Genomic DNA, 72089 nt, shown 5'->3' with positions numbered 1-72089 from the left:
AGGAAAACAGATCAGTGGTTGCCAGGGGTAGGGAGAGGAAGAAGGGCTTGACGACAAAAAGGGCAAGAGACAACTTCTGGGATGAAAGAAATATTTTATATATCGATTGTTATAGGCTGATGTTCACGTAGCTGTATATTTTGCTAAAACACATAGAACCTAAAAATGCGAAATCAACTGTATGTAAATTATACCACAATTATACCATAAAAAACTTCTGAATAGTTCCCCAGTTCTCTCAAGATTAAGATAAAAACAGACATCTTCAACATGGCCTAGCTGTGCTGTCGACACTATTGTCTATGAATCCACTATGTTAACCACCCCAAGATTCTTATGAAAGTGAAGAGTCCACCAGAGATCATCTGAATCACAGCTTCTGGAGGTGGTCCCAGGAATTTGCATCTTTAAGCAGCATCTCTGAGAAATTCTGAAGTTCATTAAAGCTTGAGAATCCCTAAGGAAGAATTTCTGTTTGAGGCCCTACCCAGTTTCTCAGTTCTGTGCCTTCCCCACCCCTGCCCTACCCTCCCACCCCCCAGCTATCTGTACTTCAGCCACACTGGAAGCCCAAAACATATGTCACCTCCTAGGGACACCTTCCAGGACATGCCCCAAGTGGGCCAGATCCACCTGAATCCCACTCTTACTGCACCCTGTATGTCTCTCTCCCTGCACTTCTCCCTGGGGAAATTCAATGTCAGACTGGTGAGAACTGGTACACTTCCCATCTCCCCAGGGAAGGTGCACTCTGTAAAGTCAGGGTCCTTACCAGCCTCATTCCCTGCACCTATGTTTGCTGCCTAGCAATGTGCCTGACCTACAGTATTAACACAACACCAAACTTAAACTGTGCCCAGCAGGTGCCAAGAATGACTCTCAGTTAACATATAGAAATATTAACTCACTTAATCCTCACAACAACCCTATGAGATGGATCTTTTCATTATCCCCGTTTTATCAGTGAGGGAACTGAGGCACAGGGAGGTTAAAAAACTTGTCGGAGGCCTCAAAGCTGCTAAGTGGCAAGCCAGGATGCAAACCCAGGAAGTATGGCCCCAGAGCATGCGCTGGGAAGCACTATGCTGTGAGTTTAATATCTATCTGCTGAATAAGCAAATGTTGAACGAATAGGAAAAATCAACTTGACTAACCAACAACACTGTTAGTATTGAACTGACACCAAAGGGTAGCTCTGCTGGTCCCCAATCCTTCTCAGACACTCCAGCTCTTTGTGGGGTGCAGAGAAGAGAAACCTGCACCAGGGTTTTGTGTCTCAGAAAACTTTCTGTCATCAGGATGGAAAAGAAAGCAGCAAAGAGAAGGATTTGCTGGCAGCCCATAGACTTTCCAACAATCCACAGCTCCCAGCGCTCGACCACGTGTTTGCTTGAAGAGGATAATCAAGTCCATTTATCAGACATTTGAAAGAGCAGGGATGCTTTCTCTGGGCAGATAAGCAAGGCAAAAACAAACTAATTTGAGCCTCCTTTCTCAATACTTGGATTTCTCTAACTGAATCAGTCAGTAAGCTCTTAAGGAGGCTTTAGGGGCGTCGGAAAAGATAACAATGATTGCAGCCACAGTGATTGGTACCCAGTGGGACCACTGTCCTACAGGGAAGGGAAAATGAGGTCAGGCCAAAGGCATCTGGCACCAGGCAAACAGCTGGAGGGTCCACAGACCTGGAAGCCTTTTGGACCCCTCAGCGGGTGGTCTTCTAAAGCACTGTGTCATTTCTCCTCAGCATGTCACCCCAGAGCCCAGAGCTCCCCACTGCCTTACAAGGTTGATAATGGGCCCAGATCCTGCTGGGTCCAGGCAGGATCACAGTCCTGTAAAACAGTGCTTCTCCATCTTTCCTATGCACAGCAATCATGGGGTGGAGACGGTGAAGCACATTCTGATTCCTGATTCAGTAGGCCTGGACTGGGACCTAAGATTCTGCATTTCTGATAAGCTCCCAGTTGCTGCTCATCCTGCCAGTCTGGGACCACAGTTTGATCACAAAATTTGCAAAGGTCCACTGACTATAAAAGAGGAGAGTCAATTCCATCAAGATATATGAAGGAGTATAAAAAATCCATTTCTCTAGACAACTAAAGATATAAAATCAAAACCAAACACAGCATACCCTTTTCCTCTTGCTTTCCAGACACATGAATATTTCTAACTGGGTCATCAGTCAACTAGCACTTACTGGATGTTTTCTTAGCAATGGAAGACCCATGGTTTAAAATCAATCAGCTGTTATGATTATAATGACCCAATGTAATGTGTGTGGAAAAACTACAGTTGAAGGGAAGCAAATAACAGGAGAATGTACCTGCAGTGCAGCTCACATTTCAGTGCATAATCTTTGCAGGGAATTGTCCATCCCACTAGGCCTCCTCCATGGTCCTCAGGATAAATGCTGATAAGAGGGCCAGTGGGAGAGGCAAAATAAATAAACAAATAATTTTTAAAAAAATAATTTATGGGGGCTTCCCTGGTGGCGCAGTGGTTGAGAGTCCGCCTGCCGATGCAGGGGACGCGGGTTCGTGCCCCGGTCCGGGAGGATCCCGCGTGCCGCGGGGCGTCTGGGCCCGTGGGCCATGGCCGCTGAGCCTGCGCGGCCGGGGCCTGTGCTCCGCAACGGGAGGGGCCACGACAGTGAGAGGCCCACATACCGCAAAAAAAAAAAAAAAATAATAATAATTTATGGCTAGTAAAAAACAATTTGGAAAAAGTTTAGATTAGATGAATAAAAAGCTCTTCTAAGATTTAACAAAACCACATGTGAGATGGAAAAGAAGGGCATGGTGGGCAGAGGAAGTAGGGAACACTTAAAACTGCCATGTTTCTTGCAAGTGACTTTATAGCTATCACCTTCAGGGACACTCAAAATCACTCTGAAAGTGGACCCTGTTATTATCCCTATTCCCCAAATGAGGAAACTGAGACTTCAAGAAGTTAAGTGATTGCTCATTGTCACTCCAACCAAGGTCCACAGTAGTCCTGCTCTTTCATGCTGACTCCAAAAGAGGCTAAGGAGTAAACGGGAGTCGTTGAAAGCACAAGTACATCTAAACAGCACTTTATGGCTTTCCAAATCTCTTCACATGCACTGTCTTGTTTAAGATACCAAAAAATAAATCAAAAGTTCATTTCTCAAAATATCACACTTCATGTGAAGACAGAGGCAAGGTTCGGGGCTCAGTGGTGAGATCTAAAGGTATGAAGTAGAAAGAAATGCAGCATCATAACATCACAGGAAGGATACAGATGGGGAGGGTGGGAGAGAGACGCAAGAGCGAGGGGATATGGGGATATATGTATACATATAGCTGATTCACTTTGTTATACAGCAGAAACTAACACAACATTGTAAAGCAACTATACTCCAATAAAGATGTTAAAAAAAAAATAGCAATCAATAGTAACACTGTTGGAGCTAAGAATGGCATGCATTCATAACAATGCCTGGAATGTCAGGAATTGTGCCAAGGGCTTGATGCACAACACCTCACCTAATCCTCAGAACAACCCCAGGGGGCATCATTATCTGTATGAGGAACTGAGCCTCAGCTGGCTAGGTAAATTGTCTAAGATCACATGGTTAGAACAAGGTAGAGATAAGATTCAAACCCAGGTCTCTGGACCTCAAAGCTCGTGCTCTTACCACCATGCTCAGTGCAGATGAAGAAGAGTTTGGGTGGGAATGACTTTCTGGCCCAAGTCCTTTCTAAGACATTTTGTTATTTGGCAACTGACTCAGTACCCCATGGATGCTCTAAGCTGGGTCCTTGGTGATGAGGTTCCTGTCTGAGACCAGTGTGTTGAGAGGCAACTGGAGGAAAGAAACCAAGCTCTAAGTCACAGAGTCGAGAGAGCAGAAGTTTACAAGAGGAAAGAGGAAATCCAGTGGAAGCTGAGTCCAGTCTGAGACCCTTACAACTTAAAGCACCAGATGAATTAGATATCCCACTCCCCAGTTTGCGTTACACCTTCTAGTTGCTTAAAGTATCCAACCATTTACTCATATATTCACTCAACAATGATTTATCTCCTCCTACATGCCAGGCACTGTGCTAAGCACTAGGTATAAAGCAGGAAACTAGACCAAGTCCCTGGTCTTATAAAATTTGCATGTGGTGTTGGGATGACAGACAATGCAAATAAGGATATAAGACAATGTCAGGTAGGGATAAGGGCCATGAAGAAAAATAAAACAAAGTAAGAAGTACAGTGAGATGGGGATGTGGGTATTTATTTTCAAGTTTCTGTTGAAGTATAACATGCACAAAGTACACAAGTCAAAGTTTATGGCTGACTGAATCTTAGCACGCTGAACACAAAAATGCTACAAGCACTCAGATCAAAAACAGAAGACCACACTTCAGAAGTCCCAGCCATCCGCCTTCCAGTCACAACTCTGGATGGTGAAGGAAAGTTCTCTTGGAGAAATGACATTAGAACAGATACTGAAATAAAGGAAGTGAACAAGTGAACCATGTGGGTATGGCGGGAAAGAGTGTTCTGGGCAGAAGGAAGAGCAAGTGCAGAGAAGGAATGAATAAAAGGCACTTAAGGAATAGTAAGAAAGCAACTGTGTCTGAGTCAGAACAGATGGATGCATAGGTGGGTGGGTGGGTGGGTGGGTGGATGGATGGATGGATGGATGGATGGATGGATGGATAGAAGCATGCATGGAAGGAAGGAAGGACAGATGGATGAAAGAATGAAGTGAGGGGTAGGAGATGACATCAAAAGAGAGGCAAGAACCAGATCATATAGGGCTTTGAAATTAGGAACTTGATTCTATTAGCACTGGAAAACTTTTGGAAGGTTCTTAGCTGGGCATGGTGTGATCTCATTTGCATTTTCAGAGCTCAAGTAGAAGACAGATTTAAGGGGTAGAGTGGAACAGTGTTCCAGTGAGGGTGGGGGACTCCTGAGGTGGAGGACTCATACCTCCTCCCTTCTCACCGCAACCAAAACTTTTCACTACGCATGCCAGATGAAGGGGTCAGAGCTGCTCTGACTTGAATTCCCAGGAAAGCAATGTAGCCTTGGAGAACCTCGCCAGCGGCCCAGGGGCCTAATCTCAGCTATAGTTCCCCAGTGGTCAAGCTGGACAAGGCAAACGACAGCACACCAGAATTCTCTCATGATATAGTCCGCAGACTTCAGACTTCTGTCTTCATTACTTCCAGGCCTCTCCCCTCTGGGTCACTCCTCCACTCACCACTCTTCTGTACCCCCTTAGACACTCAGTGTTCCCATGCTCTCTAGCCCCTACCTTGACTCAAAAGCACAAAAATCTGATGTGCCAATTAGCCTGGAACATGAAACTCTTCTCATCAGTGTGTGGACTATCTCATTTTTTGCTCTTTTAGCCCCAGCTCCCTTAGTATGCAATGATTTCATTCTGTCTCTAGTTAGGAATTCCATTCTGTCAGAAATAAGAAGTGGAGAGGTCTGCAGACAGAGGGAGGCAAGACTATTCTTTTGACCTCTTGGCGGATGCTGCATCCCTGACTGGCCGGGACACTGGTGACATGGTGAAGAGCCAGCACCCCCCATATCTTCTGCAGACAGCACCGAGATGCTGACTCTAGCTCTTCTTCCCCTAATCCAGCCACCCCGCCCCCACAGCCCTGGCCTCAGGACACCTGTCACTCCTGACCAACACCGGGGTCACGAGCTGCCTCCCCCACGCTTCACCTGGCACCGGATGAAGGGCAGGTGAGGGGCAGAAAGGAGAAATTTAAGGGTTCCAGAAGTAGGAGACCAAGGAGGCAATCTGGCCAAATGGGCACCAAAAGCAGTGTTCTATGAATCCTCAATCCAGAGTAGGGAGGGACGGGGCAAGGGAGTCTGGGCATGGAATTAGAAGCAGGATCTGTGCTTCAGAGCATGTGGGGGAGACACAATTAATGCTAATTAGTGAGAAGGAAGAAGCAACAAGGTGGGAGTGGAAAAACTTGGATTGTATGCATAATCAATGCTAATCACAATATTTTATGGGAACTGTTTCCCATTTTATTCCTAATTACCACTTGCTACAACCATGATAAAGCATATCACTAAATATAATCTCAGATTAACTTTGTAGTAAGTGCCCTCTGATTAGAACAGCAAATTCTCAGAATGTCCAAGGAGTGATTACAAAGTACTGAGTGGTCCCAAAATTAACTCCTAAAAAGCATGATCTTTGCTGGTAGCTCAGGTCTCAAATAGGCTCCGAACACTCATTTCTACATGTTATGGTCATGGGTCCTGGATTTCCTCAGAAGGCCCCCAATTTAAAATACCCCATCACTGCTGTTCTCACGGGCATTCAAGTACAGGCCACACTATGATTCCTACTTTTAGTTCAGAAGTATGGTCAGGGACTCATGTGATGTGGGTTGATAATCAGATTTTAGTAGGTCTGAGAACTTGCAAGTCAAGGTGTCTCAGTCATCTTTGGAACGCCTGTCTTCCTCAGCCAGGCCAGGAGAGTTTCCCGTCGTTGCATCAGAAGTAGGTGCTTTTATACTCTCGTAGGTCTGTAATAAGGCACCGACTTTTACCTAGGGTTAGCATTTGAAGACCTGGAAATTCCATCTCAGAAAAATCCTAGAAGGATAAGTCCCTTCTCCCCAGTAAGTCACATACCCATTCACCAACAGCCAAAGTATGGGATTTCTGGTCTGAGTGAGGAGAAAGTTGTTTTGGCAGGACTATCACCTGGAGTCCTGTGGGATGAAATCCAGTCTGAAAGAATCCCAGTCTGACCCCATTCAGCCTGGGGCTTTTTGTAACCGGGCAGGGATTGCCTTACCTAAATCATCACATCCTCCAGAGTACACACTGAATCTGGTCTGTGGGTCAAGCTGTATCATTCAGCACAAAAACTCCAAAGCCACGGAAATGGGACCCACTCAGGCCACAGCAATTCTCAGCGGCTGCCCATAGTTGAAGCCAGCTCCGTCCCAGCTTCCCCCAACACAGCTCACAGTCCTTTCACAAAGTGTTTTAATGCTGAGAAAACTCAGCATCGGGTTTTTAATGTTACGGAAAAATCCGAACGAAGTTTTTGGTCAACCCAATACTAAGGGCTTATTTAGGGCCCATAATGGGCATGGTTGGGGGTGGAGCATTTGGCCCAGACGCCATCTCTTCAAGAGCATGGATTTAGACTTTTGAGGTCACCCCTTAATGAGACTATTCACACAGTCCTTCTATTCTTGTGTTTGTTAAAAGCCTCATCTAGCCAAAGTAAACATTTAAAATGTGCAATTTTTGTTACAATTTTGGGAGTTCTTTATTTTGTAAACATACCTGGAGGCTGAACAAATGAATTAGCTCAGGCCTCTAGAAAGCTAAGAATTCCTGTGCCTATTAGGTATTAAATGTACTAAATGTACTGCTCGGCATTTTAGGTAAGTTATTTCTAATTCTCACAACAAAATTTCAAGAGGGGCATTATTATTTCTATTATACAACTGATATTGAGAGGTGGGTATTATAATTTCTACTAACCAGATGAGATTGCAAGATGGGTAGTATGATTTCTACTATATAGATGAGGTTGGGAGGTGGATATTATTATTTCTTTACAGGGATGAGGAAATGGAAACCTGCAGAGTCTTAGAAGCTTCCTAAGAGCATACAATTTAGACAGGTGATGCTATCAGTTGTGAAGAGTCTAGTCCTCAGGGGTGTATGAAAGCTCAGTTGCCAGGAAGCTGTTTTTTCAGGTAGGGGTCATGCAGCCCTATAGAAGCAGGATGCCTTCCTCTGAGAGGGAGGAAACTGCCTGCAAACCTCTATGAAGGCTTTGCTCCAGCCAGCTTATGTCTTTTCAAATGTGTCTCCCATGAATCAGCAGAGCACGGGGAGTTCTCTGACACCTCCATCACCCCCAGCACCTGTCACAGAGGAGTTCCACTAATGGATGGGACAGGTCCTGGGCTTTCAAAGCAATTTTGAAAAATGAATCTGAAACAGTGCATGCATGTCAAGGTTGCAGACAGTGATGCTCCAGTGACAAGCATCTATAATAATGTGACAGCACAGCTGCTAGGCTAGGCTGAAGAAGCTCAGAAACCTCCCTCTGGTTGCTCGGAATATTCTGGGCACTTCCTATAGAGCGTGGTCAAGGCCTCAGCCCCAGAGTTTTGTGTACCAGCACCTACCAGGCTAAGGAGAGCCGGCCTCCACTCTAAAGCTTCTGCAGGACAGCAACTGCTTTTCCAGGCTGCATGCCACAGGAAGTCACACCTCCTGAGTAAAGTTCAGCTCCACTCTAAGTCACAAGGACAAACAGACCTTGTACACTTGCAGGAGTGACTCTAATGCTTGCTGGCTACTACTTGAGCTGTCACTGGCAATGCCAGAGGCCAGGGATGGGGAAACAGGAGGGTAGAAATCTAGATTTGCCTACTGCATGTCATCCAATTTCAGGCTGGCCCCCAAGTTACAAATGTGAGGAACCAACAGTGCCTTGTTTTATATAAATATTTTTTAGCTCTATACCCTGTTTCTCCAACTGGCAGCAGCCTGTCCCTCAACACTCTAGGCAGGGGTTCTCAACTGTATTCTGAGGAACCCTGGGTTCGCCTAGAGATGCCCCAGAGCTACCTTGGGGAAGAGAAGAGGAAAAAGTCAAGTAGCCAGTGTTCCAGGGTGGACACACCAGATTCAATCTGAGCAAACTCACTTTGATCTGTACCTTACACTGGGTTTTTACATAAGATATTCTTTGCCCAAAGAGTTTCATTGCTATTTTTTTTTAATATGGAAAGGAGAAGAAGGAAGAATAAAAGAAACCTGCTTACAGGGCACCCAGGTCTGCTGTATTTGAAGAGAATCATTCCATGGAGAGATAGATTTGTCCTTCCTGGGGGAGAAATGTAAAAAGTCTTCCTAATTGGGTGTCAGGACTTTAATTTGAAACAGTCTTCTCCAAAGAACCAAGGAGGTCTGTTCTCTCCTATCTGACCATCCTTGGTAGGGCAGAGATCAGGGGTCTCAAACTCAAGTGCCTGTAAGGGCCAGGCAGGAAGTATACAGAAAGAAGGGGCCTGTTGAATCTCTGTATTTTGCACCTGAAAGCTGCTACACATCTCCCCTTGGGGGTTATCTTGAGCAGATGAAGGCCAGCACTGCCAGAGTTTCTGATTTTGCAAGAGAAGTTAGAACTCCAAAATTGTATGTGACTTTTCCCAGACTTTAATGGTGGCAACTCTTCCCCCCACAAATCAAAACACTCTGTGGGCCAAGCTACAAATGTCTGTGGCCCCTCACTGCCAAATCTGAGAAATGGAGCAGACAGATTGGCTATCTTTACGGGGGTTGGAGAGAAGGCAAGCCCCTCCTACCATAGGTGTGTAGGAACAGCAGGGCTCAAAGATGCTCACACTTGCTTCACTCTCAGGCCATGTGCTCCTGCCCATCTCCCTCCACTCCACTCCATCTCATCTGGCCAATTCCTTCTCCTCTTTTACCTCTCCATTCAAATGTCCCTTCTTTAGGACAACCCTTCCTTGACCTCCCCTCCTCCAGATTAGCTCAGAGCCCCTATTATAGCTGGTGTCTCAAAGCTACTCCCTGTGCTATTCTTTCCCAGCAATGAACACAATTTGTTTTTATAGCTCCAGTTTTAAAGAACATCTGCCTCTCCCTCTCAACTGTAAGCTCCAGAATAGTAAAAGGCTGGACTTTAGGCTCTCCACTATGGATTTCCCACATTTAAAACAGTATCTGGCCCACGGAAGACTCACAGATCTGTATGAACTTGCATGAATTAGCCCAGAGCACTGTGAACCACTGGTCACCATCCCACATGTTTGTCAGAAACATTTAAGTTCCCCTGCCCACCTTCACCTTGAATTCCTTGTGGACTCTGCCCATATCTTTGCCTGGTTGAATTTCGTGTCACTCATTGGCTAGTTTGGTACTTGATCCAAGACCTTCTCTAACTTTCTATCCCTATGCCTTGGGCTCTGCAGTTGCTCCCCTTGTTTTCTCCACACCCACAGAAACCCTGTGAGGAAGGGAGAAATCAATCATCAGCTCCACTTTACAGAAAAGGAAACAAGAGCTCCTGGAAGTTTGAGCAGATTCGGTGTTTAAACTTCGGGCTCTCTGAGTCCAACACCAGTTCCCTTTCTTCTGGGCTCAGTGTTGGGCAAGATGACTAAGAAAGAAACCCTGGCATCAAAAAAACTTAAAAACCCAATATCAGTGATCTAAAAATTTTATAGTTGTGAATATGCTATGCTTATATATTTAATATCAACACCCCTGCATCCTAGTCCACCCTTATTAACCCTTAAGCATGCTGTGAATTATACAGATAAATATAGTTAACAAATAGTCGTGTATCAGGTGGGACTGAGCAACTAGGACCCAGTACCTCCACGGTCATAACAACAGCAGCAGTAGTAGTGGAAGCAAGCATAGTTGCTAACATTTATCTAGAGCTTTCTATGTGCTAAGAGGCATTCTAATCTCCTTACCTGCAGTACTGGTTTGAATAGTGTCCCCTAAATATTCGAGCCTACCCAGGACGACAGAATGTGACTTAACTTGGAAATAAGGTCTTTGCAGGTTGTAACTAAGTTAAGGATCTTGAGATGAAATCATTGCATAAGAGAAGAAGAAGACACAGAGTCACAAAGAGAAGAAAACTCTTTTCTTCTCCATGAAGACGGAGACAGAGATTGGAGAGATACAGCCACAAGCCAAGGAACACAGGAACACACCCAGGTTTGCTAGGAGCCACCAGAAGCTAGGAATAGGCAAGTAAGTATTCCCCCTAGAACATCAAGAGGGAGCTCAGTCCCACCACCACTTGATTTCTGTCCTTTAGAACTGTGAGTGAATAAATTTCTGTTGTTTTAAGCCACCAAATTTATGCTGATTTGTTACAGCATCCCTATGAAACAAATAAACGTGCTTTGTGCCATTTAATTCTCACAGTAACCCTATGAGGTATGACTGAACTTAGGAAATTGAGGCTTAGGGTGGTTACGTGACTTACCTGCATGAGTACATAACCAGTGAATTCTTAAGTCAGCTTTGAACCCAGGTGGTCACTCTTTGACCCCCTACAGCTACCAGTGGCCACTGACAAGACTTCCCAAGCCTCCCCCTGACTAGAGCAGAGTCCGCTGATATACTCTAGCTGCCAGTCTCTGTGCTGTGATTAACATCGTTTACAAGGGAGGGGGGTATTTCTTTTCAGAAAAATCTTATATTTGGGCTCCTCTCCCTCCTGAGTGCTCCAGCTCATGCCATTGAGATTGACCGTGTTGAGCTGTAATTTGGCTTCACGTTATTCCTTCACTCTCCAAATAGAATATTTCAGTAACAATCACAGCCTACTTACCCTCAACTGGAATTTAAAGCATATATGCTGTTCATCATCAAGCCTCTCCCTTCTCCTGCTACCTCTCCTCCCACCACCAAGAACCCTGGGGGGAGGGGGGGCGCATGGGTCGCAAAACAGTAGGATCTCAGATAAGTGGAACACTCTAGCACATGCCCCTTTCAGTTCCAGCTTACATCAGCCTCCAAAACAGGCTTTCCTCCAGCTTCCATCCAAGAGGTCAGGAGGGGCAAAGTGAACATGGTAATTTTTCTAAGTGTCTTATTAAATTTCTGTCAAGTGGCTGAACATCTGTTCTCTTTTCTGTTTGTGTTTTGAGGAACAGATCTAGCCCAGAATCACAGGGCTTTGAGGGACCCCGTTCATGTATAATCACACCAAAGCTTTCTCTCAGGCCCTTGCCAAAGCAATTAGCAAAGCTGCTTTTAACCAATTAGGGCCATCTTTTCAGCTCCCTGAGGCAGAGGCTGCCTTCTCCCTCCCTACCACTTGGCCTCCATGGAGGCCATTTCAAAAGGCACAATTTAAACCAATTATGCCTGTCTTGTTATTATAATCATTAATCACTATCACTCTAATGACAACTAATAGGCTACTCAAATCCCTTTCTGGAACATAATGGGGGCCTACATAAACAAAAAACAAATATTTTTTAGAGTGCTTCCAAGTTTTGTGCTGTCCTTTCACATATAAGATCTTGTTGGGTCTTCAGTGTTGTGAGGTGAGTTATTAATGGGAAAATAAAAAGAAGACCTACTCTGGCTCTCAAGTCACTCAGTCCACAGCCAATTATTAAATCATAAACAGCACTGGTTAAAACAAAAGAGGAGGTCCACAGTGTGGGGTGGTGGACAGAGAAAAGAGAAAGCTCTGAAGGTCTATGTCTGCATCATGATTCCCTATTTCCTAAACCCAGTTTTCTCATCTCTGAAGTAGGCATAATAGTGCCTGTCCCACCAAGCTGTTGTGAAGACTCAATAACGTGGCACTTAGAAAGTTCCTAGAAGAATGCTTATCAAATAATAACCACAATAATGATAAGGAATAATTATTGAGCTTTTACAGTGTGTCAAGCTTTGTGCTCTACCCCCTGCATGTTTCATGCCATTTAATCCTCACAGCAACCCTACTGGTAGATGCTATTGTTCTGTGGCTTCACAATTGAGGTAAATAAGGCAAAGAGAGTCATGTGTCTTTCTTGCCCCAAACCATGCTGCTAGTAAGTGCTTGACCTTTTTGCAATGCACACAATTGCAGAAATGGTCAAGAGGAAACATCCCGCTGAGCCCAGGACTCCACTAAGAAGTCCCCCCGGCACCACTCGTACCAGCAAGACCCAGCGCTGCCGGCTGACAGACAAAGCCCAGCACAGTGTGGAGGGATCCCCAAGAACCAGGCTGTGCCCCAGCCTCAGCTGCAAGGACCTGGCCTGTCCCAGCTTGGCTGTTCTGTAACCTAGCCTGCACCAAGGCGATGACTCCACAGCCCAAGCTTAGGAGGCCAGCACTTCACCAGCCTGGGGCTTGGAATCCAGAAGGCGCAGGCAGCTGAGAGCTGGCCTCCCCAGGAGGCGCCTCCACGGCCAAGTTTGGGGCGTCTTCCCAAATGTATACCCTACCGAACCTTCATCAGATTTGTAAAACTAAAAAAAAAAAGCCCAGTCAATCTGGTTCCCAAACAATACTCTAGACATTCCATATATGTTGTCTTTAAAAGACTAGAAAAAAATATAATCTGGAGAGAGCAGGGATGGTGGAGACAAGGGCACCACCTGGCACCATGTGGGGAAGGGAGAAAAGAAGAAGGATTTGAGTACATGATGTGTTTTGGTCACTATGCAATGTGACTTGCTACACATCACCTCCTTTACCTCTCACAAAAGTACTTCGAGGTGGTATTACCATCTCCATTTTAGACATGAGGACCCTGGGGCAGACATCAATGCTGACCCAGGTGGGCAGAGCTAGTTTTTCAAGTCCCCTTCTGCTTCAGCTATAGCCCATGGTCTTCTGTCGATGTTTCCCAGGCTGTAATGTGCTGTCCAACCCCCTTCTCAGCATTGTGCCTGGAGTCTTCCAGCCCATTGCCTGGCCTCCAACCTTTTGACTACGTGAAAATCAATGCACTGACTTCATCTGGTTTCCGTACAGCGATCCTCTGTCTTGAAGGGGAGCCAAGTAGCAGGACTTAGCCTCAGGTGAGTATCTCTCTGTAGGGTGTAAGGCACTCAGCACACATACAAATCAGCAGCAACAACAACAAACTCAGCTGCTTCCTCCCCACACACTTCATTTCAGTCCCTTCAACAACGTCCGCATTTCTGCCTCTATGTCTTTTGCCTAATCTCTTTTATATTTAGAATGTTTTCCACCTGCCATCCAGCCAATTAACTTCCTCATTTCATTTAAAGTGAAAAGTGCAATAAACGACTTAAGAACTAGAGGCTCTAGAACCAACACTAAAGTCAAAGCCTGTCTCAGCCACTTACCTGTCTGGGTCTTAGTTTCCTCATCTATAAAATGGAGATAGTAATAATACCTCACAGGACTACTGAGGAGGTTAAAAGAGATAATAATTGAAAACAGCTTAGCACAATATCTGGCAGAGAATAAGCACTTAATAATGACAACTTCAGATGTATGTCACTCTTGACAAGTCCAGGCCCTCAAATTTTTCTTATATTACCCAGGAGTTCAATGGGGGAATGTTCTTTTCCTGTCTCATCAGAGCATCTGACTGGCATGGACCTCTCCCTTCCCTTCCATGAGGCTGACTTGCCCATAATTAACCTTTCCAATCTGAACCTATCCATGTGATTATAATCCTTCATTTGCTGGATAGATATGGACTGCACATACGCAGAAAATGAAGTCCCTGCAGAGGTGTTAGCTTTATCTGATTGGAGCCAAACTTTTTGAGAACCTTATATTCAGTCCCTGCAGTTCTTGGGCAAACAAGTAATGCTGTGTACAAAGAGGACTACTGGTTTCCAAGGGCTGGCGATAGGGCAACCCTCACAGACCGAGGGCTTCAGGTCCTGGTCAACGCGGTTCATTGGCTTAAAATACAGGGCTTCCCTGGTGGCGCAATGGTTGAGAGTCCGCCTGCCGATGCAGCGGACACGGGTTCGTGCCCCGGTCTGGGAAGATCCCACATGCCGCGGAGCGGCTGGGCCCGTGAGCCATGGCCGCTGAGCCTGCGCGTCCGGAGCCTGCGCTCCGCAACGGGAGAGGCCACAACAGTGAGAGGCCCGCGTACCGCAAAAAAAAAAAAAAAAAAAAAATATATATATATATATGCCAATGACTGTCAATGGTGGAGATTTTCAGAGACATCTTCCATGACGAAAAAGGGCACAGAACTGAGTTACTCTAAGAGACATGATCAATATAACTCTCCTGCTCAAGAACCTCCCATGGCACTCAGCTGCCTGTAGCAGTGCTGCTCAAACATTTTGATCTCCGGTCTCCTTTCCAATCTTAAAATGAAGACCCCAAAGAGCTTTTTTTTTTAAGGGTTATATCTATCAATATTTGCCATTCTAGAAATTAAAACTGAGAAATTTTAAAAACATTTCTTAATTCCTTTAAAAAGCACAGCAATAAACTTTGAGTGAATCTTAACCCATGCACGATTTTGTTACATCATGCTTTGGTCATTTGGAAAGTATTTGATCAGTGAGTTATACAGCTCTTCCTAATGAGATATTCTATTACATAATATCAAATATTAAACAATTTTTTATTATACATGGCAGGGAAGAATTCAATGATTTGTAGTGCAGTTTGGTAGCATTGCTATGATTTGTGCTAAGGTGTCTGAAGTTTTAGTCATCACTGCTTTTACTCCATCTGTATAAATATCAACAAAAGACAAATGATGGATTCATAATTATGAAAAAAATTTTGACTTCATGGACCCCCCTCTGAAAAGATCTCAGGGAATCCCCCAGGGTTCTGTGGACCACAGTTTGAGAACTGCTGTAATCAAGCGAGTAGTTAAGCCTTGGAGTCAGGCACAGGTGAACCAAGCCAAACTTCTGCCATATGCTCAATGCATGACCTAGAACAAGTGACATCCTCTCTCTGAGCCTCAGCTGCTTCATCTGTAAAATAGGACTAATGATAATTCCTACCTCATAGGACTATGTCACACGAAGTATTTTATATGAAGGGCTTAACACAGTGCCTGGCACAGAGTACCTAATAAATAGTATACAGATTTTAAGTAAGTAAATCATTACAATGTGATATAAGTGCTAATAGAGGTGGATACACAATATAGGATATAAAGGGGGAAAAGGCATCTATTCTACTTTGTATAATACACATTAGATGCATGCCTATCTTCCTCATTCAGGATCCTGAACGAGAGAAAAGGGCTAAGCCCTATGTTGAATTTACATGCATTATCAGGTAGCCGTATGCTTTATCTGTCCCACAGAGCCTCTCAGTGCCCATAGGTAGTTAATGCTCATTATCAAATAAAAAGTAAGTAGCAAAAAGGCAGTAGTTTAGCTTAAACATGCATTTTCATTTGGATATGGATCTTTTTCAGGTTTTCTGTCTCTTGTTACATTAACTATTCATCTGTTACACCTAACTGACAGTAATATTGCTTTCACATGCTGAGGGGAGACTTCAAATTTAAATACTCAAACTTCTTAGAGGTCTCTTTTGCTATAAAAAATAATATGCCTTATTCTTTTAGAAGTCAGATCAAAGTAAAGAGTGAACCTTTCCTCTAAAAACCAGCAGCTACTTCTCCCAGAAAAGATAGTCGTGTACATCTCTGCACAGTTGAAAAGCAAGTTAGCAGTGTGACTGGTTCAATACAAAACAAGGGAGAGTTATAAGCCTGCCTGGATGCTGAAATACGCCTCTGCAGGGGTACCCAGTGGCCCCTTCCCGCTCATCCAGACTGCTGGTCCTCACACATGCAACCTGTTGCTTACCCTCCCGGAGGCTCTATGGCTCCCTGTGGGCCTGTGGCTCTCCATGGCTGTGGGCTTTCCTTTTGTTGAGTCGACTGCAAGCTGCTTTATTTGCCTCTTCAGGCATTCAGCGTCCCCCATAACAAAGGAAAACCTGTGCCTCACAGATGAGTTGTGAGAGAGACGGTGCACAGGGTAAAAGAAGAAAACCCAAATTACTTTTGGAAAATGCTTCAACCTCAACCTGACCCAGACAGAGATGCCTCACGTGGGATCATAACTGGGAGAGGAAGGCAACTCCATTGCTCTCATAAACAAAGTTATAAGAGAGATATGTTTGGGCAGGGACAAATGAGTGACTTTACCTCATTTCGCCACCCACGGGCAGGCTTCTCCAATGTCAGGGTGCTCAGAATCTACTGGAAAGCTTGCTAAAAGGCAGATTCCCTGGCCCTAGTGCTTGAGTGATGCTGAGGGAGCATCTCTAGGTCACCCTTGAGAAGTATTCTCTACAAATTTGGATTTCCAAGCTGATTTCTATTTTCACTGTTTATTCATCCTTTCATTTAAAAAACATTCAACAAAGTACCTAGCAAATGCCAAACGCAATTAGTCATATATATATGTATAAAATATACATTATATATATTTATACTAATTATATATGTAGATACATTATATATATGAGATATATATATACATATATGAGATACATAACAAACTTTGCTTTCATGGAGCTTAAGTTCTAATGAGACAAGTCAGATCATCAACAAATAAATAACATATGTGATACATGCAAATGTTCATAGCAGCATTATTCATAATAACCAAAAAATGGAAACATTCCAAATGTTCGTCAGGAGATGGTATATCCATACTATGGAATATTATTCAATAATAAAAAGGAATGATGTGCTGATAACATGGTATATCATGGATGAACCGTGAAAACACTATGCTAAGTGAAAGAAAACAGACACAAAAGGCCACATATTGTCTGATTCCATTTACATGAAATGTCCAGAAAAGGAATATCTATAGTTACAGAAAATTGATCAGTGGTTGCCAGGGGCTAGGGAGTGGGGGAAATGGGGAGTAACTCCAAATAGGCATGAAGGACCTCTTTGGGGGATTACAGTGTTCTAAAACTAGATTGTGGTCATGGTTGCATAATCACACCCTTCAGTCTTGTGTGACTGAACAAACATACTGCAAACAGGTTATGCTCCCCAACTCTCTGGACCTTGCGAGTAGGGTGAGCCATGACACAGGGCCCAACAGAACCATATAGAGAGGCTAGAGTCAAGCATGGCGTGAGTGGTCCTGGTGGACTCAGGAGTAACACATGCTGACCCACCCATCAACCCAAACTTCAGAGAGAAGAGAACATGTAACTGTCAGAAACATGACAAAACAGCCAAATGGTCATGAAATCAAGCACCTAAATCATCCAACGTGCTTCTGTTACTCTGAGATGGATTAATAATATCAGAAGAATTAAGAGTCATATAGTAGCTAACATTTAACAAACCCATCCTATGTGCCAGCCACTGTTTTAAGCTTTTTATATGCATGAATTCATTTAGTCATCAGAGCCACTCTATGAAATAGAATCTTTGAAAAAGGTTTCTATAGGATCCTGGTAGAATACAGATGGAATATTCAAATGAGGCAATTGAGGAGAGCTTAATAAAGGATCACTTAACAAAGGTATAGGCAGTGTCCCAGGAACCAGCAGGCACTGGTGTGGTACTCCAAAGCTAGCAACAGCAGGGAGCCATCACTCCCCTGGGTCTGAAAGAACTTGTAAAGGGAGGGATGGGTATCAGCACCTGAAGAGAGTCACGATAGCTAGGAAAGGGGATAAAACCAACTCACAGTGACCCAGAAAGAAGGGAGCTAGGGGAATAAATTCCCCAATCTCACTCTCTTCCCTTTCTCCAATTTCCTGATGACAAGTCTCATTGGACAAACCCATTTGGACACCACAGGACAAGTAAGCCCATTGATATAGCCCATATAAGTCAACCTCCTCAGCACATGGAAAGATGGAGAAGGGGGGAGAATAAATCTGGAGGGACAAATGAAAACTATCCAGTGAAGTACCATTACCATTAACTCCTGACAGATAAGGAAACTGAGGTCTAACACAGTGAAGGTACATGTCCAAGGGTATACAGCTAGTAGGCCAGAGCTGGGCTAGGAATCCAAGTGTTCTGGTGGCTGTTAACCACCACCCCTAGGCTGCAAGTGTTTCCCTTGACCCCAGTCAGGGTAGAAAATGATCAGTAAACTCCTGGGAAGGGTGACCAGGACTCCCCAGGGTTTTAAGATTAAGGGAAACAATGGTGCCCTAGCACACAATGGTAATCTAGAACCAAGGCTAGATCATATGACCCTGTGCTCCCCACATGTACCCACACACAGATAATTTAGTTATGTTGCTCCCAGGGCTCCAGTCCGTGGGACAAAAGCAGCCCAGGTGTGGGTATCAACTCTTCAGCCAGGTCACTGAATGTGGCACAAACACAGGCAGAAGGTTTCCAGTGGAAAATATTTTATACTCCTCCAAGTGGGTGCTTCTTTTCTGCCACCCATAGGCCTACAGAGCCTCTGAACTGTCAGGGAAACAAAGTTCATAAATCCCTGCTTGTCCTTCAGCCTCAGACAAAGCACCACCTGGGGAGATGCTTCAATTTGGACAATAAAAAAAACCTCTCCAACCTTTGAATAAGAAAAAATAAATAAAAGTGCTTCACCCCACTCTGATTTGCAGCGATTTGCAGAACTGATGTGCTATGGAATGGGCTATGGGATCCCTGAGTCCCCAAATAAACCTGGTTATGAGGGATATCCTTTATTTGACCTCTCAAACCCCACCGACTTGGCCTGCAGGGTCCCAGAGCTGTCCCAAGAAGACCCTGATCCCAGAGCAGATGCCACCCAGGAGTCACCTGCTGGCAAGTTCACCCTTGAGGCCCCAGTAGCCCCATAGGAGAAGAAGGTGAGGTGGGTCTCTTGGCAGTGGCTGAGCTGACAGCTGAGTGGTGGGGCTGACATGGAAGGACAGCCTCTCTGCCACCCCAAGCCTTTGTTATCAAACAGCCCCCACAGGACGGCTACAGCGAGCACATCAATACAAACACAGGCAGCCTTTCAGAAGGTAGATGCCAGGCCTGCCATTAGCCGAGGTCCTGGGGGCTCCAAGCCCTCCCATTTCATCCTTGACTTCCAGCTTTATTGTTCTGTGATGGGGAGGAAGGGACAGCTCTCCCCGTGTCCACCTCGTCTGCCTTCTCTACCACGCACTGTGATGCTCTCTGCCCCAGCAGGTCGCAGAACCGAGCCAGCTTTATGATCGCTATCTCCCTGTTTCCCCAGTCCATGGATCTTTCCGTCCCAAATAAATCAATGTTACTATTTCTCCTTTTCCTCCTCGCTCTCAGCAGGCTGCTGCTCAGGCCATTTCTTCTAGATAATGGGCCAGGCATGCTCTCGAGCTGGGCCTGTGTGGGGCTCAGGCCTGGATGGAAACAAGACTACACAGTCCAAACCAGAGGATTTCTGAGCTGCTGTGCAGGTTACCCTTGGCTGGGCCATCACAGGAGTGTGGCACAGGGCATGGCAATGATAGTGAAAAGAGGAGGTTCAAAGGTTTCATCCTAAGTCATCTAAGTGGACTCTGCAATTGGCCCACGGAAGACACTTCACCTTTATGTCAGCAGGGATTCCAATACCATTTCCACTTCAGACATCAAAAGAAGGACTCTACAGGCTAGTTAGCTGAACAGTTTTCAAAGTAGAGACTTTAAAACAAACAAACTCCTACATAGAATCCCAACACATATAAGAGGCAAGTGTAGCAATGTACCCGCTGATATTGAGAGGAGGGCTCAGGATCCTCCCCACTTTCACCCCCCATCAACCTCAGGGGCTACCCAAGTGTCTCCATAAAAACCCAGAGCTCTGACAGATGCAGTGGAAACCATGAGTCAGCCCTTTCACAGGGTTGAAATTCCCTCTTCAGAATTTAGGGTGTGTTCCCAACTCTGGTCCTTTGTGGCCTTCTCCACACACACATCCGTGTGTCTGCCCCTGCCTGGCATTCACTGCACTCCTTGTAGTAGCTGGTGCCAACCCTACCTGGAGGCTCTGCTCTCCATCTAGCCCCCACTGTCTCACCGCTCCCCTGTAAGAATGGGCCTGACTGTGGCGGGGCCCCCAGCCCCGTTGTGTTCTCTGGCCCCTCGCTTTGCCTTTCATGCCCAAGAAGGCTCTCTTGACCTGCACAGTGACCACCTCCTCCTCAGGGTGAGTAATTTCCCTGAGACTTCAGAAATTACTTCTTGGCACGGTGGCATGACAGTTAAGGGTGTGAGCTCCAAGTCAGGCTACCTGGGTTCCAATCCTGACTCCTTTTCCAGCTATGTGAACTTCGGTAAGTTAACTGCTCCATGAATCAGTGTCCCCTTCTGCAAAGTCAGGATCTCAATCCATCCAACTTCACAGGGCTGTGGGAGGATTAACTGGGTCAGTATATCACAGTTCTTTGTATGGCCCTGGCGCATGGTAAACACCCAGTAATGCTACTCTACTGCATTCACTCTGCCCTCACCCCAGACTTGGTGCCAAAAGCCCGACAGGAGCTGGGCCACCAGGCAGTTCTCTACCTCCCTGTTCCTAGTGCACACTTCAAACCACACTGCCACCTGCTGGTAGCCTGCATGCGTGCCAAGGGCAGCTAGCCAAAACAAAACTAACTTACAAATCCATTTTATAAAAATCCATTCAATAAGTATTTACTGAGCACTCATGCAATGCCAGGAACTATGCTATGTACTAGGGATGCAATAGAGAATAAAGGAGACAACATTTTTACTCCCGTGAAGCTTACATTACAGTGACTCTTTTTCATCATAATATTCCCCCCAAGGAACCCAGAGGCAAAGGCTGACCCTGAGGGCTTAAAAAAGACTCAAGAAAAAGTTCAGCTCCCCCACCCTGTGTTGCACAAGTGTTCAGTGGAAGCCTTAAGGCTAAGAACAAAATAGTAAAAGCACCACCATGATTGTGACCAGTGTCTCCTTTTCCTTTTGGGCACAGAGCCTTCCTTGCAGGTATGGGTGGCCACAGAACCAAGTTTGGCCCACAGAAAATGGGCAGAAGTGATGTGAGCCACATCCAACCCTGGCCCCTAAAAACTGCATAAGATGCTCTCTATGCTTTTGTCCCTTTCTGACAGCCTGGAATGGAGAGGACCGACCCTCTGCCACCCATGACAAACTTGAGAGTCACCCATTGAAGACAGCAGAATCACAAAACCGGAGAAGGCTGAGACCCTGAATCACCACTTGGGAGAAAGTTGCTCAACCAGAAAACCTACATTCGAGCTAGCCAGAGGTGATAAATAAACTTTGAAATTTGGGGGTTGTATCTTATAGCTGATAACAATATTAACATATAGAAGTGGTAAGGGATTGCGGGGAGCAATAGAGAAGCTAAATGAGATGGATGATGAATAACATGATAACTCAGTCATATTCTGTTGCTCTTGTAAGTTTTTGTTCAACATTAAAAAGCAAATGTGGTTTACTTTTCCACTGAGCTCAGTAATAAAACATGAGCCAAGAAAGGGGATTAGATGCCCACTGTTTTAGAAAAAGAAAAACATAACTTTAGTTTGACATGATTTCTGTCACAGATGAGAGGAGAAAAAGAAAAAGTACAAAGGAAATTCTCAAGCTGGCTGCAGAATTTAGAGGCATAGTCTCAGGCACAGAGAGAAAGCTCAAGAAACTTGGAGGACATATGACCAATTTCAAAGGCTGAGAAACATCTTAGACTGGAAAGCCTCAGACCCAGGGAGGGGTCTGATGAAATCACTAAATCACAGATGACTTGACAGAAGACAAAAGCTGTATCTCCTCAACGCATGATCAGAATTTAAGGAATAATCCAAGCTAGCCTAAACACATCACGCAAGAGTGATAAGAAGAGGTAGGCCAGAAGGGACCCTCCTCCAAAATAACATTAAAACTGTTTTCAGTGGGGTTCCTCAGACCATCAGCATCAGAATCACTGAGAATGCTAGATGAAATGTATTTATATTTATTTATAGTAGTTAAAAACTGTAGACACCCCAAATGTCCATTAATGGGTGAATGGATAAGCTAAATGTGGAATATCCCTACAATGGAATATTATTCAGCAGTGAAAAAGATGAGATACTGATAAATGCAACATGTATGAATCTCAATAACATTATGGTAAGCCAAAGAAGCCAGGCACAAAAGGGGTATACTGTATGTTTCCATTTATGTGAAACTCTAGAAAAGACAATTTAATCTATAGTGACAGAAAGAACATCTGTAGTTGCCTGGGGTGGGGGAAGGGGAAGTGGAAAGTGAGTGGGAAGTGGCACAAGAATGTGGGAATGTTCTCAACCTTGGTTGGGGCGGTGGCAAGATGGGATTATAAATTTGTCCAAATTCATCAAAATGTACACTTAAAGTGGGTGCATTGTATTGTTTGTAAAGTATACCTCAATACAGTTAATTTAAACACTGAAATTTATAAAATACAGGCCTATTGGAAGCAAAAACACTCCAGGAGCAACAAGCACACCTACCACTCAGATGTTGGTTTCTAGTACCATTGTCTAATACAAGGAATCAGGGCCTCTTGGAGAAATAGCTGGTTCTAGAACATAGGCAGAAATATACAGACAAGTCTTGAGTTTCTTATAGTGCCAGAAAGTGAGGAAGTACTCATAAAAAAAAAACAACACAATGATGGAAGTATGTCAAACAGACACAGAATCAATTGAATCATTCCCAATGGCCAAAGCTGAAATGATCTGAGCAAGAAAATAAAGTGGTATTGGATATAACCCAAAGTTATAATATAAAGAGCCATGTGTCAGTCAAGCAATCAATCAGTAAGGGAGAACAGACAAACCTCTCATAAAGAAGAGTTCCAAATAATTTATGTAGATATTCTGCCCTCAAGGAGGTGGAGCATAACACCCCAGTCTTTAAGTGTGGGCTGTGCACAGTGATTTCCCTGTAAAGAGTACAGTATAGAAAAGAGGCAGGGAAAAGTATATGGTGGAGAAACCGAACAAACACGACCTCAGCCATGTGATGAAGGTCAACACCAACAATGATAAGTCATGTTGATAGTATGTGCCCTGATACCATGATGAGAATGGCACCTTACCTCTGTGATTTTCCCCAAAAAACCAATAACCCCAATCTAACCGTAAGAGAGACATCAGACAAATCTCAATTTTGGGACATTCTACATAGTACCTCACCAGCACTCGTAAAAACCGTAAGGGTCATCAAAAAACAAGAGAAGTCTGAGAAACTGTGGCAACAAGGAGAGATGATGATTAAATGTACTGTGATACCTGGATGGGATCCTGGGACAGAAAAAGGACATTAGCTAGGAACTAAGGCAATCTGAATAAAGTATGGACCTTAATAAGAATGTGTCACTGTTGGTTCATTAATTGTGACAAATGTAAAATATTATTAATAGGGAAAATTGGGTGTGGAGTATATGGGAAATCTCTGTACTATCTTTGCAAAATTTTTGTAAACCCAAAACTATTCTAAAATTAAAAGTTTATTTAAAATTGCAGGCCCATTCAATTAGAATCTCTGGCCCATGGTGCCCTGTAATATGTATTTGACACACTCAGGGGCATCGAGGAAGCCCTAAAGCAGTGGTTCTCAACCTGAGCTGCTCATCATAATCAGGGTACCTGGACCCCACCCACTAGAAATTGTGATTCAATCAATAGGCATGAAGAGGGGTCAAACAGAGGTCTTTTTCAAAGGTCCCCTAGTGATTCTATTGCACAGCCTGAGTTGACATTAGTTGCTTTAGGACATGTAGGATTCCTTCATTCATTCTTTTTTACTTCTATATCCAGTATTTCCTCCTTCCTTTCCCTAAAACATATCACTTGTCTGCTTGGGGAAAAAGAAAAGCTGCCATGGGCCTGCAGAACACGGAAACCACTCCTGAGTGGGCATATTCCAGCCTTTGGCCGCCAGAGCCCAGGCATCTCCTGACTGACTGCACCTTTGTCACCCCTACGGCGCTGCAGGCACCAGACCCAACAAGAGTCTGCTTCCTTCACTGCACCGTGGTCCACACCTAAGCCTCCTCTTTCCTGGGTGGACTTTCCTGCCTCTTCTGCCTGGCAAACTCTTCCTAATCCTTCAAAATCCAGATCAGATGTCACTCTCTCTTCCGAAGCCTTCCCAGATATCGCCCTAGAACTTAGTCACTTTCCTCTTTTGTCTTCCCACCACACTTTTCTGACACCTGTCTTATCACCCACTGCATTGGATGGCAATTATTTGTTTGGGTGTCTCTGCCACATCACTGGAATGTGAACTCTTTGAGGATAAGAATCTGGCACTGATTGTCACTCACAGCCCCCTGTCCTCTCAGCACAGGGCGGAGCACAGAGTAGCTTCTCAATATTCATTCATGTGAGTACTAGATGCATTAGTGAACAAACTCATTCTGAGGGCCTTAGCCTTGTGTTAGGGGAAATAAAATCCGCCAGCTAGGAGATCTTTCTCCGTATCAGATGACCCATCTACTCTGCTCGTTTGCTCTGAAAGCGACATTCAGAACATTTCCTTAATCTGTTTGTTAAGAACTTCGTACACCAACTTAATGAACGGGCTCTGGGCTCTCGTATACATAAGCCAGTCTGGATGTCAAGGATGCTGCCGGGAATATGAAAAGCAAGCAGACATCTCAGACTCATGCACCAGCCTTGAAGCAGCAAACACCTTGCAAGGAAGAGAGCAGATAGAGGTAGGGCCAGAAGACCTGTGAATGCCCAAGAGAATTTTCACTGCCCTGCCCTGCCCTTAGCTCATACCCATGACCACCCTGTAAAGGAGGCAGAGCAGCTGTTTCAAACCTCTCTTTCTTATGGGAGGAAACTGAGGCTCAGAAAAGTTGAGATGGCATCCGGTATCAGGGGCAAAGCCCAAAGCAGCCACCACAGAGGAGAAATTTGTAAAAGCTTCATGAGAACCATACACTCAGTTCCGTATAAACTTGTGCTTATTTTTAAGAAGTAGCAAGCCAATACCCCCAAGCTCATTCAGGGGAGAAGCAAAGACTGGAATCTGATCTTCCAACAAAAGGAAAGATTCTGTGTGGTATAAAAAAAGAGGATCTAGGGCCACAAATCATTTGAGGATCAGATAAGAGTTATACACCTTCTTGCCAGCAAAAAATCCACTTCCCAAGATTGTGCATAAAACCTAGAGTTTAAAAAGCTCTCTGAAATACGCAGGGACTATCCAGGGGAAAAGAGGTCCTGGGTAAGAACCCCTGAGATAGACAGTCCTAGGATCCCTCTAAATCATGACATTCCCTAATTTATCTTTTTAAAGACAAAAGTGCTCAGTGTAGGCTGCAACAGAGTAACTGTTCAATAAATGAAAGCTATTAATTATAATGGTGTAAAAATAAATGTGAAATTAGTCTCTTTCAATTACAAGAGATAGAAACTCAACTGAAACTAGCTCAAATAAAATAAAAATTACTGGGAATATCAAGCTTTAGGCACAACAATTCATCTAGATTCTAGATGAATTCAACTAGAATCTGGATCTTTTTGGTTCATCTTTCTTAAATCTTGGTTCCATTCTCAACCAGGCTCTCTCCTTATTGGGGCAAGATGGCCAACATCTGCTCCAAATTCACATCTATCCTTTCAGTCACTCTAGAAGAAGAAGCAAGCTTCTTTTCCAATTGTTTCAGCAAAAGTCCAGGATCCTCCTATTTGGAACACCTCAAGTCACCTAACAATCCTTGAGCAAATCTCTAAGCCTGAGTGACAGCATATCCTAATGGGCTTCAGTTTCAGACCCACAACAAGATCCAGAGCTGGTGAGGCCAACCACCCAAACCACAGGCATCGCGAGTGGGGAAGGGGTGGCTCCCTAAGAAAAATCAGTGTGCTATTACCAGAGGAAATGGGAAAGTGATACTGAATGGGCAGAATCCATCTATGTCCATTACAGTAACAGTAAGCAGCAATCACATATAGTGGGCTATTGCTATTTAGAGTGGACCCAGCACGCTGATGTTTATTCAGATCAGCGCTGGTCTTGATAACTCTTTACATAGACATGGTGGTCCAAAGGCATGGGAAGCCTTTAGACACCTTCATCCCAATAACAGCCCTGCTTGCTCATTTTAATTCATCTCCGTTCAAGAGAACAGCCCCAGTAAAAGAAACCCTCCCACCTCCTTCAGCCCTGTCTCTGCCAGTCAACAGCCACTGTTACAGGGAGAAGAGAAAAATCTCCCATCACCTTGATAGGCCTCCTGCTCGGGTGTACTTTTGTTCCTTTACCTAACCCTGAAGTCTGTTTTTATTTTCTCCCCTACTGAGTGGTTTGATGACTATCTACTTTAATCATTACAGAGATATAGAAATTTGCTAGGGGGGAAACTGTAATCCTTACAGAATAGGGATACCTGAAATGCTTTTTCTATTAATGACCTCAGCCCTGAGAAGTAATCTGAGCACCAACGATACACTGCCACCCTCCAGGCCTTAGGAACGAAGACTTGCCTATCTGCCTCCTTGTCCTCCATCAGCAGCTGGCCCCAAGACATTGCTGGTCTGGATTAGATGGAGAAAAGGGCTTTCAACTCCGTTCCCTTTTTCTAGCCTGCTCTGGGCCACAGCCCAGCTCAGGTAAGCTCCCTGCTCTTGCCATAACTCAAACAGCCACCCCAAAAGCCCCAGAAGAAACGACCTGCCTGCAGCCTTGAAGATGTGGTTGTCTAGTTTTGTCTGAGGAGAACTCAACTCTTTTTAGGATAGAAAGTTTCATATGGGAGGGAAGAATGCTTAGTGTAATGAGAATTAAAAGGTATGAAAATTAAGAGTTGTCATCTAGGCGGGCTTCCCTGGTGGCGCAGTGGTTGAGAATCTGCCTGCCAATGCAGAGGACACGGGTTCGAGCCCTGGTCTGGGAAGATCCCACATGCCGCGGAGCAACTGGGCCCGTGAGCCACAATTACTGAGCCTGCGCGTCTGGAGCCTGTGCTCCGCAACAAGAGAGGCAGCGATAGTGAGAGGCCCGCGCACCGCGAGGAAGAGTGGCCCCTGCTTGTCACAACTAGAGAAAGCCCTCGCAAGGAAACGAAGACCCAACACAGCCATAAATAAAGCAAACTGTCAACAAGTAAAAATAAACACTATTATATTAAAAAAAAAAGAGAGAGAGAGTTGTCATCTAGGCAACGAAATTCTTTCTTCTTTTCTAAAAGCAAGGAAAAGAGTCCAGTGGTGTTTTCTTCAACACTGAAACCTGCTTGTCCCCGGCTCAAAAGCCTTCTCTGGCTCCCTATTGTCTTAGATATAAAATCAACCTCCTGAGTGTGACTTCCAGGTCCTGTGTGATCTGGCTCCTATTTACATTCCCAGCCTCAATTCCCTTTGCTTTATCCCTCCACTTCGCTCCAGCATGTCTTAAAGAACCCATCTTGCTCTTGCCACAAAGCTTGTTCTCTCTTTCTAATGTGTTTCTCTGCTTGGTTGCTGTATTAGTTTCCTTTCACCACTTTAACAAATTACCACAAACTTGCTGGCTTAAAATAATAAAAATGTACTTTCTTACAGTTCTGGAGGCCAGAAGCCCAAATTGGTTCCACTGGGCTGAAACCAATGTGTTGACAGTGCCGTGCCCCTCGGAAGGTTCTAGTAGAGAATACATTTTCTTGCCTTTTCTAGCTTCTAAAGCTACATTCCTTGCATTTCTTGACTCCTGATCCTTTCTGTCTTCAAAGCAGAACACTTTGCTTCATTGCTCGCATAGCCTTATTCTTCTGTCTCAAATCTTCATGTGCCTACTTATAAGGACACTTATGGTTGCATTTAGAGTCTACCTGGATAATCCAGCATAATCTCCCCATCTCAAAATCTTTAGCTTATCACATATACAAGACCCTTTTGGGGGAGCTTCAAGATGGCGGAAGAGTAAGACGTGGAGATCACCTTCCTCCCCACAGATACATCAGAAATACATCTACATGTGGAACAACTCCTACAGAACACCTACTGAATGCTGGCAGAAGATCTCAGACCTCCCAAAAGTCAAGAAACTCCCCATGTACCTGGGTAGGGCAAAAGAAAAAAGGAAAAACAGAGACAAAAGAACAGGGACGGGACCTGCACCAGTGGGAGGGAGCTGTGAAGGACGAAAGGTGTCCACACACTAGGAAGCCCCTTCGCGGGAGGAGACCGCGGGTGGCGGAGGGGGGAAGCTTCAGAGCCGCGGAGGAGAGCACAGCCGCAGGGGTGCGGAGGGAAAAGCGGAGAGACTCCCCGCACAGAGGATCGGTGCCGACCAGCACTCACCAGCCTGAGAGGCTTGTCTACTCACCCGCCGGGACGGGTGCGGGGGCTGGGAGCTGAGGCTCGGGCTTCGGTCGGATCCCAGGGAGAGGACGGGGGTTGGCGGCGTGAACACAGCCTGCAGGGGGCTAGTGCGCCACAGTTAGCCGAGAGGGAGTCCGGGGAAAAGTCTGGAGCCGCCGAAGAAGCAAGAGAATTTTTCTTCCTTCTTTGTTTCCTGGTGCGCGAGGAGCGGGGATTAACAGCGCCGCTTAAAGGAGCTCCAGAGACGGGCGCGAGCCGCGGCTAACAGCGCGGACCCCAGAGACGGGCATGAGACGCTAAGGCCGCTGCTGCCGCCACCAAGAAGCCTGTGTGTGAGCACAGGTCACTGTCCACACCTCCCCTCCCGGGAGCCTGTGCAGCCCGCCACTGCCAGGGTCCCGTGATCCAGGGACAACTTCCCCGGGAGAACACACGGCATGCCTCAGGCTGGTGCAACATCAGGCCAGCCTCTGCCGCCGCAGGCCCGCCCCGCATCCATACCCCTCCCTCCCCCGGCCTGAGTGAGCCAGAGCCCCCGAATCAGCGGCTCCTTTAACCCTGTCCTGTCTGAGTGAAGAACAGACGCCCTCCGGCAACCTACATGCAGAGGCGGGGCCAAATCCAAAGCTCAACCCCGGGAGCTGTGCGAACAAAGAAGAGAAAGGGAAATCTCCCCCAGCAGGCTCAGGAGCAGCGGATTAAATCTCCACAATCAACTTGATGTACCTGCATCTGTGGAATACCTGAATAGACAACGAATCATCCCGAAATTGAGGCAGTAGACTTTGGGAGCAACGATATATATATATTTTTTCCTTTTTCTCTTTTTATGAATGTGGTCTTGGTACTCCAGTGGGGTGTCAGGCCTGTGCCTCTGAGGGGGAAGAGCAGAGTTCAGGACATTGGTCCACCAGAGACTTCCTGGCTCCATGTAGTATCAAATGGCAAAAGCTCTCCCAGAGATCTCCATCTCAATGCCAAGACCCAGCTCCACTCAGTGACGAGCAAGCTACAGTGCAGGACACCCTATGCCAAACAACTAGCAAGACAGGAACACAACCCCATCCATTAGCAGAGAGGCTGCCTAAAATCATAATAAGGACACAGAAATCCCAAAACACACCACCAGACGTTGACCTGCCCACCAGAAAGACAAGATCCAGCCTCATCCACCAGAACACAGGCACTAGACCCCTCCACCAGGAAGCCTACACAACCCACTGAACAAACCTTAGCCACTGGGGACAGACACCAAAAACAACGAGAACTATGAACATGCAGCCTGCAAAAAGGAGACCCCCAAACACACTAATTTAAGCAAAATGAGAAGACAGAAAAACACACAGCAGATGCAAGGAGCAAGGCAAAAACCCACCAGACCTAACAAATGAAGAGGAAATAAGCAGTGTACCTGAAAAAGAATTCAGAATAATGATAGTAAAGATGATCCAAAATCTTGGAAATAGAATGGAGAAAATACAATAAACATTTAACAAGCGCCTAGAAGAACTAAAGAGCAAACAAACAGTGATGAACAACACAATAAATGAAATTAAAAACTCTCTAGAAGGGATCAATAGCAGAATAACTGAGGCAGAAGAACGGATAAGTGACCTGGAAGATAAAATAGTGGAAATAACTACTGCAGAGCAGAATAAAGAAAAAAGAATGAAAAGAATTGAGGACACTCTCAGAGACCTCTGGGACAACATTAAACACATCAACATTTGAATTATATGGGGTCCCAGAAGAAGAAAAGAAAAAGAAAGGGACTGAGAAAATATTTCAAGAGATTATAGTTGAAAATTTCCCTAATATGGGAAAGGAAATAATTAATCAAGTCCAGGAAGCACAGAAAGTCACATACCAGATAGATCCAAGGAGAAACACACCAAGCCACATATTATTCAAACTATCAAAAATAAAATACAGGGCTTCCCTGGTGGCGCAGTGGTTGAGAATCTGCCTACCAATGCAGGGGACACGGGTCCGAGCCCTGGTCTGGGAAGATCCCACAACCACGGAGCAACTAGGCCTGTGAGCCAAAACTACTGAGCATGCGCGTCTAGAGCTTGTGCTTCACAACAAGAGAGGCCGCGACAGTGAGAGGCCCATGCACCGTGATAAAGAGTGGCCCCCGCTCACCGCAACTAGAGAACGCCCTCACACAGAAACAAAGACACGACACAGCCGTAAATAAATAAATAAATAAATTAAATTAAATAAAATACAAAGAAAAAAATTTAAAAGCAGCAAGGGAAAAACAACAAATAACACACAAGGGAATCCCCATAAGGTTAACAGCTGATCTTTCAGCAGAAACTCCGCTAGCCAGAAGGGAGTGGCAGGACATATTTAAAGTGATGAAGGAGAAAAACCTACAACCAAGATTACTCTACCCTGCAAGAATCTAATTCAGATTTGATGGAGAAATTAAAACCTTGACAGACAAGCAAAAACTAAGAGAATTCAGCACCACCAAACCAGCTTTACAACAAATGCTAAAAAACTTCTCGAGGCAGGAAACATAAGACAAGGAAAAGACCTACAATAACAAACCCAAAACAATTAAGAAAATTGTAATAGAAAAATACATATTGATAGTTACCTTAAATGTAAATGGATTAAATGTTCCAACCAAAAGACATACACTGGCTGAATGGATACAAAAACAAGACCCATATATATGCTGTCTACAAGAGACCCACTTCAGACCTAGGGACACACATAGACTGAAAGTGAGGGGATGGAAAAAGATATGCCATGTGAATGGAAATCAAAAGAAAGGTGGAGTAGCAATTCTCATATCAGACAAAATAGACTTTAACACAAAGACTATTACAAGAGACAAAGACGGACACTACATAATGATCAAGGGATCGATCCAAGGAGAAGATATAACAATTGTAAATATTTATGCAACCAACATAGGAGCACCTCAATACATAAGGCAAATGCTAACAGCCATAAAAGGGGAAATCGACAGTAACACATTCATTAGGAGGGGACTTTAACACGCCACTTTCACCAATGGACAGATCATCCAAAATGAAAATAAATAAGGAAACACAAGCTTTAAATGATACATTAAACAAGATGTACTTAATTGATATTTATAGGACATTCCATCCAAAAACAACAGAATACACATTCTTCTCAAGTACTCATGGAACATTCTCCAGGGTAGATCACACCTTGGGTCACAAATCAAGCCTTGCTAAATTTAAGAAAAATGAAATCATATCAAGTATTTTTCCAACCACAATGCTATGAGACTAGATATCAATTACAGGAAAAAATCTGTAAAAAATACAAGTACATGGAGGCTAAACAATACACTACTTAATAACCAAGAGATCACTGAAGAAATCAAAGAGGAAATCAAAAAATACCTAGAAACAAATGACAATGAAAAGAAGACGACCCAAAACCTATGGGATGCAGCAAAAGCAGTTCTAAAAGGAAAGTTTATAGCAATAAAATCCTACCTTAAGAAAAAAGAAACATCTCAAATAAACAACCTAAACTTACACCTAAAGCAATTAGAGAAAGAAGAACAAAAATCCCCAAAGTTAGCAGAAGGAAAGAAATCATAAAGATCAGATCAGAAATAAATGAAACAGAAATGAAGGAAACAATAACAAAGATCAATAAAACTAAAAGCTGGTTCTTTGACAAGATAAACAAAATTGATAAACCATTAGCCAGACTCATCAAGAAAAAAAGGGAGAAGACTCAAATCAATAGAATTAGAAATGAAAAGGTAGAAGTAACAACTGACACTGCAGAAATACAAAGGATCATGAGAGATTACTACAAGCAACTCTATGCCAATAAAACGGACAACCTGGAAGAAATGGACAAATTCTTAGAAATGCACAACCTTCCGAGACTGAAACAGGAAGAAATAGAAAATATGAACAGTCCAATCACAAGCACTGAAATTGAAACTTTGATTAAAAATATTCCAACAAACAAAAGCCCAGGACCAGAGGGATTCACAGGTGAATTCTATCAAACATTTAGAGAAGAACTGACACCTATCCCTCAAACTCTTCCAAAATATAGCAGAGGGAGGAACACTCTCAAACTCATTCTGTGAGGCTACCACCACCCTGATACCAAAACCAGACAAAGATGTCACAAAGAAAGAAAACTACAGGCAATATCACTGAACACAGATGCAAAAATCCTCAACAAAATACTAGCAAACAGAATCCAACAGCACATTAAAAGGATCATACACCATGATCAAGTGGGGTTTATCCCAGGAATGCAAGGATTCTTCAATATACACAAATCAATCAATGTGATACACCATATTAACAAATTGAAGGAGAAAAACCATATGATCATCTCGATAGACGCAGAAAAAGCTTTTGACAAAATTCAACACCCATTTATGATAAAAACCCTCCAGAAAGTAGGCATAGAGGGAACTTTCCTCAACATAATAAAGGCCATATATGAGAAACCCACAGCAAACATCGTCTTAAATAGTGAAAAACTGAAACCACTTCCACTAAGATCAGGAAGAAGACAAGGTTGCGCACTCTCACCACTATTATTCAACATAGTTTTGGAAGTTTTTGCCGCAGCAATCAGAGAAGAAAAATAAAAGGAATCCAAATCGGAAAAGAAGAAGTAAGACCGTCATGTTTGCAGATGACATGATACTATACATAGAGAATCCTAAAGATGCTACCAGAAAACTAGTAGAGCTAATCAATGAATTTGGTAAAGTAGCAGGATACAAAATTAATGCACAGAAATCTTTAGCATTCCTATACACTAATGATGAAAAATCTGAAAGAGAAATTAAGGAAACACTCCCATTTACCATTGCAACACAAAGAATAAAATACCTAGGAATAAACCTACCTAAGGAGACAAAAGACCTGTATGCAGAAAAGTATAAGACACTGATGCAAGAAATTAAAGATGATACAAATAGATGGAGAGATATACCATATTCTTGGATTGGAAGAATCAACATTGTGAAAATGACTCTACTACCCATAGCAATCTACAGATCCAATGCAATCCTTATCAAACTACCACTGGCATTTTTCACAGAACTAGAAAAAAATATTTCACAATTTGTTTGGAAACACAAAAGACCCTGAATAGCCAAAGCGATCTTGAGAAAGAAAAACGGAGCTGGAGGAATCAGGCTCCCTGACTTCAGACTATACTACAAAGCTACAGTAATCAAGACAGTATGGTACTGGCACAAAAACAGAAATAGAGATCAATGGAACAGGATAGAAAGCCCAGAGATAAACCCACGCACATATGGTCACCTTATCTTTGATAAAGGAGGCAAGAATATACAATGGAGAAAAGACAACATCTTCAATAAGTGGTTCTGGGAAAACTGGAGAGCTACATGTAAAAGTATGAAATTAGAACACTCCCTAACACCATACACAAAAATAAACTCAAAATGGATTAAAGACCTAAATGTAAGGCCAGACTCTGTCAAACTCTTAGAGGAAAACATAGGCAGAACACTCTATAGGCAAGATCCTTTTTGACCCACCTCCTAGAGGAATGGAAATAAAAACAAAAATAAACAAATGGGACCTAATGAAACTTAAAACCTTTTGCACAGCAAAGGAAACCATAAACAAGACAGAAAGACAACCCTCAGAATGGAAGAAGATATTTGCAAATAAAGCAACTGACAAAGGATTAATCTCCAAAATTTACAAGCAGCTCATGCAGCTCAATATCAAAAAAACAAACAGCCTAATCCAAAATTGGGCAGAAGACCTAAACAGACATTTCTCTAAAGAAGATATACAGATTGCCAACAAACACATGAAAGAATGCTCAACATCATTAAGCATTAGAGAAATGCAAATCAAAACTACAATGAGATATCATCTCACACCAGTCAGAATGGCCATCATCAAAAAATCTAGAAACAATAAATGCTGGAGAGGGTGTGGAGAAAAGAGAACCCTCTTGCACTGTTGGTGGGAATGTAAATTGATACAGCCACTATGGAGAACAGTACGGAGGTTCCTTAAAAAACTAAAAATAGAACTACCATACGACCCAGCAATCCTGAGAAATTTCTCAGGTATATACCCTGGGAAAACCATAATTCAAAAGTAGTCATGTACCACAATGTTCATTGCAGCACTATTTACAATAGCCAGGACATGGAAGCAACCTAAGTGTCCATCGACAGATGAATGGATAAAGAAGCTGTGGCACATATATCCAATGGAATATTACTCAGCCATAAAAAGAAACGAAATTGAGTTATCTGTAGTGAGGTGGATGGACCTAGAGACTGTCATACAGAGTGAAGTAAGTCAGAAAGAGAAAAACAAATACCGTATGCTAACACATATATATGGAATCTAAGGGAAAAAATGGTCATGAAGAACCTAGGGGCAAGATGGGAATAAAGACACAGACCTACTAGAGAATGGACTTCAGGATATGAGGAGGGGGAAGGGTAAGCTGTGACAAAGTGAGAGAGTGGCATGGAGATACATACACTACCAAACGTAAAATAGATAGCTAGTGGGAAGCAGCCGCATAGCACAGGGAGATCAGCTGGGTGCTTTGTGACCACCTAGAGGGGTGGGATAAGGAGGGTGGGAGGGAGGGAGACGCAAGAGGGAAGAGATATGGGAACATATGTATATGTATAACTGATTTACTTTGTTATAAAGCAGAAACTAACACACCATTGTAAAGCAATTATACTCCAATAAAGATGTTAAAAAAAAATTTTTTTTAAAGACCCTTTTTCCATATAAGGTAACATCCTCAGGTTCCAGGAGGTTAAGACCTGGATATGCTCATTATCAGCCTACCACATCCATTTTCTACACATCTATCAGGAGTCACCTTGGATGTTAGTTGTTCCCGGAGGATTTTAACTGTTCAACTTCTCTTCTCAGCTCAAGGTTATGTGCCCTCACCATCTCCTGTTTCCCTGCATATTGAGCACACTACAGTATGTGACATTTGTCACTGGCCTGTTTACTGATTAAAAACTCATCTCCCTGAAGGCAGAGGACAGACCTAATGCATGGAAAGGTATGTCATTTATGGAAGGGCATATAAAACTAGTAGTGGGGGAAAATGAAGCTCCAGAACAACGGGTACAACTTGGGCACTGGTTAAAGAACACCTGTGTCTGGAAAGATACAACCCAACTTTGACCTGTGGTTTCCTCTGCAGAGAGGATGAGGATTGCTGAGGCAAGCATGAAGGCCGACGTCGATTCCACTCCTGTGTCGTCATGCTTTTATCATGAGACTGTGTTCGTGAATTACTTGAGAATTAAACAGCAGCATATTTGAGACTGTGGCATTTCCTAGCTTTCTATTTGAACAAACAGTTGTGTGTGTGTGTGTGCAGTACCCAATGGACACCAGTTTGAAAGTATTTGCAAGAAGACCACTTTTGGTCTGCTAATAGTCATGACAAGATTGCTTCTCTCTAAACTGTTTTCCTCAACACAATTGATGCAAACATGGTTTAACAGAGCACATAGGAAAAGAAATTAGAAGTATTATCTGATCATATAAGCTTAAAATCAATATGTAGTTATCACAATTGCTTTAAAAAGCACTAACTGAATAAATCCTTGGAAATGTTTAAGGATATTAGCTGGCGACATTTGAGAATATCCCAGTTTACCAATTCCATCCCTCTTCTTTCTGTGTCACTTATATTACCACATTTATGGAGTTAATTTATTCTATTTTTCTATCAATTACTGAGAGAACAATAATAAAATATCCCAGTGTGATTCTGGGTTTTTCCATTTATCACTTTAGTAATGTTATTTTTTGCTTCATATATTAAGCTCTTTTAATAGGTACATACACATATATGACTGTTGAGTCTTCCTGACAAACTGACAATTTAATTAATATGAAATATCCTTCTTTACTTCTGGTAATACTTCTCTGTCTTGACATCTACTTTGTCTAATATTTATATAGCTACACTCTCTTTCTTAAACTTACTGTTAACCTGATATATCTTCTTCCATCCTTTTACCTTTATCCTATGTCTTTATATTTAAACCGTTTCTCTCACTAATGGCATATAGTTAGGTCTTACTTTTTTATCTAATCTGACAACTCTGCCTTGTAAATGAAGTGTTTTGTTCCTTTATATTTAATGTAGTTATTGGTTAGATTATGTTTAAGTGCACCATTTTTGTACTTCTTTGCAATTTATAGCATTTACTCCAACTGTTTCATCTGTTCCTTCTTTTCTTCATTAATTTGGGTAAATTGGGTATTTTTTAGTATTGCCTTTTCTCTCTTTTGACTTTTGAACTGTATCACTTTGTGTTATTTTCTTTAATAATTTCCCTAGAGTATCACCATCTATTAGTAATACAATGTGAGCCACACATGTAACATTTACAGAATATCTCGATTTTCTAGTTGTCACATTAACAAAATTAAAAGCAGTTAAATTAATTTAATAATATATTTTATTTCACCCAACATAACCTAAATATTATCACTTTAACGTGTAATAAATATAAAAAGAATTAGTGTGATATTTTAGATTCTAAAATTACACTCATACTAAATCTTTGAAATCTGATCTGAATTTTATACCTGCAGCGTATCATAACAGTTAAAGGTAGTTCTACAAGAACAATAAAATGGTGTTTCATAGGAGAATGTGTACACCACTTCAGTTTTTCATTTAAATTTTAATAATTAAATGACAAATTCATCGTTTCATTAGCCATATTTCAAGTGCTTAGCAGCCGCACGTGGCCAATACTGCTGTATTGAACAGCACAGCTCTGGAGTTTACAATACGTAAGTTTAACTTATCACAGTCTAGCCTAAAATAATACTAAATACTTAATTAGCAATGAAGTACTCCCACAACAGCACAATTCCATTTATCATTCCTCATCCTTTGTGTTATATCCACATATCTTTTTCTTCCACTTATGACATAGACCTTGTAACACAGAGCTATGATTTTTGCTTTAAACAGACTATAGTCACCCAATCAAAAAATGGGCAGATGATCTAAATAGACATTTCTCCAAAGAGGACATACAGATGGCCAAAAAGCACATGGAAAGGTGCACAACGTCACTAATTATCAGAGCAGTGCAAATTAAAACTGCAGTGGAGGTACCATCTCACACCAGTCAGAATGGCCATCACCAAAAAGTCTACAGTGCTGGAGAGGGTTTAGAGAAAAGGGAACCCTCCTGCACTGTTGGTGAGAATGTAAATTGGTACAACCATTATGGATAACAGTATGGAGGTTCCTTAAAAAACTAAATCTAGAACTACCATATGATCCAGCAATCCCACTCCTGGGCATATATCCAGAGAAAACCATAATTCAAAAAGATACACGCACCCCAATCAGTGTTCACTGCAGCACTATTTACAACAGCCAAAACATGGAAGCAACCTAAATGTCCATTGACAGAGGAGTGGATAAAGAAGATGTGGTACATATATACAATGGAATATAACTCAGCCATAAAAAGAACAAAATAATGCCGTTTGCAGCAACATGGATGGACCTAGAGGTTATCATACTAAGTAAGTAAGTAAGTCAGACAGAGAAAGACAAATATCATATGATATCACTCGTACGTGGAATCTAACTCTAATAAATGATATAAATGAACTTAGTTGCAAAACAGAAACAGACTCACAGATTTCGAAAACAAACTTATGGTTACCAAAGGGGAACCATAAGTGGGGGGTAGGGATAAATTAGAAGCTTGGGATTAACATACATACACTACTATATATAAAATAGATAACCAACAAGGACCTACTGTATAGCACAGGGAACTCTACTCAATATCCTGTAATAGGTATGGGAAAAGAATCTGAAAAAGAATGAATATATGTATACATATAACTGAATCTGAAACTAAGACAACACTGTAAATCAACTATACTCCAATAAATTTTTTTAAAAACAGCCTATAGTCTTTTGAAGCTTAACTATATATTTAGTATGAATAAAAAATAATATCTAAAAATTAGGTTTTAGGTTCACCTACATATTTACTCTTTCTCATGCTCTTCAGTCTTTATTTGATAGGGAATGCACTGAATCTGTAGATTGCTTTGGGTAGTATAGTCATTTTCACAATATTGATTCTTCCAATCTGAGAACATGGTATATCTCTCCATCTGTTTGTGTCATCTTTGATTTCTTTCATCAGTGTTTTATAGTTTTCTGTGCACAGATCTTTTGCCTCCTTACATAGGTTTATTCCTAGGTATTTTATTCTTTTTGTTGGTAAATGGGACTGTTTCTTTAATTTCCTTAATTTCTGTTTCTGATCTTTCATTGTTAGTGTATAGGAATGCAAGAGATTTCTGTGTATTAATTTTGTATCCTGCAGCTTTACTAATTCATTGATTAGCTCTAGTAGTTTTGGTGGGAGTGTAAATTGATACAGCCACTGTGGAGAACAGTCAGTCTGGAGGTTCCTTAAAAAAACTAAAACTAGAACTACCATATGACCCAGCAATCCCCCTACTGGGCATATACCCTGAGAAAAATATAATTCAAAAAGATATATGTACCCCAATGTTCATTGCAGCGCTATTTACAATAGCCAGGTCATGGAAGCAACCTAAATGTCCGTCGACAGATGAATGGATAAAGATGTGGTACATATATACCATGGAATATTACTCAGCCAGAAAAAGAAATAAAACTGGGTCATTTGTAGAGATATGGATGGACCTAAAATCTGTCATACAGGGTGAAGTAAGTCAGAAAGAGAAAAACAAATATATATTAATGCATATATGAAGAATCTAGAAAAATAGTACAGATGAACCTATTTCCAGGGCAGGAATAGAGACGCAGACGTAGAGAATGGACGTGTGGACACAGAGGGGAAGGGGAGGGTGGGATGGATTGGGAGACAAGATTTGACACTACCATGTGCAAAATAGATAGCTAGTGGGATCCTGCGGTACAGCACAAGGAGCTCAGCTCAGGGCTCTGTGATGACCTAGATGGGCAGGATGGGGGGGATTGGGAGGGAGGTCCAAGAGGGAGGGGACATATGTATACATATAGCTGATTCACTTTGTTGTACAGCAGAAACTAATACAACATTGTAAGGCAATTATACTCCAATAAAAAAATTTCTAAAAATTAGATTTTAGGTTCACCTACATTTTTACTCTTTCAGTGCTCTTCAGTCTTTATTGTAGACCTGATTTCTCCCCTTCAAAATTTCCCTTTAGCTTGAAGAACTTTCTTTACCATTTCTTATAGTGCAGGTATGCTGGCACCAAATTTGTCCAGCTTTCCCTCATTTAAAAATTTCTTTGTTTTGCCTTCATTTTTTAAAATATATTTACTCAGGATATAGAATTCTATATTGAGAGTTTGGGGCTTTATTTCAACCCTTTAAAGATGTCATTCCATTGTCTTCTGGCCTCCATTGTTTCTGATGAGAAATCAGCTCTATTTTTACATTGTTCCCATGATGTACATGTGTTTTTCCTCTCTCTGATTTTAATATTTTCCCTTTAACTTTCATTTTTGCCAGTGTGACTATGTCTAAGAAGGGTGTGTTGTTTTGTTTTTTAATTTATCCTATGTGGGGTTCTCTGATTAGTTCTGTTAAGCTTCTTAAATTTTCAGTCTTTTGTCGCTGTTGTTGGACCAGGATATTTTTATGTCTTTAAAAAAATGGGAAAAAATCCAAATACAGAAAGACTAATTACTCAATGCAAAACATTCAGAAAAAAATCAAAACATTTTAAAGATGAATGTCATCTGCAATCTCACCATGGGATATTTCCACAAATTTTTTCAATGCACTCCCCCCGCATTTTACATAAATATGATTATTTATGCAATAATAAATATTTAATCACCTCCTTTTCTTGTTAAGAATATCTCATGGCAAAGTTCATATCAATATTTAGAAAGCTACATTGTTATTTTTTAATTTTTATTGGAGTATAGTTGATTTACAATGTTGTATTAGTTTCAGGTGTACAGCAAAGTGAATCAGTTATACATATACATATACATGTACCCACTCTATTTTTTAGATCCTTTTCCCATATAGGCCATTACAGAGTATTGAGTAGTGTTCCCTGTGCTATAGGTCCTTATTAGTTATCTATTTTATATATAGTAGTATGTATATGTCATTTAAGGATAAAGAAGATGTGGCACATACATAGAATGGAATACCACTCAGCCATAAAAAAGAACGAAACAATGTCATCTGTAGCAACATGGATGGACCTAAAGACTGTCACACCGAGCGAAGCAAGCCAGACAGAGAAAGATAAACATCATATGATATCGCCTATATGTGGTATCCAATAAAAGAGCACAAGTGAACTTATCCACAAAACAGTAATAGAGCCACAGACGTAGAAAACAAGCCCATGGCTACCGGGGGGGGGCAGGGAGGGACAAACTGGGAGACCAGGATCTACATCTTTTTTTTTTTTTTTGGAGTATAGTTGCCTTACACTGCTGTGTCAGTTTCTGCTGTACAGCAAAGTGAATCAGTCATATGTATACATATATCCCCTCTTTTTTGGATTTCCTTCCCATTTAGGTCATCACAGAGCACCGAGTAGAGTTCCCTGTGCTATACAGTAGGTTCTCATTAGTTATATATTTTATACATAGTAGTGTGTATATGTCAATCCCAATCTCCCAATTCGTCCCACCCCACCCCGTTTTTGTGTTCTTTTTGTTTTTTTTTTAATTTGGTACTTCTCTGGTTGTTTGAGTTTACATGAAGTTTTTAGTTACTAATATGGCATTTTCCAATTCTAGGATTTCCATCTTGTTATTTTTTATAGGTGCCAAATCCCTTCTGAAATTCCCCATTTCTTTACTCATTAAATGACTCATTTCCTATAGATTTTTAAACATTTGCACTATATTGTTATTCTAAAATTCTTATCTGAAAATTATAACATCTGAGTTGCCTGTGGGCAAGTGACCATTTTTCTGTTTCTTTGCAAGTCTTCTATTTTTTTATTGCATGTTCAGCAGTGTCTAGGAATGGCATCTCCCTCTGTAGTTAAGTCCTTATAGATTTCTTTGTGTCCATAGCTCTTTGATGGCTTTAAAGAAAAGAATGATTTTGTGATTATTGTTTGCCTAGTGACTTGTGGTTGTGTTGTTGGGGGTGAGGGTCTTTCACATATTCCTATACGCTAGTTAGAGGTGGAATACCTCATTTAGGTTTTGTTGCATAATAAACTTTCCCAAAAGTTAGTGGATTGAAACAACAATCATTTAGCTCACGTGTCTGTGGTTGGCAATTTGGTCTGAGTTCACCTACATGGTTTTTCTGGTCTCCGGTGGGGTCTCAATACATCTGTAGCCAAGTACTGGTCAGGTTGGAAGATTCACTTCTGAGTGTTGGATGACTATCGGCCAGTACAATGTGGGCAACTAAGTGACCTGTATCTCATCCTCCAGCAGGCAAGCTCAAGTGTGTTCCTATGGCAGCTTGGCAGCAAAACCAGCCAGACCATGAAGGTTTCTTGAGGCCTATCCTTGAAACTAGCAAATTGTCACATCTGCCACATTTTATAAGCCAAACAAGACACAAGTCCAGCCCAGATTCAAGACATGGGAATATAAACTTTGCCTCTTGATAAAAGGAGCTGCAAAGTCACAGCAATAGGCTGTGTCATGGAAGTGTTGAGAATTGTAGCTTTTTTTTTTTTGCAATCAACTAAAAGTATAACACTTTGTTCCTTTTGATTTTTTTTCATTTTTAATTAACCATTCAAATTACCTTTTCCAAAAGGGCAATAAAATCTCCTTTTCTATGTTTCTCAGAAACAAAAATAATGTATGACAGATGGCAATCAATCAAAATTGGTAGTGTTCAACCCATGAATACCAACAGTGTAGGGTAATCATATAATGACTTCAAAGAAGCAGAGGTAGGTTTTATTCTACTCTAACCCCATGAGTCTACACTTTAAGCAGTATTTTGGTTTGAGGAGGGACAGCATAAGAATAGCGCTGTCAGTCTGGGGCATTTGAGGAAGAAGAAATCAGTTCAGACCGAGACTCAAAATCACACCATAAGACAGATGGTTAAAGGAATCAGAGCTGTTTTTCTTGGAGAAGGAAATCTTCAATAAAGATAAACCAATAGGCTTCAAATATCTATAGATTTGTTTGGTTTAATCATTTTTTTAAAATCAGGAATTGGGGGTTATTTTCTTACCTAAACTATTTGTGTTGAGATATAATTCATGTGCCATAAAATTCAACATATGAAAGTATACAATAGAGTGGGTGTTGTTACATTCAAAAAGTTGTACAGTTATCACCACTATCTAATTCCAGAACATTTAACCACCCCGAAACCCCATACCTGCTAGCAGTCACTCCCTATTCCTCTTTCATCACAGCCCCTGGAAACCACTAATCTACCTTCTGTCTCCATAGATTTGCCCATTCTGGGTATTTCATACAAATGGAAATGTACAACTATGTCGTGTTTCGTGACTGGCTTCTTTCATTCAACATGATGTGTTTTATATCTATCCATTCTATAGCTTGTATCAATACTTCATTCCTTTCTATAGCTGAGTAATATGCCATTGTGTAGATAGATCATATTTTTAACCATTTTAATTGATAGGCATTTTGGTTGTTTCCACTTTTTAGCTATTATGAACATACTGTGAAATTCATGTATAAATTTTTTTTGAAAACCTAAGATTTCTGTTTCCTTGGATATTATACCTCTGATTGTTGGGTCAGTTTCATTTATTCTTGAAGGCAAAGCCAATGCTAAGAGCAAAGAATTTTCTACCATAGGAAACTATGTTCACAATGGAATGAACTTCATTGAAAGATAATAAGCTCTCTGTACCTGGAGAGGTAGCAGAGCAAACTGGATGAGATTCTTGACAGAATATGGAATGTTAGACTAGCAAGATGCAGGACTATAGAGTTTAGGAGCAAATGTTCTGGTGCTTAACTGCTTGAGTTCAAATTTCACTTTTGCTACTTGCCAGCTATGTGCCAGCTTTGGGCAAACCACTTAATCTGGTTTAGCTTCTGAATTTCCTCATATTTAAAATAAAAACACCTAACTCCCTGGTATTAAATTACATACTATATGTAAAACTCCTGGCACAAGGCCTGGCACAGAGTAAGTGCTCGAACAACAGAAGCTGTTATCATTACTACGATCATCATGAGACTTGAGTTTTAGAAATCCTTCTTTAAAATACAAACTGAATATCCCTTTATTATTTTACTCTTCTACTCACTCATACTCTCTCCATTTCTCAGTTCCTCTGTGTTTTTTTCTCCAAATAAAGTTTTCCAGACATAAACAGATTAAAAATCACCTGGAAGCGAACCCAAACTCTATATCATTCCACGGAGAACTGGTTTGATTCACATTTAAAGGAGTAAATTAAAAGGTGTATTTGTAACCAAGATATAATTCCTTGGGAGGACTCCAGTCTCCTTTAGGTCAGCAGGGCCATTATTGGGTCAGAGGACCTTACACGTGTCCTTTCCAACTTTCCCATGAAAGAGCTCAGAAAGTTCAATTCACCTGCCTAAGCAGTAAAGCCAGGATCAAACACAGTTAATAGAATACGGCAGAGTGGGGACCTCAAAACCTGGGTCCATCTAACTCCAGAATACGGCTGAGTGTATAACCAAATGAATAGTTCATCAAACAAATTAACAAAGTTGTTGAAAAAATGCCAACATTTCTCTATTTATCCAAGTAAAGTATACAAATATATATATATATATATATATATATATATATAGCTTACTGTATACCAAGCACCAATCCTGAGCACTTTACATGTGTTAATTGGCTCAAACTTCATAACAGTCCCATGAGGAGGGACTATTATTACTATGATGATGTCCATTTTACAAATAGGCAAATGGAGACATGGAAAGATTAGTACCTATTTAAGATGACTCACCTGTTATGTGGCAAAACTGGAATTCCAATGCTGGCCCTGGAGCCCATGCTGTCACCCACTATGCTATGTTGCTATAGCACAAAGAGAAAAAACTGACAGTAGGTAATTTGCCTACCTACTAAACCTTTACTTCTCCCAAGATGCCCCCCTTCTTGTCAGGTGTGAAATCTCCTATGGCCAGAAGAGAGGTCCTATATCCTAGATATCACTGAAGTAGCCTGAGCCCCAAGCAGGAAATTCCACAGTATTCCCAGACCCAAAGCCACAGGAGTAAGGAAAACATTCTCCTTTTACAAGAAGCTTAGGGTTCTCCCCCTGTTCTGGATGCATCAGCCACCCCTGCTCTTGACTCCTGCTTTCTGCTCCTCCTCTCTCTCTGCTTCTTGTTATTAATTACCTCTGCAGACTTCTGGTGTCTTCAGCCCAATAGTTCTGAGCTCATTCTGTCTACCCAGAGGCTGGTTACTCTTAACCTGCACTCTGCCTCCAGTCACAAGCTACAAGGCCCTGCATCCCACAGGTTAGTGATAACACTCAGCCTCTTCTTTCCTGATGTGCTGGGACTGGAACTGTGTCCTCCGGCACCCCTTTTACCCTGTATAACACATCACCCTTTGCTTTGGCTTCCAGTCACACAAGAAAACGAGCAAAGTTCTCACTCCAGTGGGCAGCAGCCATTGGGATTCTTTCAGAAAAACACTTACTCTTCAGCATGACATAATTCAGCTAGCCTCCACCCATTGCAGAGATACTCTGAATCTCTCCTCTTATATGAACCAAATGGCATCTTTGAAGAAAGCATTTGAAATTGCCCACATTCAGCATCACAAGATTACTTCTAAACATTTCAAAAGCTATGTTTGCATTCGAAATATATTTTACTTTTATATGACTCAGTTGGCTCATACTCCAACCCCATTTTATGGTTAAAGAGAATGATGCTAAAAGGTTTTAAATTATTTACTCTCCATCAGTGGCTCTCAAAAATTAGTACATGTAAGATACACTTCAGGTGAGCAACAAGAATGGGTTTGTTGTTCTGGTTTTTAAAAATCTGCATTTTCACAAAGGAATCTTCACTGATGCCCCCCCTCCCCTCCTGTCACCCCTCATTTATTCTGATACAGGTAGCCCAATACTCTGTGAAATACCTCAACAGAGTAAGTAAGGGAGTCTGGATAGAATTCAGGGGTCTATTCACTTAATAGGAAAAAAGTTTCGCATGTTTGTTTTCAGTATCTTCTTATTGAAATTTAGCATTTCCTTCAATAATGAACGTAAGTAGCAGACCATAGTTGTATTAGCAGGGTCTGTGATGTTGTCACCAATACAAGTTAAAGATATTTTTATATCACACGGGTTTTGCAGCTGTTTCAAAATACCTTTTACATTTCACCAGTTCTTCAAAATTAGAGTTGTAATGAGACTTGCTGCTATATCTCATCAATGTGTTTTTTAAAAAGCACATGGCAAATTTCATTTTACTCAGTATTCTGATAATTATAATTTAATAGAATTGGTGGCTTTTGTAACCCAACATGTATTTTATGCATTTAAAAGCATTATTCTGAGAAGGGTTGCACAGGATTCACCACACTGGTTAAAGGGTCACTAAATTTAAAAGAAAAAAAAAAGTTTAGGAACTTCTGTTCTCAGACCTTCCCCTCAACACCTCTAACTGCCACGATGCTCACCTGACTAGGGAAGCCAATCTATTGGCTGGGTTGATCCAATCAGGTTCTCCCTCTTAATTTAAGAAACAGCCAGCTGTCAGACTGGAGAGACTCTGGGGATAAAAGGTGTAGAATCTGGGCTGCAGTGAGTTCTACCGAAAGCCACAGACAGACATGAAGAAGTTGAGAAAGCTGGCCTGCACAGAGCAGGCAAAGTGAGGGAAGCAGAAATTAGTTCCATGGGTTCCAATCTATGAACTGAGATGGGCCAAAAGAAAAAGACCATTCCAGTTGCCCCATGGCTCAGCTGTATTTCCTGTCTTAGACCTTCATGACATTCACTTATCTCCTTATAATCTATCTCCCTCCCCTTTCCTAGTTGGGGTTTCTGCTCCTAGGAACCAAGGCCTTGACTGCAACTGCCTGTGTGTCCCTTATTACTCATTCCAGTGTCGGTCCGTATTCATCCACATCATCACTTAGGTTGCATAGTGGTTCAATTCAGATGGTTCAATTCTGTATGTTAATTCAGACTTCTTGAATGTATCCTCTGCCAGTGGTTCAATTCTGTATGTTCAATTCAGATTTCTTGAATGTATCTTCTGCCACTTTCTGGTTTAAGAAGGGCAAGTGGCCTAGCCTTTCTTGTCTTATCTGGAAAATAAGGACAAGTGCCTCCTTGTCTTATCTGGAAAATGAGGACATTAACAGTGTCTGCCTAAGGTGAGCATCCAATGAATTGATACATGTGAAATATATGCCTGGTAGGGAGCAAGTGCTTGGCAATTGCAGGCAATTATGATGCTCACTGTCCCTGAGTCACAGGCCTTGAATTCTACATGATCTGTACCTGCTCACCTCATCTTTCAGCAGCACAGTCCTAATCAGAGCTAACAGTGATGGACAGGCCTAGTCTGGGACCAGGTGCCTCCACATTGGCATTCTCAATCAGCAACCTTAGACTTGCTTTTTGCAAAAAGTTTCCACGTCATGAAGATTCTCAGAGTCTTGTTCAAGTATTAGAATGGATTTACTTTACATGAGATAATTATTTCTCATATGCTGAGGCTTCTCTACTTGTCTGGGCCAAAATATATTACATCTCCACTGCCAGGCAATTGGCTCAGACCCTTGCTAACACTGGGACCCCTTAGCACATGGAGTGTGCTGGATACATGTGAGGAGCTGCATGCTCTTGGGGGAAGGACAGTTACTAATGTATCCCTGAACTGAACACAGTAGCTCCAAGAAATTACAGGCACCCCTCCAGGCTAACCACCTGATCACGCACATCTCCTCCACAGTGTGACCCTGAGCGCTTCCTCTCTTACTTACAAATACCGTCTAGCACCAGGTTCTGAACATAAACACACAGTGGAGCAGCTGCTGCTTCCTGGACACACATCTACCCTGGAGGGCTGTCAAAGAGGCAGAGGCACAGAAAGCTTGCTCCAAGGGTTCAATTTCAGATCTCATATCTATTTGGCTTAACCTCTGTACCTCAATCATTGGCATACACATCAGGGAAGTCACCTGGGGTTGATGTAGAATGCAAGAAAAGCTTGTCTGAGATTTTTTTCCTAACCATCAGGCAGTTTCATTGCTGCCTTTGGGTTTAGTTCTTTTAAGTGATTGATGGGGGGAAAAAACTTCTAAAGTTCAACTAGACTAAGAACCTCTGAACCTCTATCCAAAGAAGATGAATAATGTAATTAACCAAGATAAGTGTTGGTCTAATTCCTTTTTTTTTTTTTTTTTTAGCAGTACGCGAGCCTCTCACTGTTGTGGCCTCTCCCGGTGCGGAGCATAGGCTCCAGACGCGCAGGCTCAGCGGCCATGTCTCACGGGCCCTGCCGCTCCGCGGCACGCGGGATCCTCCCGGACCGGGGCACAAACCCGCGTCTCCTGCATCAGCAGGCGGACTTCCAACCACTGCGCCACCAGGGAAGCCCCCTGGTCTAATTCTTAAAGTCTACGACAGACAAAGATTGTGAAATCCCTCCATTCTCTCACTATACCCTTTAATCATGCTAACATTAGAAAAGTTATTAGAATAATAACAATAATAATATTAATAACAGTGAATGAGTATTTAATAAATGGTAGAGTAGCTATGTGCCAAATAATTTCCTAAGTATGTTACATGTGTTAGTTCATTTAACTTTCACAAAAAATGCAGCAGGTGCTATCATTATCCCAATTTTACAAATAGGCACAGGGAGGTTAAGTGATTTGCTCAGGGTTATTTATCCTACTAGTCATGGCAAAGCCAGGATTGAAGCTCAGGTACCTGGATTCAGGGTCAACTGCTTAACTAAGACATGATTCTGTCAACCAGCATTCCTTCTGCTACAAGTTGAGCCCATTTTCCCTTAAGCATCTGTGGAATATAATAAAAACACTTAAAACAGCCTTTCCCACTGTCCTCAAAGATGGGAAAGTATCTCTTCACCCCTTCATGTATTTCTCCTGCAGACAGCTTTGGCATGGACTGCCCAGGTCCTCTGCCAATGCTGCCACTGAGTTCCTATGCAACTCGGCTGCATTCTTTTCTGGGTTCTGGGTCCAGAAAGGGTAACTAATCTCTTATTCTTACAAGATTCAGATTATCACATGTGCCCACTCAGGAGAGAATGTAAAATTTGGCCAGTTTTTTACCCATTCAGCTTCTGGACTTCATTAGGGGAATCAAGGAATATTAAAGACATCTCCAGATTTCTAAAATCAAAGATTTTACCAACACACATCCTTTCTGCATCTCTGCCATCTTCCAACTTTTTCCATGGCCACTGCTCTGTATTTTGCAAATGAAAATGAACGTATCTTTCAGCTCCATGCCAGGCTCTCAGTAAGGATTCTTAGTTCCCTGATGCCTTGGCTCAAGTAAACACTTCCTTACCTAGTGATGAAGTGTCACCATCATAACTGCACTGTCCTAAAGGACCATCACCTGAGCCTTGTGTCACAACAGAAGACACTAATACTCCCTAGATTGGGTGTTGGGCTGGAGGGCAGCGTGGTAATGTCTTGCCATCTGGCCTTGACCTGGTTTTCCAGAGTGGGATCTTTCAGACATATGCCTGAGCCAAGCTGTGTGTCAGCTGAGGGTCTCCATATTCCTACTCACCACAGCTGTGGCATCAGCTTGGGCTAATAATATGGATGGAAGTGAAGTGTGTCACTTCCAGAAGAAAGCTTTGGGAGCCTGTAGGTGATCTGTTTGTTTTCCACGCCGTGGTCACAGACGATGCTCCAGACAGTAAGCCCCATCAGCATGGGTGTTAGAGGCAGGAAAGGTGGAGCAGAGCAACCAGCCAACCCACTATGGACAAGTAACAAGAGCTAGAGATCATCCTTTGTTGCAGTCAGTCAGCAAGACTTAAGCAACTGTTACTGCAGCAGAACACAGCATATCCCGATTGCTGTACAGCAGAGACTCTTATATTAGGGCTTCCCAGTCTGGCTGCACGGTAGAATCATCTGGAGAGCTTTAAAATAACAATGCCTGGACCCATTCCAAAGCACAGTGGTTAGTATGGCATAACCACTCTCTTTAGATAGTGAGACAATACCACATATTAGTGAGACAATACCACCATAAATACAAGGACTAGGGTACGCTGGGTATTTTTCAGACTGAGGTTTGAGGGGAGAGAGAAACAGCAATGAGTTGCTGAGTATATAGAATAATTTAATGCCTTTAATGTCAATTTAAGACAACAGTGGCTTATGGGTATCTCTAAGTACAAAATGGTATGTTTATTAAACAACACCAAGGAGCATTGAGGTGTCTCAGTTGGTTGTGATTATTCTGAGAAATGTGACAGTTTTCCTGATCTACCAGCAGATACTCCTATCCTAGCCAGTTTAATTAACTTTTGTCATGTGGTTCACTGAGTCTAGAAATGCAAAATTATCTGACTGTGGCCAGAGAGTTCTCAAACATAATCTGAAAAAAAACCACTTTTCATTTACTGTAAGGAGAGAAAGGGAGGAGGACGGAAGAATTCAGAAACAACATAAATGTATTGCTGCAATTCCATTTTCCTAGAACCACCCTTTGTTTTAAAAACAAAGAGAAATTAGTTGGACACGTGACAAACGGACAAAACCCAAAATAGTGAAAACTTGCTCTGGAAAAAAAAAAATCCCCATTATTAGCATGCCTAGGGAGATCACATCTACGAAGCAGCTGGGCTCAGCTAGTCTCCAAAGATAAGCAGGGAGGAGGGAAGAAAAGGTTTTTATGATGATGCTGCTGATACCCAGAAGAAATCCACCCTCTTGATAACTGGCTAAGATTTTAAAATTAAAATACTGCTCCCTCGGCAGACTCAGAACTGCAGAATTACAAGTGCATGGAAATTTTATTTTACTGGGAAAGAAGACTCTGGGCAGGAAAGATGGGCTTCAGATGCCTCTTTTGAAGTTGAATGAAAACTAACAGGCGTGCCAGTCACATCTTCACCTCTGGACCACCAGACTCGTATTGATGGCATGAATGGTGGAAGGCAGCTTCCCTGAGTTTTCGGTTTGCTAGTGAATAATGCCTGAACTCAACCAAGAGGAAGCCAGAGACTTGTGGCCCTTTCTCAGAGGCGATGAGGGAGGCTGACAGAAGTCAGAGAGACGAGGAGCCCATTCATAAATGATCAATTGACTTTCTGCAACAACGCATTTGCCTGTGAAATATGTAAACATGCATTCTAAAAACTAGGATCACAGGCAGTCCTTGGGAAGTGAAACAGTTTAGGAAGACAAAGCTTAGAGCTTTAAAAAAAATTTTTTTTAAAGGAAGAAAATTTTCCTACTAAGTCCCCACCCCAACATACACACATCCCTGGCAGACATTGTTAATCAATCATGGTTGTCATTGCTGCTGAGTCCAGATGTGGCCAGAATCCTCAATATCTTATTCCAGGTAAGATGCCGGCCAATTCAAGTTAGCATGCTCGGTGAGCACTATGCTCTCTGTTTCTGAACTTGAGATTAGGCAGAACTTCCAATGCATAGCAGGAAACCCAAGCACATGCCAAGAGTTGCATGAGGCAGACACTGTTGGCTGCCTACCCAACAACCACTCACCCTTCCTGAAAAAGTTCCAGTTTTGCTCAGGTAGCTACTCCCTCCTTACACAGCCATGTGCCTCAAAGGAGGTGGACCCCATTCTCCTCCCAGGAGGTAAATTATGCATGGTTTAAGCCAACTACACTGCTCCATTTCATCTGCCAGTGATTGGTTAGACTGTGACAGAGCACTGGCCAATGAGTCTTGACGGCAGGGCTGGGGGAGTATCTAGGAAAGGTTTTCTTTTCCCTAAGAAGGAAGAGAGGGAGGGAGGGAGGGGAAAGAAGGAAGCAAGGAGGAAGGAAGGAAGGGAGGGAGGGAGGAAGGGCCTGTCTTCTGCTGGACACTCATATTTGGATGTGGTACTCGGACCACCTTGCTACCAAGGAAAAAGCAAGGCTGAAAGACAAGCCATTATGAAAAGACTGTCAGAGTAAAATAATAGACAAAACCTGGGCTTTTCACCCACTTTAGGACTTCTAATTATGGGACATAAGAAATCCTCTCTTCCATTTAAACAAGCTGAGTTAGGGCTTTTGTTTCTGGTTGCTGAAAAATTCCCATCAGTACATAGGAGGGGTTCTGAGCAGATGGGCAGAAGAGATGGCAGAAGGGAGACCAACAGCCACAAAAGGTAGAGAAAGCAGCACCACACGTTGCTGATGTCAGCAAGCAAGGGGCCCGCTCATGGTCTGAGTTTGCATTCCAGACCAAGCAAGGCAGGATCCCTTCCTAGGAAAAACCCAATTAAGGACAGAGCCAGGACTGCAGCCCAGAAGGTTGAGGACAAATCCCTAGGTTCCATAACTGGGGACAAAGTAAACAGAAGAGAAAGGGACCACCCTTCCCCAATCAATCATGTGCCAAGCACTCCTCTCACTTAACGATTCTTATAAACTCAAAAGGTAAGTTGGTTATCCTCCTCTTGCAGGTGAAGAGGCTGAGGCACAGAGGGATTAAATGACTTCCCCCAGGTCATCAGGCAGTCAACAGCAATACTGTTGACAATCAAAGACCCTGATTTGATTCAGGGTCTAACTCTGAAGTTCAATCTCCATCTACTGTATCATGCTGCCTTCCCAAGAAACAAGGTAGGAGCTAAAAACCAACATTGAGTTTCTCCCAGTTCTAAGTTCTAAACTTGAGCTTCTTTAGTACCTTGTCTAGTTACAGTACCGGCCTGGCTTAAAGCTAAGGCTGCTGGTGAGGGCTGTGGCTTCCTGGGGAAGAAGGAAAGGAATTTGGGACCAACAGCCAGACCTGTCCCATTGATGGTGAGTGCAGGACCCAGACCCCACCGGGCTCTGCCACCAGTAGCAAGAAACACTCACACCTTATACTTGCTTGTGGTGCCACTGAAGGAGCAGCCTGGGAGGGCCCCTGTGTGCAATCTGCATGCTAGTTGTCAATGTGGAGTAGCCATCGGACACATCAGGCCCATGAGTTTACTGAGAATAAGACCAACATTCAACAGAGGTCTAGAAGTTAACAACAGATCTGGAGTCAGAAAGGTAAATAATGTATTAGTTTTCTATTGCTGCTGTAACAAATTACCACAACCTTAGTGGCTTAAAAGAATACGCAGTTATTTTCTAAAAGTTATGGACATCAGAAATCCAAAATGGGTTTCACTGGGCTAAAACCAAGGTGTTGGCACGGCTGCAATCCTTCTGGAGGGTCTGAAAGAAACTGCCTTGCAGTTCTCAGCTTGTAGGGCTGCATTCCCTGCATTCCTCGGTTCATAGCCTCTTGCTCTATCTTCAAAGACAGCAGCATAACAGCTTCAAATTTCTATCTGCTTCCATTGCCATCAGATCATCTTTTCTCTCTCCTGCAGTCAGATCTCCTTCTTATAAATACACTAGTGATTACACTCAGGGCCCATCCAAATAACCAGGATAACCTCCTCAGGTAAAGATCCTTAATTATATCTGCCAAGTCCCTTTTGCCATGTAAATTAAACATTTCCAGGTACTGGGGATTAGGATCATATGTAACTATTCACTCCACCACTTATTAGCTATGTGATCTTGGACAGTTTACTAAGTCACTCTGAGTCTCTGCTCCTTTATTTGTAAAATGGGATAACAACGATACCTAAACTCATAGGATTATTGTAATAATTTAAAAAGAATGCATGTTAAGTCTTAGCCCAGTGCTTGGCATATGAGTGTCACTGTAAGTGGAAAGAACTCCAAGTTTGGAGCCACATCATTCTGAGTTCTAAGTCCAGCCCTCCCACAAGTCAGCTGTGCACCCCTGGAAAATCACATCACCTCTCTGAGTCATTTTACGTCTGTAGAATGGGGAAAACATTGGACCACTGTTCTCTCTGAGGGCACTTTAGAAAAAGAAATGATACTGCCATGTGTAATAAACGTACCATAGAGAACCATTAAATCATAAGGATGAAGATGGGAATGAGAATGGCAGGAATAGTAACAAAATGTATTGAGCAGTTCATGCAGCACGCTAACAAAAAAACAAACAACCCAATAAAAAAAATGGGCAGACGACCTAAATAGACATTTCTCCAAAGTAGACATACAGATGGCCAACAAACCCAGGAAAAGATGCTCAACATCACTAATTATTAGAGAAATGCAAATCAAAACTACCATGAGGTATCACCTCACATTGGTCAGAATGGCCATAATCAAAACATCTACAAACAATAAATGCTGGAGAGGGTGTGGAGAAAAGGGAACCCTCTTGCATTGTTGGTGGGAATGTAAATTGATACAGCCACTATGGAGAACAGTACGGAGGTTCCTTAAAAAACTAAAAGTAGGGCTTCCCTGGTGGCACAGTGGTTGAGAGTCCGCCTGCCGATGCAGGGGACGCGGGTTCGTGCCCCGGTCCGGGAAGATCCCACATGCCGCGGAGCGGCTGGGCCCGTAAGCCATGGCCGCTGAGCCTGAGCATCCGGAGCCTGTGCTCCGCAACGGGAGAGGCCACAACAGTGAGAGGCCCGTGTACCGCAAAAAAGAAACAACTAAAAGTAGAACTACCACATGACCCAACAATCCCACTCCTGGGCATATACCTGAAGAAAACCGTAATTCAAAAATATACATGCACCACAATGTTCACTGCCTCACTATTTACCATAGCCAGGGCATGGAAGCAACCTAAATGTCCATCAACAGAGGAATGGATAAAGAAGATATGGTACATATATACAATGGAATATTACTCAGCCAGAAAAAGGAACGAAATTGGGTCATTTGTAGAGACGTGGATGGACCTAGAGACTGTCATACACACAGTGAAGTAAGTCAGAAAGAGAATAACAAATACTGTATATTAATGCATATATGTGGAATCTAGAAAAATGGTATAGATTAACTTATTTGCAAAGCAAAAATAGAGACAAAGATGTAGAGAACAAACATATGGATACCAAGGGGGGAAAGAGGAGGGGGTGGGATAGATTGGGAGATTGGGATTGACATATATACACTACTATGTATGAAACAGATAACTAATAAGAACAGACTGTATAGCACAGGGAACTCTACTCAATGCTCTGTGGTAACCCAAATAGGAAGGAAATCCAAGGAAGAGGGGATATATGTATACGTGTGGCTGATTCACTTTGCTGTACAGCAGAAACTAATACAACATTGTAAAGCAACTATACGTCAATTAAAAAATAAAAATGGGGCCTCCCTGGCGGCATAGTGGTTGAGAATCTGCCTGCCAATGCAGGGGACATGGGTTCGAGCCCTGGTCTGGGAGGATCCCACATGCCGTGGAGCAACTAGGCCCGTGAGCCACAACTACTGAGCCTGCATGTCTGGAGCCTGTGCTCCGCAACAAGAGAGGCCACGAGAGTGAGAGGCCCACGCACCTCGATGAAGAGTGGCCCCTGCTTGCCACAACTAGAGATAGCCCTCGCACAGAAACGAAGACCCAACACAGCAAAAATAAATTAATAAACTCCTACTCCCAACACCTTAAAAACAAAATGTATTGAGCACTTATACATGGCAGGCACGGTTCTATGCTCTCTAGATCTAATCTTCACAATTGCTCTGTGAGATAGGAACTATCGCCATCCCATTTTGCAGATGAAGGAACAGACATAGAAAGGTTAAGTAACTTGCCCAGGGTCACACAGCTAGAAAGTGCTTCTATTAGTTTCCTACACTACTGTAACAAACTACCACAAACTGAGCAGCTTAAAACAACAGAATTTTTTCTCTCACAGTTCTGGAGACCAGAAGTCCAAAATCAAGGTGCCAATAGGGCCACACTCCCTCTAAGGACTCCAGGGGAGGATCCTTCCTTGCCTCTTCCAGCTTCTGGTGTTGCCAGCAGTCCTTCGTGTTACTTGGCTTGTAGATACATCACTCCAATCTCTTCCTCTCACGGAGTGACATCTCATGGGATGGAGCAAGCATTTCCCCAGTTCTCCTGCCTCCAAGCAGCCTCAAACACAGGGGGCAGCTAGTGCACTGTCATGGTCATGGATGGCCCCAGGGCAAACAACCCTGGGAATAGCCCCCCACCTCAGGCTCTATGAACCCATGTTTCACTCAGAACTGATTTTACTTCAAACCAAGTCCGAGCCCCATTATCATTACTTAATTTCAGTGTAACGGCAGTGTGAAACCGGGCTTTTACACGATATATCATCCCTACAGACTTGGATGATAGCAGCACACAGCAGAAATACAGCATCCCAACTTCCCAATGTACTCACAGCCATCAGTACTGATGGCATGTCATCAATCAAATCTGGCAGGCTTTTATGTGCTCTCATTTTTAACTGAGCCTTACCATGCATTACAATGGAATATTTAAAACCATGTACACATTTTATCAAGACTTCATGACCACTAAATGCTCTCTGGTTTGCAGCTCCAAATATTACTCATTTCATCTAGAGAGGTGGCATGCAAAAGTAAAGAAACCAAGCGGGAAGAGAGTGTGATTAAGCACAGGGCAGGAGAAAGACACCATCAGAATCTGCTGCCTGATCCAGCCCTACGCTCCAGGCCAGGCCTCCAAGCATGGACTCACATCCCCTCCCACCTGCTTACTTCTCAACCTAATGGGTCTTCAGGTCAAAATGCCTGATTCGAATCCCAGTCCTCAAGTGAGCTTGGCCAGGCTGCTTTACCCCCATCAGGTTCACTGTCCTCATCTGAAAAATGGAGATAAATTCTACCAACTTGGGAGTTTCTGAGGACACAACCAACTCTTACACGTCTACAGGTCTCGGCCCAAGTGTCACCTTCAAAGCGAAGCCTTCTCTGACTACCCCATTTTTCAATTTAATTGCCACCACTCCCCCATCCTAGGCACGGCCAATCCTTCTTACCAGGCGCCATTTTTCATTGTACTCGTCACCTGCTCACAGATTCTCTGATTCACTTATGTGTTATGTGTACAATCTGCATTCCCCATGCCAGAGCATAAGGTCAATCCCACAAAGGTGGGATTTATGTCTATTCGTTCACTGACTTACTCCCAGTTCCTAAAACTACCTGGCACACAGTAGCTCTACTCAATAGATGTCTGTTGGTTAAATGAATAAAGCACACAGTTGGCCCTTGATGAAGAGTTCACATTTGCTGGGTGTAGACAGACGGAATCTAGAGAACAAGCACGGGAAGAACAGCACGTGTGTGTTTAGCACCGACTGTGAGAGACACTGCAGTGAGTTCTGTGAGCGTTACCCGCGCCAATTCTGGCAGGCAGCTGGCAGTCTCCCACATTACAGATGAGAACTCTTGGCGTTCCTGCCCTGAACCTGCTGAATACTCATGGTGTGACCTCAAGCAGGTCACTGACTCCTGACACGTCTTCTCCTCTACGGCTCCTCCTTGTGCACTTCTACAGGACCCTGTCTTGTCCCTCTGCCGCAGGGACCACACTCCGTCATAAATCCCCTCTCCTGAACCAGCTGACCTACATGCAGGTACAGCCCATGACTTACCCATGTCTGTGTCTCCATCACCTGGCAGTTGTCCCATATACATAGGATGAATAAATTAATAAAGGTAAAATAAAGAACCCAAACTAGGATCAGGGACAGCAAGTAGTGACGTATGTATTGCCACCGCCCCCAACCCCAAGCCTGAGAGCACAAAAAGAGTGAACCTTCATACTCTTCCTAAGCATGGACTCAGCCTCAAGATCCTCCTCCACAACTCACTGCAGACAGCCATCCCCACCCATTAGAGTTGGCAGAGCACATGTATTAACCGTCCCTGTCACAGAAATGGTTGCTAGAAGAACACCTAACCCACTCCCTCTGCTTGGTGGGCACACATCCTACATTTCCCACCCTTCTTGGAGAGAGCTGTGCCATGTGACAAGAGTCCCAGCTGACGGAATGTGTGTGGGAGCGATGGGCACCACATCCTGCGCTGGCCTGTCCACACCGCCCACATGGGAGTTTCTGAGCTCCTTTCTCCCTTCTGAGGATTGATGCAGACAAACACCATGACCTTAAAATCCTCATGTGGAAGATAGTGGAGCCACAAGGTGGAAGAAGCATGGAGCCCCAAGTCACCTCTTGGAGGAGAGCCATCTGCCAGCCAGGAAGGCTCATTGACAAGAGCAAGAAATAAATACTAACTACATATTCAGCACTCTATAATTCGAAGTTATGTGTTACAGAAGCTTGCTTTACTTTAACTAATATGCCTGGACAACTTTTTCTCTGTTTCAAAACCTTTCTTCTAGTTCCACAATCCTATAATTCAAAAACTTTTCATTTGTTATCTAAGTGTCCAAAAGGCATCTTCTAGTAGCTTAATGAGACGTGTACTTCTGGGTGTTTTATGTCATGTTACAGGGCACTACCCCTCACTGTTCAGCAAGTAAACTTTTAACTCTGGGAAACACATAAAGAATTACAAGATGTAATTCTTCAAATCACGGATCATTTTGGGAAGATATTCATATGAAACAGTTGGCAATCCCAAAGCACTATCTCAAAAAATGCAGCAACAAATGACATGATCATTAGGAAGTAATACAACTACGTCACTACCTTTGTGCCTTGGGCAAATTACTCACCCTCACCCACAGCCAACACCCCAGATTTCCATTTCCTCTTTCAATAACACATGCATAATTGCACGCACCTCACTGGATCGAGGCTACGCTAAGTAAATATGGGTGACGTGCTTATAACAGTAACTGGCACAAAGTACGTATTCTATAAATTTTAGCTACCATGTGTGACAGGAATGATAGATCACTGTGGGCTAGAATGGCAGAAAATGAGTGTGGTAATGGATAAGAAAGGATATGATGGGGGAAGGAGGTAAAGCAGGAATGTACATACTATGTTAAGGAAACAGTGAGGAAATCAGTCTAGATATGTTACAGAGACTTTGAAGCAAGGGATAAGTCTTACCAAGACTAGTTTCTGAAGGTCCCTAAATTCTAAAATGAGAAATCAATAAGTACTTTAACTTTTTTGGAAAAGTGTGTGGTGAAGGAAGGATAGAGACATGACTGAATAGATGCAGGGATGAAAGGAGGAAGGAAGAGGGCAGGAAGGTAACCAAGAAGAAAGAAATGAGGGAGAGAGAGAGGGAAAACAGGAACAGTAAAGAACGTTTGTCATTTGGGATTTGATAGTGTAGCATAGCAGAAAGAAATCATGCTTTAGAAGTAAAAAGACCTGGAGAGAAATTTCAACTCTGCTTTCTATTATTATATGATTTTGAATTAATTGCTTTTTCTCAGTAAGCCTTGGTTTCCTACTATAAAACAGGGGGTCATAATCCCCATATCACATGTCTGCTTGATGATAATTAAATGAGTAAACCATACAGGGCCTGGCACAGAATCTGCCGGTAGGGTAAGTTCCATCAGTCATTCACTGATTCAACATTTATGCAGCACTTATGAAGGCCCTGCAGTTGGATTGAAATTATGTTCCACAAATATTAGCCTTCCCTCCTCATGCTATTTAGTTAGCAAAAGCCATGCTTGCCGATGCAACAGCACTGAGTGCTTGGTCCCCAGCCAGCATTTGGCGAGGACCCAAACCGGCAGTCAATGGGAACAAGAAAAAAAGCCCAGAAAATGCCAGTTTCACCAAGTCCTGAGCAGTGTTTCGAGTCTTCACACATCTCTGTCGGGTGTAGGACTGTAAGGCAGTCAAGGGTGGTGATGCTTTCCCCTCCTTTCCAGAACAGAAACAAGCCCTGGTCTAAGAAATAAGAAAGCTCCCCTCCAGGTGCGCTTTCTATACCTGGCTCCCTTCCTGTCATCTGCAGTCAAAAAAGGGCAACCTACTCTTTACAATTTCTTAACTGGGCTAAAATTTCTGCCTGATTCTTTCTGCATGTGAAGAGCTGGGGAGGGAAGAGCCTCTCCAGCAGAGTTAGGAATGATAGTTAGAGAAACAGACTCTCATCCAACCCTCAGGCGGGCTGGGCACGGTGTTCTCATCCAACAGTAGGCTTGGCTGAAGAGCGAGCCCTCTTCTCAGAAAGCAAGAGTAAGTCTACCAGCCAGGAGGCACCCACCGCTGCCCCACAAATGAAGAGGTTCCTGAGACTGAGAGCTATTTTGGCCACTTCCCCTCAAACCTAACAGAAAACGTGTCCTGCTGAGAGACGGCAGCCCCCGCCTGTGGTTCTGCACATGTGGCTCACACAGCAGGACACCAGAGGCCGGCCGGTGCTGATAGTTCCTTAATGGGCTTGTTTGTACCCCTGAAACACCTGAAGTGTTGGAAAAACGTTAGTGGGAGGAGAGGGGAAAGAAGTGGGAGAAGAGCAGAATGGTCTTTAAAAATCATCAGAAAAACTGTGGCCTGAGTGGGAAAGAAAACATGAAGCAAGGGCTGCTCACCACAAAAGTGAAGCTGGAAACGAGAACATTGCCAGCACCTAGCAGAGCAAGGGCTCTGGAGGCGACGGACTTCAGGGACTCATGGGGTTCTGCCCAACAGTCTCCTTTGCACAGCCAGCCACATAATTTGCAGGACCCACTGCAAAATGAAATGAAATGAGAAGCCCCTTGCTCCAAAAGCAGAAAACCATGCTGTTAATGGCACTAAAATATAAAGCTTTTCTTTCTTCCACAGCCTTTCTCTCAACTTGTCATGTTTTATGTACTATTTAACCTCATTCTGAGTAAAGAAAAATGAAAAATTTAAATTATTAGCATGAACTTTCACCTTTATGTTGCGCAGTACCAGTTTAAAATGCAAATTTAGGAGCATTTTACTCATACGTGGAATCACAAAAATTACACAGTTCATATTCCATAGCTTGTACATGCCTATGAATGTCATTCTTACCATAACAGTGGAAACACTGCACCAAACTAATTCAACTGTCTTTATTCCACTTCTTGATATGTGCACTTTCCACCAACACTCTACCTCTGGCTTACTGAAGAAAGGAAAAGGAACTCCGGGTTGCCCAATCTTTCCCTTTCCTTCTCTGTCATCATTTTCATCCCAAGTGGTTGCCTAACACAGGAAAGTAATGTGAGTAAGAAAGACAGGATATGCTAGGGCCCCTTGGTCGCTCGCGTTTCTTAGAATGCCAGGACGTTCTTTCTTTTTTCAAAGCCAGTTCTGGTTTGAATGGAAAGCGTGGCCTGCTACGGCTGTCGGCTCCCTCACTTGATACTCAGTAGTAGATGTAATGTACTTACCTTGTACTTGGCTTTGAGTCTCCCTGAACTCCCACGCATGGTGGGCCCCCTGGAATTCTATGCACTCCGGGCAGTGAAAATGCGATATGCAAACAGGAGGGCAAGGATCAGTGGACAAACACATACTGTGTGTCTCCTCTGCTCACATGCATGCTTCACGGGACTTCACTTACAAAAGACAAGTTCAGAGATAAAATTTCCTAGAACTACAGCAGAGCACTAACACGAGTACAGAGCCCCTCTCAGGGCAGGGCACTATGTGACTGCTTGCCTGTGAGTTGATAAGCTTCTCCAGGGAGCCCTGGTCAAGCCAACAAAAACTTTCCTCCTAAGTGACTGGGTTCAATACCCCACATGCTCCAGGGTGTTCTTTCTAGACTCAGGGTATTTACTCTCTATAGTGGGGTGAACAGTGTCCCTCCAAAAGATATGGCCAAGTCCTAAGCCCCCATACCTGTGAATGTGATCTTGTTTGGAAATAGGATCTTTGCAGATTAGCTAAGGATCGATAGATGAGATCACGCTTTAAGGTGGGCCTTAAATCCAATGACAAGTGTCCTTACTAAAGACAGGAGAGGAATATTTGATATACACAGACACAGTGAAGAGACACAGGGAAAAAGGCCATGTGAAGACAGAGGCAGAGTTTGGAGTGATGCTGCAGCAAACTACGGAATATCAAGATCCACCAGAAGCTAGAAGCAAGAATTCTCACCTAGGAAACATGGCCCTGTTGACACCTTGACTTTGGACTTCTGGCCTCCAGAACTGTAAGAGAATAAACTTCTATTGTTTTAGACCATAAAATGTGTGGTAATTTGTTGCGGTGGCCCTGGGAAACTATCACACTCATGCCTATCCTTCTGCCCAGGCTGCCTCCCCCACCCACATATATCATGCTATTGTATGGAAAGCACCTAGCAGAGCTTGTGGCACATAGCTTTTGTTCAATGAGCAGTAGCTAAGATAGAGCCTTCAAAAGCACAAGGATTTGTCTATCATGACTCTATCCTCGGTGCCCAGCACATGGAAGAGGTTTGCTGTGTAGTTTTTAAATCAGCAAGTAAATTAATGAATGAATTTCCCTTTCAGCTTCAACATAGGTTTGACATTTACCCAACAATTTCCCCCAACACCCTGTGAGTAAATTAAACATATCTCTTTATATTGCTATAGTACTGTTCGTGTTTATTCACTCATCCATTCAGTAACTGAGGGCCTACTACGAGCCTGGCCCTATTCAAGGTGCTTTTTAATTTTATCCAGTGTTCACTATATGCCAGGTGCTGTTTTAAGCACTTTACATATATTAACCCATTCATTCTCTCACTCCTATAAGTACTGTCATTATCCCCAATTTCCCCAGATAAGAAAATCCAGGCTCAGAAAGGTAAGGCAACTTGCCCAGGGTTATACAGCTTGTGAGTGGCAGAGCCAGGGTTTAAACCCAACTGACCCTAAGCTTTCCATCAACACACTACACTGCTATGAAGGTTAATCTGGGTCGTTCTGACTACCTCCAATCACCATATATGTATACACATTGTAGCACTTATCACATGGTACTGAAATTTTGTACCCATCTGTGAGCCCGGAAGGTGAGAGCTGTAAATGTTCATCTCTGCATCTACTTGACACAGATGGGTGCTCTGAAACACTGAAAAAAGTGAACAAATGCAGTTCACTTGTGATCAACCCTGCTGGACACCTGCCAACAAACTCAGAGGGTTAATTTTAAGATCTCTGTCATTTAGCTGAAGAAACCTCTCAGTCTCAGGAGGTCATGGAAGAAAGAGAGTCATCGCATCTGGGAAGTGCCCACCTTCTGTAACTTGGTGCCGTCTCCAGGAAAGCTCCCCAGTCCCTTGTGACACTTGTTCTTAATGAAAAGACAGAAGGACTGGGCATTTGAGTTTGAAATCCAGGAAACTATATAACAGGCTGTGGTGACTAATACCACGGCTGCCATTAAACCATTTCTAGAAATTGGGCCAACAGGCTTCTCATTTGAACAGAGGACAGCTCCTCATCAACTGTTCTGACCTGTTTTCTCAGCCACGGGAATAAGCTGGGGAAAGATGTTGTAAGCCCACCCATCCTGAAGCCTTCAGGGATGTCCTAGTTCAAGAGTACAGGAGTACATCGGGGCTTACCATGGGCCCTGGGAGGACCTGCTACCAGAGGAATGTGCCTTTAAATACACTTTCTGGGCTACATGGAGTGCTTTTTAATGTCATAGAAGTAAAATGCAAAATCATGATCAAGGGCCCTGGAACCATGCCTCCCAGTCCTGATGATATTCAAGTGGACTCACTGATCCCCTTATGCCCTTTATGTTTCTACCTATTTATATTGATTTCTGTTTCTCTAGTTCTTAAATGTAAGCTCCTTGAGGGTTGGGCATCTTCCATCTTCACCACCATACCCAGAGTCTGGCGCTGGTAGGCACTCAAATGTTTGTTGACTAACAGTCTACTGTGTGATGCTAAAATGATTGGATGAACGGCTGCCAAGTTTGAAGCAATATCAGTTAGTTATTGCTACATCACCAACCACTCTCAAACCTAGTGGCTTAAATTCATAAGCATTTACCATTGCTCATGAGTCCCCAGACCAGCTGGGTGGTTCTGATGATCCAGACCAGGCTTGTTTGAGTTCAGCAGGGCTGCCTCATGTGTCTGTGGGCAGCTGGCAGGTTGGCTGGAGGCCAGCTGGCCTAGGATGGCCTCACTCACATCTGGTCACTGGTTAGCCATTGAGAGGATTTCAAAGGTAACTGGGTCACGGGTCTCTTATCCATCTGGCCACGCTGGTCATGCCTCTTACCACATGGTGCAAGGCCTAGGCTCAGGTCTGGCATGCCATCACTTCCAACACATTGTGTGGATCAAAAAGCAGGTCCCAGGCCTGCCCAGAATTCCCAGGGATGGGAAAACAGACAACACTTCTTGATGGGAGGAATTGCAAAGCCACATCACAAGGGGTCTATTGTGGCCATTTTTGCAGCCTACCTTCAGGTATTTTTCCAAATCTGTGGTTAAAAATACAGATTATATGTCTTGCAATGCATTGTTGGAAGTTCCTTGAGGGACATTTCAAGGAGATGGACTATTAACTCCGGGAGCTAATGTAAGTCTTCATTTGTCATCGTGCTGCTATGAGGCTCCAAGAGCATCAGTAGTAGGGATTCAATTATTTGAGTCTTCCCAGTGGGAGGAAGGAGTAAAAATAATTAGAATTATGATGATCATAACTTTTAAATAATAGACAAAGGAAGAGGAAGAGTAATATCCATTGTATAAGTCCCAACAACATGCCAAGCACAGGACAGGGCCTTTTATATATATTGTTCCCAAAGAGATCTTTTCAACCACTTCCTTGATGTGGAGACAAGCTCAGAAAAGGTAACCAACTTGCCCAAACAGCGGTGACAGAATGCAAGCTCAGGTCTGCCGACTTCAGAGTGAGGGCTTTGTCCATTAGGCCAAGCTCACATATGAACATTCCAGGAAGAGAACACAAAGTGGGGAAGTAATTCACTTTACATGGCTTGACCCTCTGGTACTTAAGAACACTCTGGCCCTGCAGTGCCATCTTGCCTGGGCTAGAAATACCTTCTGGTCAATGCTGGGTCAGAGTTTTAGTAGCCGTGAGGGCAGCTGCGTTATTGAGGTTTCTACTGTCTGATGACTTGGGCAAACAGTATAGCTTAATTTTATTAACTCGTATTGATTTATATAGCTTGGCTCTTTTCACAAAGAGGAGGAAACTTACAAAGAAAACAACACAGTTGAATAGAGAATCCCAGAAATCAAATGGTATTAAAAAGATATTCCCAGAACCATTTTTTCCATTGCATCTTTTATTGTCCTATGTGTACAAAATGAGAAATCACCATCACAGAATCTCAGCCCTGGAAGAGGCTGCGGTGGGTTTCAAACCAGAGAACATAAAAATCACTGGAGAATGTGTTTAAAATGCGGATTACCCAACCCCACTCCCAGAGATTGATTCAGGAGAATGTGTTTAAAATGCGGATTACCCAACCCCACTCCCAGAGATTGATTCAGGTGGTCCGCGTGAAGCCTTAAAACGTGTTTAAGGCAATTCTGTTGTGAATGGCACACAGATTACGCCTTGAAAAATCCAAACCCCTTAATGAAGGACATCACCTTTCTAGCACTCACTGCTATACTAAGCACAGTGCTGGGCTGCAGCAGTAGAAAGATAAATAAGAGAAGAACCCCTGTCCTTAAGAAGCTCAAAGTGGAGCTGCAGAAACAGTGAATTACACAACCAAAGGTGACACAACTTATTCAGTGCCACAAAGTTAAAGAACCCTTTGAAGAATGTGGGTAAGTTTCATCTCTTAGGTATCTCTGTGGGAAGTGATGGTTAAGAGTTCGAGCTCTGCAGGTGAACTGTCTACAGATGATATGAATCTTGGCTCAGAATTCCCTAGCTGTATGATCTTGGGCAAGGGACTTAACCTCTTCAGGACTTGTCTTTCTCAATTGTAAAATGGTGAGAAGGGTAGTACCTACCTTATTAGGTTGTGAGGATTCAATGACAGAATACATGAGTAACATGTTATATCTCATAGTGTTAATCTATGCATTGTCTATGTGTTTTCCTACCCTGGGTGCTGCAAAAACTGTGTTAATGTTGATGGTGGTGGTGATGGCAATGGTAGGGTAAGGGTGTTAATGGTGATGGTGGTGATGGTGGTGGTGTGATGGTGGTGACAGTGATGGTGGGGATGAGGGTGGTGAACATGGTGATGATGACAGAGGTGGTGATGGAGGACGTGGTGGCAGAGACAGGAGTTGTGATGATGGTAATGATGTCTAACTTCTCCTCAGTCTACTTGGAAACAAAAACAAAGACTAAAATAAGCTACAGCCCAAAGACAAGAAAAGAAAGATCCTAATGCCTGGTTAAGAAGCAAATTCTTCATTTCCCAATTCCCAAAGAAACGTAAGACAGATTTGGGGTGAATAGTAAGAGAGATAATGAGTTCTATTTTGGCTAGTAAGTTTGAGAATTTCCAGCTATAAAAGTGGTTCTGTAGCTTTGGAGAAAGATGAAGGTAGGAAATATAGTTTTGAAAATAAGTCACACACACAGAGAACGTTCTGGGAAAAGAATATGCAGGGGAAATCTGTAGAGAAAAAAGAAAAAAGAGAAGATACAGGGGCAAAGTTAGAAGTCAGGGCAATGGTACGACCTCTATCTAACATGAGTTATTCTTTAGGTACAATAGTTTAGTCAGTTACAAATTCAACTAATTTCTATCTTATCTGAAAAAAGATATCAGAGGAAACATTACTTAATTCTGTGCTGAAATCAAAATATGCAACATGTATATTTTCAGCATGATCTTTCCGTCTAATAATCTTACTAGAAGGTGAAATGTCAGTTCAACATGAATGTTCTCAGCAAACCTATGCTAGGTCCAGTGATTCTTGTTTTCTTTTCTATGGGATTGCAACTACAACCTTAAAAATCCCTCTATAACTTTTCCAGGTATATTTTTCAAGGTTTTATTTGCAATTTCAAGATTCTACCATTTTCCCCTTTTTGGAAAATTAGAACATTTGCCCCCTACAGACATCTAGCAGCTCCCCTACCCCTCATTATGTCTCAAAGATCATATGCTACAGTTTCACAATTTCAGTTGAAAATTGTCTCCTCTGGTATATAACTTGTGTTGACCTGTGATCTCTGAATTCATTCAGTGATGCTCCACATTCTCTTAAGATATCATCACCCTTCAAGTGTTGATTCCTTCTAGCGCACATGTATTCTTACCTGTCCAGTTTGAATACCCGTTTCCTTTCCTGAGACAGTGAAAGCATGGTGCTCTGGGGCAGAATCTTGAATTTGCTGGATACCCGATTCATGGGCTGTTCATGGGAGGCCATGTTTTACACCTAGAACATTCCTTCCACGTGTGCCTTCTCCACCTCTACATCTGTCCTGAAGGATCTGACCACTATTTGTACCAGCTCATCTACCTCTACTCCACTTCACACTTCTTGATCTACCCGCCCCCAATCTGTTCTTGGTCACTAAAGAGACTGATTGGGATTCTTGTAACTAACCAGAGAAGGAGAAACCCTTGGCTAGAAGCAATATTAAAACCTATTTGATATTCCTAAAATCTAAATAGGATTAGTTGGACCACCCTGAAGAATTTGGGAGGGCCCCAAAATTCATTTATTTATTTTACCATTATTTATTGACCTCTTAGGTGCTAGACACTATGACGGCACTGAATTTACAATGGTGAGCAAAATGATACATAACCATGGCCCACATGAAGCTCAAAGTCCACCAAGGAAGAGAGATATTAACCCAATTAACCCACAACTAAGTGTAAAATTCAGACTCCTAAGTACTATGAGGAAGGGTAGGGTAAGTGATTCTTCAAGAATGTAAAATAGGAATATTCTGACCTTTTGGGGGATATAAGGAAAGGCTTCCTTGAAGAAAGGACCACAGAGTTGAGATCCAAAAGCTGCACAGGAATTAACCAGGTCAGGGTTTCTCACCCCTAGAGGCATACTAGAATTACCTGCAGAGCTCTTAGAATGCTGATTACCAGGCCTCTCTCCAGATCAATGAAATTCAAATCTTTGGTGGTAGACCCAAGCACTGATATTTTTAAGATCACTCATCCTGCACCCCAGACAATTCTAATGTGCAGCCAAGGTTGGGAGCCACTAAACAGGGAGGGAGAGACTGGGGGTGAAGAAAGGGCACGTGCAAAGTCCCATGAAGGAGACAGACATGGCCGCTGCTGGAACCTAAAGAAAGCTGGTGTGGCTTGAGCATGGAGAACAAGAGGGAGCTCTTGTGGATGAGGCAGGAAAGGAGGGCAGGGGTCAGAGAGGACCATGCAGGTGGTGTTAAGAATTTTAGTTTTTTTATTTTAACATCAATGAGAATCTATTTTTTGTTTTGGGGTGTTTGGGGGGTTTTGTGAGGTTTTTGTTTGTTTGTTTAATTATTTTGGCCATGATCAGCTTCGCATTCTGAAAAGGTCTTTCTGACTTTCTGATAGAGAAAGATTGGAGGGAGCAGGTGGGACTAGAGTTGGAAGGAGAAAGGGGCTCCCACCTGACCTACAGGCTGAGAACTGGAGGACATACAAAGACCACTTTGCCCAGGGTAGTGGAAGAGGGCAGAGTGAGGTCTGTCCATGAGAGAGACGGGCCTTGCCAAGCAGGCAGAGCATTCTGGCGGCCTCAGAGAGCACTAATCAACAAGTCTGGCTGAAACCCCTCTTTTCGGGAGCACCAGGCACAGCGGCTTCAACAGCTCTGCTTGGCACAGGGCTGGGCGACACTGCCGCAATTCAGGCAGCCCGCCGGAAGCCATATGCCCTGCTTAACTCCTCCACTGCTTAACCTACTGCTTGCAGCCATGCAGACATATGCAGCCTTAATATGGTTACAGCGTCTTTAACTCCTGAGGAAGTTGGGTGGAGGGATGTTCCCACCCAGGCATGGTGATGGAGAGGAAAATTGTCAGAAGCGTTTCTTGGCTGAGATTGGCAACATACACTGTCACTTGAACCTATCAATAGATCAGGCTGATGATGTTTTTCACTTAACACCTAGCGACGAGGCTGTCAGAAACTGGCAGGAGATCCCTGCACGCCCTGCCAAGAGAGAAGAACATGAAAATCTGTCGAAATTCATGCTTGCTAATAAATATACCCCTGGAATTCATTTTAAGGAACCCAGGGTTTCAGATGTCTAGGCAACATTTGCCAGGGATTCAAAAAGCCTGATCAAGCCAAGAGGTTTCTCTCTAGCTCCAGTTTTCATGTGACTTTGGCTTGCTGGCAGAGGAAAGGGTGAACCAGAGGCTTAGTGAAGGAGGGGCCCCAAAGCTACTAATCATTGTAAATTCTAGCCTGGGAGCCTGCAATCTATGGGCAAAGTGAGCAGACACATGACAGCGCCCCTAGGCTCCAGGCATGTCCTCTAGGCCACTGGGACCAGATTCCCAGTGCTATCTACATCAGGAGAGGGCATGGTGGCTCTGCAGAGGGTTCAAAGGGAAGGTTAAATAACCAGAAGTTCATGCTGTCTGGTTGCTGTGCAGTCGTTGGTGCTGTTCAATGAATAGGCCCAGTAGGATAGCACTTCCCCACTCCCGGGAAGCTAGGTGAGGTCATGTGGCTTGCACAGGCCATTGGAAATAATGCACATCACACTGTTGGGTGGAAGCTTTAAGAGCCAAAGTACGATTTGCCCTTGTGCTTTCCTCCTGCCCCAGTGACTAGCAGCAGTGACTGCTCCATTAGCTGGATCCCAGAGCAAGGATGGCACAGAGGAGTACCCCAGCTGGCCTGCAGTAGACATGGAGCTTGACTGGAAAATAAAATGAGTTGTTATAAGTCACTGAGATATGAGGATTGCTATAGCATAATTCAGCCTACGTGCTGTTAGAGCCATTTTGAACAATTCCTTCTCTCTTCCCTTATTGCATACTTATTTCAACATTTCTGTGCTCTGATCTACCACAGATGATTTGGGGTAAGGGTCTTAAACTCCCTAAACCTCAGTATCTTCATTCCTAAATTATGAATAATAATATTATCCATGCTATAAGGTTCCTGAAATAATTTAAAAAGTAACGTCTAGAAATGATTAACTTTTATTACATGCCATGAATAGTCAACATAGCAGGCTTTAGATTGCCATCCTTAGGAAGGTCTACTTACAAGCTTGGCCCTTGGCTAGTATCTGGGAACTTGGATTTTAGGAGCATTCCCACCATTCAAAAACTAATAAAGGTGCCTACTATATCTAAACTTTGTACAAATAATACGGTTTATGTTGAACAACTGCTTTTCTTCTGGGAGTCTGGAATTTTTGTACATGCTAGGCAGAAGGTGTCTACATGACCAGCCCCCAGTAAAACCCATGGGCTCTGGGTCTCTAACAATATTCCACAGTAGACAACGCTTCACAGTTTTGTCACAACTCATCGATAGGGGAATTAAGCGCATCCTGTGTGACTCCACTAGGACAGGAATCTTAGAAGCTTGTGCCTGCTTTCCTCCAGATTTTGCCCCATGAGCTTTTTCCCTTTGCTAACTTTGCTTTGTATCCTTTCACTGTATGTCTTAGCCATGAGTCCAACTATATCCTGAGTCCTATGAGTCTTCCATATGAATCACAAAACCTGGGAGTGCTCTTGGGGACTTAAAGTTTGCTCTAAGTATAAAAAAATAGTTAACAATAAATAAGTAATATTAATATTAAAAATAAAGGGACACACATTTATGATAAAAACTCTCCAGAAAGTGGGCATAGAGGGACCTTACCTCACATAATAAAGGCCATATATGACAAACCCACAACAAACATTATTCTCAATGGTGAAAAACTGAAAGCATTTCCTCTAAGATCAGGAACAAGACAAGGATGTCCACTCTCGCCACTATTATTCAACATAGTTTTGTAAGTCTTAGCCACGGCAGTCAGAGAAGAAAAAGGAATCCAAATTGAAAAAGAAGAAGTAAAACTGCCACTGTTTGCAGATGACGTGATACTGTACATAGAAAATCCTAAAGATGCTACCAGAAAACTGCTAGAGCTAATCAACGAATTTGGTAAAGTTACAGGATACAAAATTAATGCACAGAAATCTCTTGCATTCCTATACACTAATGAAGAAAAATCTGAAAGAGAAATTAAGGAAACACTCCCATTTACCATTGCAACAAAAAGAATAAAATACCTAGGAATAAACCTACCTAGGGACCTATATGCAGAAAACTATAAGACACTGATGAAAGATATTAAAGATGATACCAACAGATGGAGAGATATACCATGTTCTTGGATTGGAAGAAGCAATATTGTGAAAATGACTATACTACCCAAAGCAATCTACAGACTCAATGCAATCCCTAACAAATTACCAATGGCATTTTTTACGGGTCTAGAACAAAAAGTCTTAAAATTTGTATGGAGACAAAAAAGAGCCCAAATAGCCAAAGCAGTCTTGAGGGAAAAAAACGGAGCTGGAGGAATCAGACTCCCTGACTTCAGACTATACTATAAAGCTACAGTAATCCAGACAATATGGTACTGGCACAAAAACAGAAACATAGATCAATGGAACAACATAGAAAGCATGGAGATAACCCACACACCTATGGTCAACTAATCTATGACAAAGAAGGCAAGGATATACAATGGAGAAAAGACAGTCTCTTCAATAAGTGGTTGGGAAACTGGACAGCTACATGTAAAAGAATGAAATTAGAACACTCCCTAACACCATACACACAAAAAAAATTAAAATGGATTCGAGACCTAAATGTAAGACCAGACACTATAATACTCTTAGAGGAAAACATAGGAAGAACACTCTTTGACATAAACCACAGCAAGATCTTTTTTGATCCACCTCCTAGAGTAATGGAAATAAAAACAAATGGGACCTAATGAAACTTTAAAACTTTTTCACAGCAAAGGAAACCATAAACAAGACAAAGAGACAACCCTCAGAATGGGAGAAAATATTTGCAAACAGATCAACAGACAAAGGATTAATCTCCAAAATATACAAAAAGCTCATGCAGCTCAATATCAAAAAAAGAAAAAACCCAATCAAAATATGGTCAGAAGACCTAAACAGACATTTCTCCAAAGAAGACAGACAGATGGCCAAGAGGCACATGAAAAGATGTTCAACATCATTAATTGTTAGAGAGACGCAAATCAAAACTGCAAGGAGGTACAACCTCACACTGGTTCAGAATGGCCATCATCGAAAAATCTACAAACAATAAGTGCTGGAGAGGGTGTGAAGAAAAGGGAACCCTCTTGCACTGTTGGTGGGGATGTAAACTGATACAACCACTAAGGAGAACAGTATAGAGGTTCCTTAAAAAACTAAAAATAGAACAACCATATGGCCCAGCAGTCCCACTACTGGGCATATACCCTGAGAAAACCATAATTCAGAAAGACACATGCAC

General features: G+C 42.8%; 1 pseudogene; it reads left to right on the top strand.

Annotated features, from left to right (window-relative positions):
• The first annotated feature begins 21545 nt into the window (after positions 1-21545).
• Positions 21546-56619, top strand: LOC149744713 (uncharacterized; annotated as a pseudogene).
• The last annotated feature ends 15470 nt before the right edge of the window (positions 56620-72089 follow it).

The sequence above is a fragment of the Delphinapterus leucas genome, chromosome 20 (assembly GCF_059928025.1).
Source record: "Delphinapterus leucas isolate spDelLeu-1000000601 "Yukka" chromosome 20, BTC_Dleu_Yukka2, whole genome shotgun sequence".
Lineage (NCBI taxonomy): Eukaryota > Metazoa > Chordata > Mammalia > Artiodactyla > Monodontidae > Delphinapterus > Delphinapterus leucas.
Note: the sequence above shows the minus strand (reverse complement) of the source record. Positions and strands in the feature narration are given on the sequence as shown.